Source organism: Engystomops pustulosus, chromosome 3 (assembly GCF_040894005.1).
Source record: "Engystomops pustulosus chromosome 3, aEngPut4.maternal, whole genome shotgun sequence".
Classification (NCBI taxonomy): Eukaryota; Metazoa; Chordata; class Amphibia; order Anura; family Leptodactylidae; genus Engystomops; species Engystomops pustulosus.
In genome coordinates, this window is record NC_092413.1 from 205,093,571 (window position 1) to 205,159,715 (window position 66,145).

The 66,145-nt window shown below is 43.7% G+C and overlaps 1 protein-coding gene across 1 annotated transcript; it reads right to left on the bottom strand.

The window, feature by feature from the left end:
• Positions 1-29,737: 29,737 nt before the first annotated feature.
• SDC1 (syndecan 1) lies at positions 29,738-57,269 on the bottom strand. The gene is made up of 5 exons (XM_072143629.1): positions 57,074-57,269; positions 33,572-33,647; positions 32,314-33,473; positions 30,897-31,017; positions 29,738-30,738 (listed from the first exon to the last, which is right to left on the bottom strand). Exons 1-5 carry the CDS (start codon positions 57,128-57,130, stop codon positions 30,572-30,574), a joined length of 1,581 nt encoding a protein of 526 aa, XP_071999730.1. The 5' UTR covers positions 57,131-57,269; the 3' UTR covers positions 29,738-30,571.
• Positions 57,270-66,145: the final 8,876 nt, after the last annotated feature.

A 66,145-nucleotide genomic window follows, 5' to 3' on the forward strand; every position in this document is an offset into this window, starting at 1 on the left:
TTTCAAGATTTCCAGAATTTTAAGGCTCTAATAGCTTGATATGGCAGCAGGAGGACAATATTCTCAAGATAACATCACCAGAAAAATAAAAAAGATAAAAAAATGTTATATCAATTAAAACATCAATTTAGCTCTCATATAACTCCATATTGATAAATGCAAATTTATGGCTCTCAGAATATATTTACAGTAGCAAAATCTGGTATTGCCCATATTCTTCAGGAATTCAATAACCAGCACGGATTTGTATCCCCTAGCAGTTAACACTGAAGATCCCTGTTGAATTAGAGCAAGCAGAGGTCTTGAAAAATATGAGGAACAGATAAAATAAGCATAATATGTGTGTGTATATATATATACTGTATATATTCAGTATATCAAAATGGGATAACAGTATAATGGTGCAGTCAATCCTTATGTGGTTTTATTTACTGTTATTTCCACAAACTTTTTTGCATATTCAAATTATGGAAAAACATACTGTTGTAAAGCATAAAAATCAATAAAGGATTTAATATATCCTTTATAAAGATATAACGTCTGTGTTCATCTCTGATATTGATCCCCTGATATATATTTCCCATCCTGCCTGGTTCTTCAGAAATAGCATAGTCTTGTTGTGGCATCACTCTGCTTATGCTCCTGTCTAGGGGCCACAAGTGATAGATCAATGAGTCAGTGAGGTTTATCCTGCACGATTCATGAAGCAGCGCTAGTCGGTCCCTATTGCCTCCTGCATGTAAGAGGTTATTCCCTGCCAGCTCTTGCAAGCAGTAGGCAGGGGAGCAGTAGAAGGTGCATTACTTTGGATACATAGGAGACTGAACACTGTAAATACATGCTATGACCCAACATACTATCTTACTGTACACCTTACCCCTTAGATAAAGCATGCAGGGTGGTCTCCATTCACAAACCCTGACTCCATTAAATGAAGTGGCAACATTCATATACAGCTTGTGGCTGTGCTCAGGAGACCCCCCCCCCCATCTTTATGATCAGTTGTGGTCCCAGTGGTTTCCCAACCCCCTATCAATTATGTGGGATAACCAATGATTACCAGATACCCTCTTAATAAAGGGTTAGTAAAAGACTATATACTGGAGTATGTGACATCAAATAGAATAATAAGTGATAACCAGCATGGGTTTACTAAGGATAGAAGTTGTCAAGCTAACCTTATCTGCTTCTATGAAGAGGTGAGCAGGTGCCTGGATGGAGGAGCAGCTGTGGATATTGTGTTCTTGGACTTTGCAAAGGCATTTGACACTGTCCCTCATAGACGCCTGATGGGTAAAATTAGGGCTATTGGTTTGGCAGAAATCATTTGCAATTGGATTGAAAACTGGCTGAAGGATCGTATCCAGAGAGTTGTGGTCAATGATTCCTACTCGGAATGGTCACCAGATATGAGTGGTGTACCTCAGGGTTCTGTGCTTGGCCCACTACTATTTAATATATTTATTAATGATATAGAGGTAAAAATTAATAGCACTGTGTCTATTTTTGCAGATGACACCAAACTGTGTAGTGTAATACAGTCTATGGAGGATGTTCATAGGCTGCAGGGTGACTTGGACAAACTGAGTGTTTGGTCATCCACTTGGCAAATGAGGTTTAATGTGGATAAATGTAAGGTTATGCACCTGGGGGCCAATAATCCAAAGGCAAAATATGTCCTTGGGGGAGTAAATCTGGGAGAGTGCCTTGTTGAGAAGGACCTGGGGGTACTAGTAGATCATAAATCAGCTGCCTCTAAAGCTAGTAGGATCTTGCCATGTATCAAAAGTGGAATGGACTCTCGTGATAGGAATGTAATATTACCACTATACAAGGCATTGGTTCGGCCTCACCTGGAATATGCTGTCCAGTTCTGGGCACCGGTCCATAAAAAGGATGCCCTGGAGCTGGAGAGGGTTCAACGTAGAGCCACAAAAATGATAAGGGGTATGGAGGGTCTTAGTTATGAGGAAAGGTTAAACCAACTAGATTTATTTAGTCTGGAAAAGAGACGACTACGAGGGGACATGATTAATTTATTTAAATATATGAATGGTCCATACAAAAAATATGGTGGTAAGTTGTTCCAGATTAAATCAAAAGACGAGGGGGCACTGTCTCCATCTGGAGAAAACAAGGTTTAATCACCAGAGAAGACAGGGCTTCTTTACTATGAGAACTGTCAATCTGTGGAATAGCCTGCCTCAGGCGTTGTTCACATTAGGGACAGCAGAGCGCTTCAAGAAGGGTCCAGATGCCTTTTTACACCTAAATAACATTGATGGTTATGTTATATAGAATTGTTTCCCCTAAATCCCTTCCTCATCCAATCCCTTCCCTTCCTTGGTTGAACTTGCAGTATCTTACAGTATCTTGCACCCTCACAGAATCCTCTGTCTAGTCCTAGGGGTTGGGCTTTGGCTTGGATGCATTTCAAAAAACCACATGTGACATGTGATGCAGACTCCTCAGCTCTCAGCCCCCACCTTTGTGCTCCTGTACAGCTCATCCCTCCCCCACTGATGTCAGTTCACCAGACTGTGACCTCTGTGAAGGAGCAGGAGGGAGGAGCACAAACCAAAGCCCAACCCGTGAGACTACACAGAGGATTCTGTCAGGGTGGAAGGTAAGTTATAACACAATTATATTGTAATGCAAATACTTAGAAAAGGCTGAAAGAAATATTTGCAATGCAGGTGTCATAGGCTTCTGTAACCTGTCTTTAGTGAAAATGAGCTTCCTGGTGACAGCTTCCGTTTAAGATTATCATTATAGTCTCAATAGTAAATTCCTGGACGGAAATTCAAGGCCAAACCCCAGATCACCAACCACAATGAAACAATGGGGGTCATTTACCCCAAAATTACTGTTTTGCGCCGAATTGCCCCAGGTTTTTGGCGCAGGCGATCGGATTGTGGCGCATTGGCGCCGGCATGCACGTGACGGAAATCGGGGGGGCATGGCCGCCGGAAAACCCGACGGATTCGGAAAAACAGCCATATTTTTTTTTTAAAAATGTGTCGCTTGACACGCACTTACCTGCACCCAGCATAGCTTGGTGAACTCCAGTGAAACTCCGACGCAGCAGCGACACCTGGTGGACATTGGGCACACTACCTTAGTGAATCGCTGGAAGACCCGAATCAGCGTCGGAGAACCTGCCGCTGGATCGCGAATGGACCGGGTAAGTAAATCTGCCCCAATCTGTCTCGCACCAACCACTCCCCTCACCCCCAATTTTGAGTGGGGTTCTGTGAGCTCCACCTCTTTGCAGGACTAGGACATGCATGAACTTAGCAGGACTATCTTGGGTCACACTCTGTACCTTCTTGACGTAATTTGTGAGCCTCCTGTCACGCTGTCTAGGACATACGTATTATGTACCCAAACAGTGAATCTTGCCCAAGCAGTCAACAACACAATGTGCTATTATTATGGACGCCGGTGACTTCCAGTTCTGCTTTTATCCCAGTTAATAATACTTCTTTTAGATCTTGTACAAAACATATCCTGTTCAGCGTGGAGAACCTTAGGGGAACTGGCAGCGGGAAGATAGTGAGGCGGATATATCATGATGAATGATGCCACTGTCTCCTTTAGGCTCGGATTCTGCCAGGAAATTACATAGTTGGAGAAGGTTGGATTCTCTACCTGAGCATTTGCCGCTGTAGACACGTGACGGGCGGTTTGCTCTGCTCGGTGGGTGGCTATTTACTGCCGGATGAAACTCAATACAGGAGCATTGTACTCCAGCTTCTTAGAGTCATCAAAGCAGAACGTAAAGTTACCTCAATTGATAAGGGGAGGAGGTCACCTTAATTTCATCCAAATGTAAAGCAGGTAGAGTCGTAATCATGTAAGGTGGTGACCGACAATCATGTATATCAGAGGTAGGTCAGACTGACCATACACAATAGGTGACAACTATTCCTACAGCTCCATCTACCTGGGGTGCACTCTCGGCAGGGAAGTATTATCACATTGAGGTTTAACGTCTGACCTTTCTTTTCTCCAACATATGCCATCAAGGGACAGTTAAGAGTCTTCCATACAGTCACGATTCACATGATTCGTACCGAAAACAGCAAACCGCCTGCACCAACATCATATGACTCCTATGTATGCAAATATATTTTACACAGTTACATATGTAACTCATTGGGTCAGATTTACTTACCCGGTCCATTCGCGATCCAGCGGCGCATTTTCTGTGGAGGATTCACTAAGGTAGTGCGCCCAATGTCCACCAGGTGTCGCTGCTGTGCTGAAGTCCATCGGAGTGCACTGAAGTTCACCTATCTTTGCTGGGTGCAGGTAAGCGCGTGTCAAGCGACACTTTTTTTGAAAAAATATGGCAGTTTTTCCGAATCCGTCAGGTTTTCTTAAGGCTACACCCCCCGATTTCTGTTGCGTGCATGGCGGCACTGACATAATCCGATCGCTTGCGCCAAAAACCTGGGGCAATTCAGGGAAAATCGTCACAAAACGGTAAAATTCGGGTAACCCGACGGAGAAACGCGATTCGGGCCCTTAGTAAATGACCCCTACTAAGTCCCATAGGAAAAAAATACTGAATAATTAATGGTCCCACTCAAAAGTTATGGCTTTTGAAAGGGAAGGGGGGGGGGGGTGACAGAACTGGAAAATGGGAAAAGGCCTGGTGTTGAAGTGCCTCATATACAAGAAGAGTCATAGAAACTACTAACTACTATGTATTCTGGATTTCCCAACAGCCTTATAGCACTCGCTGGAATCACGTTGTCCACAGTTACGCTCTACAGTAGAATAAAAGCCTCCTAGATGTGAGAATCTCTTGTGACAATTTGTTCTTCATTCACCGTGTAGGAGCTGTCATCCGGCCCTGGCCTTTACTGCTGTAGTTTATAGGAGGTGTCTCTACAGTCTCTCTACTCTAGTATCTGGAGATGTTTCTTCTAATCCTCCAGGTGACAGACAATTCTTCATCTTGTTCTTCTCCCTGTACAAAGTGTCAGATGTACAACATGCACATACCTGCTCCTGACAGCTGAGGATACATGATGCAGCGGTGAAATCCTATCACATAGTTACTAATGTGTGTACGATACATAGAAAACCGACAGATAGCATAGTCAGGTAAGGTAGAGTTGCCATTGTCATCAATATGGTGTAACTGAAACCTAAAATCAATCAAAACTGGTAACATTCCTTCTTCAGGACTAGTCTAGCACGGAGAAGAATCCGGGCCCACTATTTTATTACATTATCTGGTCAATGACCCTTCACCTTGTGACATTGTCCCCCTATATAGGACCTAAGGTAGTTTCCTATGTAGGACCCTCATCCATTATCAAAAGTAGAAAATGTCGACAAAGAGCATCTGGAGGACCTGACGCAGTCCTTAACATGAACAACTATAGCTTTTAGGCGGAACTGTGTAATGCTTCATTTCTCCTGCGGAGTCACTGTAGAGATATTAAAAACATTGTACTGGTGGTCCCCAACTTAGCAGCCCCTAGTGACCTCTCTGTCCCCTGTGACCTCTGGTGAAGCTCTCTGTATACTTTACTATAGTCCCAGGCTGCAATGAATCAGCTGTAAGGTGTCTGTAATGAAGCGTTATTGTTAATCCTTGTTCTCACGACAAAAATTTGTCATACGTAACCCGGGGATTGACTATACTGGGTTCTCTCGCTGCACACCCTTTGTTGTACAGTATACTTTAAACAACAGGGACAACCCATGGAAGATTTCCATTAAGTGATATGAGAATTAACCCCTTTTCTTTTGGAGGCCACCAATGAAATCAAAAGTAGATGATCTACTATCTCTCAGACGGGAGCCCCCACTAGTTGGGAATTTAAGATTGTTCCTTTGAAGAGATTAGAACTTGGGAAAATCTCTGACTACTTAGTTTGATAAATCTGCCATTAATAAACATTTCTTCAATTAGATGTTATTAAAAAAAATATTCCTGTGTGAAGATAATTTTCCATAGATGTAGTGATTTGGTCCCTTAGAAACAAGATAGCTTCCTCGGATACGGCCACCTCTGCTGAAGGAATTGCACAAAAAAACAAAAAGTTTTTGTATATGAAATATCTGGGAATTACTACATGTCTCACAGCCGTCCTGTAGTAATGATCGCTGAATCCAGGAGGTCAGGCAGTGCTCAATAGTACATGTCTGGCCACTGCTGCCTAAATGTGACGTGGTCGTAACCGAGGAAGCTATCTCGTTTCTAAGGGACAACATGGCTATGTTTATGGGAAATTATCTTCACACAGAAACATTTTTTTTAATAACATCCAATTGAAGAAATGTTTATATATGGAAGGTTAATGAAACTGAATGTGAATGCCGAGACGAGAATACCCCTTTAAGGTTGTATCATGGCACTTTAATTGACTTTGGGTTTGGTTTATGGATCCTAACCATCAACCCTATTTATACGGCTCAGGAGTGTAACTTGAGATGGTTCTGAGGTTGTATCCAGACACCAGTACCATAACTAATAAAAGTGACTTGGAGCTTTAAAGCAAACCTGTTATCAGAAAATGTCCTAATAAACCACTACCAGTATGCTGTCAGGCAGCTGAGCAGCTTCTAGATCAGGTTTCTTTCATGGTCCAGCGTGGTGGCATCACCAGAAAATCTACTTTGAAGTGAGATGTAAATTGCTTTTATGAAGTCAAGGAGGCGGAGAGTTTAACACTAAAGTCAAGCGTCCCCTGCATTAGAACGCCCCCTTCACTGTAATTGATGGTTCTGCGTCCAGCTACATCATTGACCAGACCTCCTGAAGTCCAGGACATGATGTCAGGATGTGTTTAGAGGTGGAGGAACTTTACTCTCTGCCTCCCTAACTATATACAACCACTTACCTTACTACTTCAAAGTTGATTTTCTCAGAGATGCCACACATCTGGGTCATGAGTGAAACATGATCAAAAAGTTGTTCAGTTGGTTGACAACATACTGGTCATAATTTATTAGGCCAGTTTCTGATGACAGGTTCCCTTTAAGCTACACACCTTTTGGTTATTGAGGACCCTTTCCTGTAGAAGCAAATCTGTGTAAGATTTGCATATTTCCATAGAAGTTGTTGCAGTTCTGGAGATCTGGTTTCATCTACGCCTGGGCACACAGATTATGTCTAAACCACCAGAGAAAAGACAAGAAGCTGTTGTTCCTGACTGAAAATTCTTCAATATTTTAGTCAAAAGGGTGGAAACCTTAGTCACCATTACCTCGCTGTGTGTGTAAAGCTTTGTTAAGCTTCTCTCATTTGATTCCAGTCGGCCAGTCGAGGCAGGTTTTGAAGTTAATTTGAAGAAATATCAAAGTACAATAGCTCGCAGGACTTAAGCATGTAACAGCCTGCCGGGGAAAGTGTTACAGCTCGGATCGGCTCCTGAAACATCTCATAGGAACATCTCATCTGTGATTGTAGAAGAAAAGCGAGATATGGATTGTGCAACAAGCTTGTTGTTTATAGCAGGAGCCAGACGGAAATGTTCATTACGTTTTATATCTGTGGTTAATGATATTGTTTCTGTCTTTTGGGAAGATTTTATAAGCATTCTCACGTGATAAATGATAGATGTAATTAGTATAAAAGGAGAAACCTTGGCATTGGCTTAATTGGTGGTCTTCAGACATGAGTTATATGGAGCTCACAAACTCAAATAATGGGGGTCATTTACTAAGGGCCCGATTCGCGTTTTCCCGACGTGCTACCCGAATATTTCCAATTTGCGCCGATTCTTCCTGAATTGCCCCGGGATTTTGGCGCACGCGATCGGATTGTGGCACAACGACGGAAATCAGGGGGCGTGGCCGAACGAAAACCCGAAAGGCTTCGGAAAAACTGCCGCATTTAAAAAAAAAAATCTGTTGCAGAGTTTGCACTTACCTTCACTCAGCCCGGCTCGGTGTATTCCAGTGCGTTCCAGGGAACTTCAGCGCAGCAGCGCCACCTGGTGGACATCGGAGGAACTGCCTTAATAAATCCGGACCCGAATCCAGCGCAGAGAACGCGCCACTGGATCGCGAATGGACCGGGTAAGTAAATCTGCCCCAATGTCTTATGTATTGAGATTCATGACATGTACTGGCACTGGTAGAAGTTTAAAAGCTCCTTACTAATAAGGAATTGGAAGTAATGAAAGTCCAGCCAGGACACCTCCTTGATGTTCCTTGATTTTTGTGAAGCATCTTCTAGGTGAACCTCAGACCTCAGGGGATTCTTCCAGAATAAAGAAACAAACCTGACATAACACATTTCAATACATAATGACTAAATATTTAGGCCATACCAACTCTATTGACTTAAATTAGGTGGGAGTAGAGGGATAAAAAAAAACTGTTTTGTAGTCTCCACATCTCCAAAATCCATAGCAAATTGAAATTACTCTTCCTATAGCTATATTTCCAGGTTGGCAATTCGGTTGTAGATACTTCTTGTATTGCCAAAAAAGCTCCAACCCTTTGAGGCAAGCTCTCCACACATTCTATGAAGGTGCCCTGTGGTATACCACTAAGGCCAGCGCCATCTTCAGGCATACCGGGCAAGGGTCGGGGCCCAGACTTGCTAGGGGTGCCCACACGGACGAATCTCAGCCTGGCAGTATCTGGTGAGGGGGGGGGATATATAAAAAAATAATAATTTAGGAAATTTTAATTCAGCCACATGAGTTCCATGCAAAGGGGTCCACTCAGGCTCTGTTACCAAGAGGCCTACTGAAACCTGGACCCGACCCTGTATACGGCAACCATGATTGTGGTGCACTGCCTGTACAATATCTAGGTAGGTGATATATGTCACTGTAACATGCACATGATGCCAGTACCCAAGGTTACCCAGACGAACCTTGCCTAGAGCTTTTTATATCAACGTGTCCTTTTCCCAAAGCATAGTGCATCCTGATTTCATCTTTAACATGTGCAAGAAAATAAGATTTTGTCAACCACACCATCTTCTTGTATCAACGCCATTGTGATGTCCTTTACAGGTGCTTTCAATGGTGAACTGCATAGGACCTCCTCGGACCACAAGACGTTACTTCTGTTGACCAAGGGAGGTCAGTTCCTTTGCTCTGTACAGGTCTGAGGAGGCCACTCAATGATTGAAGAAGGACCCATCATCCCCAGAAACAATGGGAAGGGACTGGTCTTTGTTTGTCACATGTATTATTAAGCCTTTGGCGATCTTGACCCAGATGCCATCTCACTATTTTTCCTTCCATAGTGCACTGTTCATAGGTACAAACCTGGAAATACTGGAAATACTCCACAAGACCTGCTATTCTGGAAAGGCTCCGACCCAGTCTTCTAGCCATCGCTGTTTGGCATATGTAAACTTTATGCAAATCTTTGTACTTTCCCTTTTTCCTGCTTCCAGGATTATACCTTATAAGAATTCAATGATTCGTTGCTGCTAAGATTTCCCACCCCTTGACTGATGTGGTGTTACGAGACATAACCCGTTGGTGGCTTTCACATTATGACTGATTGGTGTATCAGACTATACTGTTCCTCGGGATGGATTACAACTCGTTTAATAACACAGAATACAGATTTGTGTTCTTACTTGACCTACAGGATTGCAGCATCCGTTTTATGTAATTGCTTTTTGACGCTGATGTCAGCCCTGGGGCTCATGGAGCACCTCCCGTCCCATTATTAGACAGGAGTGGTCCATTATGTCATGGGAAGGAGCAGCTCTCTGTTGGATTGTCAGCCACCGTAAACGGTATTATGAAACCTCTGGTCTAAACCGCGTGTTACAAGACGTTCTACTTTATTCAGTGACTGACTGTTCTGAAAATATCGGGCAAGATTTATCAAAAGTGATGCAAAGTGCACTGCTCGGGACGTGTGCACCATCTTTTTTTTAGGTGCACCTTTAACATCCAACAATTCTGTATATTAAAGGTGTCACAAACTCATCACGCCCGATGCCCGGATCTATGAGTAAGTGTCCCTGGGTAATCATGGTAGATGGTAGATTTCCTGTAACGAAACAAAGGGGTTAATTTGAAACTTAAATACTGATGAATTTCCAGAATATTTTCAGAATATTTATCATTAATCCACTAATGAAAAAAAAATGCCTGGAATGTTCAAAAATTCTACAAATATAATAGGAGCCGTAATAAAGAGGAGGAGATACACTCACCGGCCACTTTATTAGGTACACCATGCTAGTAACGGGTTGGACCCCCTTTTGCCTTCAGAACTGCCTCAATTCTTCGTGGCATAGATACAACAAGGTGCTGGAAGCTCCTCAGAGATTGTGGTCCATATTGACATGATGGAATCACACAGTTGCCGCAGATTTGTCGGCTGCACATCCATGATGCGAATCTCCCGTTCCACCACATCCCAAAGATGCTCTATTGGATTGAGATCTGGTGACTGTGGAGGCCATTTGTGTCCAGTGACCTCATTGTCATGTTCAAGAAACCAGTCTGAGATGATTCCAGCTTTATGACATGGCGCATTATCCTGCTGAAAGTAGCCATCAGATGTTACAGGGTACATTGTGGTCATAAAGGGATGGACATGGTCAGCCACAATACTCAGGTAGGCTGTGGCGTTGCAATGATGCTCAATTGGTACCGAGGGGCCCAAAGAGTGCCAAGAAAATATTCCCCACACCATGACACCACCACCACCAGCCTGAACCGTTGATACAAGGCAGGATGGATCCATGCTTTGATGTTGTTGACGCCAAAATCTGACCCTACCATCTGAATGTCGCAGCAGAAATCGAGACTCATCAGACCAGGTGTCAAGGAAATACTATTCTTGAATGTGTAAGATTTGTTGAACTATTGGGCAATTACAAACTGGGTTGAAATATGTGGCATCCATTGAAGCATCCAGGCCTCTTTTACAACATCCTGGAGATCCTTACAACCTGATAAACTCTGACCTGCAGAATGTTCTGTGGTGACCTCAAAAGCCATTTGGTCACCTCTCCTCTGCACCTACCCCCACCCCTGCATCTAGCAATTTGGAAACAAAGAACTGTTTAATTATTCCTGGACTCTCCCCCCTCATGAACACTTTGCCCAATCGTGAATGACCCTCTGGACTAATTAATGAATGGGAGGTTCTGAAACCTGAACCAAACTGAGAAGATATAAAACAATATGAAATACAGGAATTGGTGTTCACATTTTGGGGGCTGCTTGACAAGCGGAATGTGTCCCTTATTTCTCCCACCTCCAGGGATCAGGATTTACTTTAAGTTGTAAGTTTCTGTTATTTTTCTCCCTTTTTATTTTATAACTGTTTTGCCGTGTTGTGTGTCATTTTATTCTGTAATTCTTTTGTTTTTAATATCTTTTTATGCACTGATCAACTTTTTGTAATTAAAGCTTTTCACTTTAATTTTGGTCCCTGTATGCTCTGCGAACTCATAGCCTTGTGAAGTGTGGTTAACTGTGTGACTGCTGGAGTGCTGAGTGTGACAAGGTGACTGCTTGAGAGCAAGAATTGATGTAGAGTGGGATACTTATTGGTCCCAGTATAAATGCAATAAGTGGTGGCAGCGGGTCTGGTTCTGGTGCTGGAGCTGTATGAGGTGTGATTTAGGCTCAATTTGTGTCCTGAGTGAAAGGTGAGCGCAAGTTTGAGTAGGCTAAATTAACCCGTACAGTTGCACCCCACGTCACGTGACGAGGCGGCGGCGTCCTCGCCGTGACAAATTGGTGGCAGCGGTGGGATAAATTCATTTTTGTCAGAGCATTAAGTGTTGGGATTAAGTAACTGACCCCTGCACTTAAGGACTAGTGGAATCCTTGCGAGGAGTACCCTAGTTTTACACGGACCAAATCAGTGCTGTTCTAAGACACACGTGCAAACAGTTCCCCTTCCCCGTTTTTCTTTTCTATCTTTTATTTGGCAAAGGTTGCACTCAGTGATGGCAACCATCTACAAGAGACAGAGCAAGGAGGCTCTAGTCCACCTCTGTGAGCAGAGAGGTATCGACCCGGCTGACAAGTCCAAAGAGCTGCTGGTTTGCGCTTTGATGGAGCAAGATGCCGAGCAAGGATCTGGCACGGCTCAAGGGAGCCAAGATATGGACATTAATCCTGGAAGAGTTTCTCCTGAGGCTACCCATAGCAGGAGCCCTCAGGTAGGCATGGATGTGTCTCTACAAATGGCCCTACAGCAGCTAGGTGAATGTGATCCTAGCCTGCGCCTGCAGCTTATCCTTCAGTTTAATCAGGCGGCTGCAGAGCGAGAGAAGGAGAGAGCAGCCGCAGAGCGAGAGGAGAGAGCAGCCGCAGAGCGAGAGGAGAGAGCGGCCGCAGAGCGAGAGAAGGAGAGAGCGGCCGCAGAGCGATAGAAGGAGAGAGAGGCCGCAGAGCGCCAGGCTGATAGAGAATTCAGGCTGGAAATGGCGCGTATTGAAAGGGGTATCAATTCTGTGCAACCCCAATCCCAGGATGTAGACCCCAAAAGACCTCGTCAAGAACGTTTTCCAGTACTGGACAAGGATGGGGACTTGGACATTTTTCTGCGGTCTTTTGAGAAGACCTGCAGACAATACCATCTGCCCCGTGAGCAGTGGGCACAGTATTTAAGCCCAGGGTTAAGAGGCAAAGCCCTGGAAGTATTTGCTGACCTTCCTCTTGAGCTTGATGAGGACTATGATGCTATAAAAGCCGCTTTGATTAAAAAGTACAACTTAACACCAGAAGTTTACCGCAAGAAGTTCCGGAGTGTAAAGCGAGAAACAACTGAGAGCTATGCTGATACAGTAGGCAACTTACGGACTACCTTTCTACAGTGGACCCGAGGACTTTCTGTCAACAGCCGTGAGGACCTGGAGGATCTCATGATAAAAGATCAGTTTCTGCACATTTGTCCTGTGGATGTACGACAGTTTGTTTGTGACAGGGAGCCTAAAACTGCGGATGAAGCTGCGCAGATTGCAGACTCCTACACCGCCAACCGGATGCCTGAAGCAAAGAGGGAAACATCCCCCCAAAGGTCCTCCAGCTGGAAGGAGAAACAAGCCAGGACAACATCACAACCTTCTGTCTCCAAAGTGGGTGAGAACCTTACACTGAGGGAGTCTATAAATCAGGGGGATATGCGCAAATGTTTTATTTGTAACAAAGTGGGTCATCTGAGGTCTGCGTGCCCAGAGAGAGGGGTGACTGTCTACTCTACAGTACCAGTAGTCATGCTGCTTTCTGGTGATATGGACAAGTTACAGCACCATATGCAGACTGTGATAGTGGGTGATAGAGTCACCCAGGGATTAAGAGACTCAGGGGCAAGTTATTCATTGGTTCGCCCTGAGGTTATAAACCCTGAGGACATCATTCCAGAAAAGACTTTGCCTGTGAAGGGGATAACTGGGTGCCATCCAGGAGTGCCCGTTGCCAAGGTTTTTATGGACTGGGGTTCTGGTAGAGGTATCAGACAAGTGGGAGTGTCACAAGAATTGCCTGTGGATGTATTGTTGGGAAATGATTTGGGAAAAATGACAACTGTGTATGTGCCTGATGTACAACAATCATATGAGAAAATGGGCAGAAGCTCAAGGGGACTGGTCTGGGAAGGAGGACAGGATAGCAAGAGCAAGGCTATGCCTGCTCCAGAACCAGAGGTGTCCCAGTATGAGGAAGCTAAGAGGGAGGGGGTGGTAAATGGGCCCCCAGAGATAACCCTGCAGTCAGCAGATATGGTGAAGGGTGTGAGAGGCTGCCAAGATGGAGTCTCTGAATCTGCACCTCGAAGCTCTAAGGTCCTGAGTGTGGATCTGGTGGAGGCCATTACTCAAGGAGAGGTCCTAGAGCAGACCAGAGGTGTCAAGATGAGTAAGGCTCAGAGCATGAGCCACAAAGATGCCTCTACTCAGACTGGGGAGATGCAGTGTGTCTATGAGCCAAAGACAGCGTGTACACTAGAACCAGTGCTGAGAGAGGAGACTGGGGAGATGCAGTGTGTCTATGAGCCAAAGACAGCGTGTACACTAGAACCAGTGCTGAGAGAGGAGACTGGGGAGATGCAGTGTGTCTATGAGCCACAGACAGCGTGTACACTAGAGCCAGTGCTGAGAGAGGAGACTGGGGAGATGCAGTGTGTCTATAAGCTAAAGACAGCGTGTACACTAAAACCAGTGCTGATAGAGGAGATTGGGGTCCACAGTGAGGTCGGGTTCCCAGTGATGAGTGTTACCAGTGCAGTTTTGGGGAGCGATCAGAAAGGGGAGCAGGGGCATAGGGACTCTCAGGAGAGCGTTCAGTCAGTGGTCCAACCTAATCCCTGTAGTATAAATGGTAAAGAGAGGGACCCTAATAGCTGTACAGCTGGAAAACCAAAGCATAATGTAATTGGGTACAGTAGTCCTACACTTAACTACATTGGTATTTCATCCAGCAGGGAGAGGGTTAAACGTTTCACACTTGGGAGAGGGGACACAGAACTTAGTGTTTCTGATTGGTAATTGGCTTGGGAAAATTTAAAATGGCGTGGGTCATTTCAAATTTGCCCAATCTTGAAAGGGGGAGGTGTCAAGGAAATACTATTCTTGAATGTGTAAGATTTGTTGAACTATTGGGCAATTACAAACTGGGTTGAAATATGTGGCATCCATTGAAGCATCCAGGCCTCTTTTACAACATCCTGGAGATCCTTACAACCTGATAAACTCTGACCTGCAGAATGTTCTGTGGTGACCTCAAAAGCCATTTGGTCACCTCTCCTCTGCACCTACCCCCACCCCTGCATTTAGCAATTTGGAAACAAAGAACTGTTTAATTATTCCTGGACTCTCCCCCCTCATGAACACTTTGCCCAATCGTGAATGACCCTCTGGACTAATTAATGAATGGGAGGTTCTGAAATCTGAACCAAACTGAGAAGATATAAAACAATATGAAATACAGGAATTGGTGTTCACATTTTGGGGGCTGCTTGACAAGCGGAATGTGTCCCTTATTTCTCCCACCTCCAGGGATCAGGATTTACTTTAAGTTGTAAGTTTCTGTTATTTTTCTCCCTTTTTATTTTATAACTGTTTTGCCGTGTTGTGTGTCATTTTATTTTGTAATTCTTTTGTTTTTAATATCTTTTTATGCACTGATCAACTTTTTGTAATTAAAGCTTTTCACTTTAATTTTGGTCCCTGTATGCTCTGCGAACTCATAGCCTTGTGAAGTGTGGTTAACTGTGTGACTGCTGGAGTGCTGAGTGTGACAAGGTGACTGCTTGAGAGCAAGAATTGATGTAGAGTGGGATACTTATTGGTCCCAGTATAAATGCAATAAGTGGTGGCAGCGGGTCTGGTTCTGGTGCTGGAGCTGTATGAGGTGTGATTTAGGCTCAATTTGTGTCCTGAGTGAAAGGTGAGCGCAAGTTTGAGTAGGCTAAATTAACCCGTACAGTTGCACCCCACGTCACGTGACGAGGCGGCGGCGTCTTCGCCGTGACACCAGGCAACGTTTTTCCAATCTTCTACTGTCTAATTTCGATGAGTTTGTGCAAATTGTAGCCTCAGTTTCCTGTTCTTAGCTGAAAGGAGTGGCACCCGGTGTGGTCTTCTGCTGCTGTAGCCCATCTGCCTCAAAGTTCGACGTACTGTGCGTTCAGAGATGCTCTTCTGCCTACCTTGGTTGTAACGGATGGTGATTTGAGTCACTGTTGCCTTTCTATCAGCTCGAACCAGTCTGCCCATTCTCCTCTGACCTCTGGCATCAACAAGGCATTTCCGCCCACAGAACTGCCGCTCACTGGATGTTTTTTCTTTTTCGGACCATTCTCTGTAAACCCTAGAGATGGTTGTGCGTGAAAATCCCAGTAGATCAGCAGTTTCTGAAATACTCAGACCAGCCCTTCTGGCACCAACAACCATGCCACGTTCAAAGGCCTCAAATCACCTTTCTTCCCCATACTGATGCTCGGTTTGAACTGCAGGAGATTGTCTTGACCAAGTCTACATGCCTAAATGCACTGAGTTGCCGCCATGTGATTGGCAGATTAGAAATTAAGTGTTAACGAGCAGTTGGACAGGTGTACCTAATAAAGTGGCTGGTGAGTGTAGATTGGAACAAGAATGAGCCCATTAGGGGACATTTATCATTTCAAATCTGTTCTAAGTTGTTTAGTTTTGCGCAAAAAAATAGTGCAATTTGTGTCATTTGCAAATTTTTTTGCCTTATGTAATCGCAAAGGTGTTTTAACGTCATTCTTGCAAAAGTTCCCATTGGCAACAAATGTATTATTTTTTGTGGGTGTGCAACGCCATCCAACGCCATGTAACGGTGGATTTTCTATTGCGATTTTTTTTTAATTTTTTGCACAAAAAAAAAAAAAAAAAAATCGCTCAGTCACTCCACCCTGGAGCAGGTGTATGATTTACAGCATGCCTAAACCATCCCACCATCTACCTGTTTGTTACATATAGCAATATTGACAGAGTCCCTATAAATCAATACAGGTAAATCCTTTCATTTCAACGATGATCTATTTAGATCTGATCTTCACATTTACTATATTTGTAATTGTTGGCCTTTACAAACAAATATTTTACATTAACCCCTTCACGCTCCGTGACGGATATATCCGCCACGGAGCTGTGAAGGTTGTATGAAGAAGGCTCACGGGCTGAGCCTTCTTCATACAGTGATGGGCTTTGCTGCATATCGCAGCAAAGACCCATCGCTATCACCCGCGGTCGGTGCTTGCACCGATCGCGGGTGTTAACCTCTTCTTTGCCGCCGGCAAAGTCGCCGGCGGCACTTTAAATTTGGCGGCGCGTGGGCGCCGCCATCTTACCTCCGATCGCCGCTCCCCCGAACGTCATCGGGGGGCGGCGATCGGTTGCCATGGTAGCCTCGGGTCTTCGTTTGACCCGAGGATACATGGCTTCTGCACATGCATTACAATGAGCCTGTGGCTCATTGTAATGTATAGTGTGCAGAAATGCCATATACTGCGATACAGTAGTATTGCAGTATATGGCAGGAGCGATCAGACCATCTAGGGTTAATGTACCCTAGAGGGTCTAAGAAACAGTGGAAAAAAAGAGAAAAAAAAAAGTTTAAAAAATGTAAAAAAATAATAAAATATTAAAAGTTCAAATCACCCCCCTTTCCCTAGAAATGATATAAAATATAATAAATAGTAAAAATCACAGACACATTAGGTATCGCCGCGTCCCAAAATGCCCGATCTATCAAAATATAAAAACGGTTACGGGCGGCGGTGACCTCCGGAACGGCAAATGGCGCCCAAATGTCCAAAATGCGACTTTTACACCTTTTTAGATGACATAAAAAATGTAATAAAAAATGATCCAAATGTCGCACAGTCCTCAAAATGGTAGCAATGAGAACGTCGGCTCATTTCGCAAAAAATGACCCCTCACACATCTCCATGCGCCAAAGTATGAAAAAGTTATTAGCGTCAGAAGATGGCAAAAAAATTTTTTTCTTTTTTGTACACATTCGTTTAATTTTTGAAAATTTATTAAAACGCAATAAAACCTATATAAATTTGGTATCACCGCGATCGTACCGAACCAAAGAATAAAGTAGGCGTGTTATTTGGAGTGCAGAGTGAAAGTCGTAAAAACTGAGGCCACAAGAACATGACGCACATGCAGTTTTTTTCAATTTTTCCACATTTGGAATTTTTTTGCGGCTTCCCACTACATGGCATGGAATAATAAATAACATCATGGGAAAGTAAAATTTGTTACGCACAAAATAAGCCCTCACACAGCTCTGTACACGGAAAAATGAAAAAGTTATGGATTTTTGAAGATGGAGAGCGAGAAATCAGCGAAAATACCCTGCGTCCTTAAGGGGTTAAAAAAAGGTTAACATTTTTTTGATGACCATTTGCATATTTTTAATTAAGAGTAAAGATTATTATTGTTGTTAAGAGTGATTTAAAATATATAAAGTTCAAGTTACTGTATATACTCGAGCATAAGCCGACCCGAGTATAAGCTGAGGTACCTAATTTTACGACCAAAAACTGGGAAAACCTATTAACTCGAGTATAAGCCATGGGTGGGAAACACATTGGACACAGCGACCCCAGTATATACCCCAGCACGCCCCCAGTAATACACAGCCAGCCCCCTGTAGTATATAGCCAGCAAGCCCCCTGTAGTATATATCCTGCCAGCCCGTTGTATATAGCCAGTCACCCCCAGTAGTTTATAGCCTGCCAGCCCCCAGCGAAATATATATCCAGCCTCCTGTAGTATATAGCCTGCCAGCCCCTGCAGTATATAGCCAGTCAACCCCCAGTAGTATATAGCCAGCCAGCCCCCAGTAGTATATAGCCAGACCGCTCCCTGTAGTATCTAGCCTGGCAGCCTCTTCTAGTTATATATCTCTAGCCACTGTAGTATACAGCCAGCAAGCCCCCAGTAGTATACAGCCAGCTAGCCCTCAGTAATATATAGCTAGCCCTCTGTAGTATACAGTCAGCCCCCAGTAGTATATAGCCAACCCCAGTGGTATATAGCCAGCCAACCCCAGTGGTATATAGCCAGCCAACCCCAGTGGTATATAGCCAGCCAGCCCCCCAGTAATGTAGATAGCCTCTAGTAGTATATAGCTAGCCTCCTGTAGTATATAGCCAGCTAGCCCCCAGTAGTATATAGCCAGCCTCCTGTAGCATATAGCCATCTAGCCCCACAGAGCTGTCACTGACCTGGAGCCAGCATCGACACACATGAAGGAAGAAGAGGAGCCCCCGGGGCGTCGGAATGCTAAGTATAAGCCAAGTGCGTTGTTTTCGGCACAAAAATTGTGCTGGAAAAACTCAGCCTATTCTCATGAATAAATCGCAACATGCGATTGAGAAAATAAACCACACATATTTCTGATTTAAGACAAATTAGAAGAAATTGTAAAAAACACAAACAAAAGAACAAAGAACATGGAGACCTTTATCACAACATAAAAAGACTATGTTAAATTAGACACATACATAGAACATTGGGCCAGATGTGTCACTTGTTTTCATGCTTAAAGGGGTTTTCCGATCTGGGCATTTACATTCAATTAAATTCATTTGCCTTATGTAAACATTTCTTCAGTTGGATGTTAATTAAAAAAATTTTCCTGTGTGAAGATAATTTCCCATAAATGTAGCCATGTTGTCCCTTAGAAACCAGATAGCTTCCTCGGTTATGACCACCTCACACTCTGGAAGCAGTGGCCAGACTTGCGCTATCGAGTCCTGCCAGACCACCAGGATTCAGCAATCATTACCACAGGACGGATGTGGGACATGCAGTAACTCCCGGACATTTCATATACAATAACCTTTTGTTTCTTTGTGCACTCAATCCATCAGAGGTGGTCGTATCCGAGGAAGCCATCTCGTTTCTAAGGGACAGCATGGCAACATTTATGAGAAATTATCTTCACACAGGAACATTTTTTTTAATAACATCCAATTGAAGAAATGTTTACATATGGCAGATTAATGAAACTGAATGTGAGTGCCCAGATGAGAATACCCCTTTAAGTGTAAGCTTTGTGCCTTAATTCTGGTGCATTGTTGTCCCAGAATTATCACAAGTTACAACCATCTGTGATGAGTTAAGTTTCTGCCTCTTATTAATCACTTTACTTTATGCACAGTAATGTTAGATTCGGGCTCTTACATGTGATCCTCCTACAAGCTCCTCTCTGCTTCTCTCCAGCTCCTCTCTGCACCCCAGCATGAGAATGACCCTCACAGCAGCACCCAGGTGTGTGACACCCAGCACCCAGTGATCTCCTCAGCAGTGGCTTCTCCCCCAGTGCTGCTCTCCTGCTGCCCCCCTGTAATTCTGGCCAGAAACCCCCTCAGACACCAGTGTGGTCAACCTGCTACACGGGGGCACTTCTCTGTCCTGTCTGCAGCTCCCATTTACTTCTCTTCTATCCTGCTACACAGGACACTACTCTGTAATGTCTGCAGCTCCCACACATTTCTCTTCTATCCTGCTACACAGGACACTTCTCTGTTCTGTCTGCAGCTCCTACACACTTCTCTTCTATCCTGCTACATGGGGGAGACTTCTCTGTACGGTCTGCAGCTCCCACACTTCTCTTCTATCCTGCTACACGGGACACTTCTCTGTCCTGTCTGCAGCTCCCACACACTTCTCTTCTATCCTGCTACATAGGGACAATTCTCTATACTGTCTGCAAAATCCTAAAAACTTATTTCTTCCTTCTCTATCCTGCTTTGAGCTGCTGCTTTTGTAGATTGTTTGTAAATAGAAGGTCATGAACTGTAAACAGAGGCTGCAGGTAGTGTCTGTTGCGTCTGCTGAGCTCTGCTCCTGGGGATAAGCTGCTCTGCACAAGAGCTCAGTGCTGCTTCTCAGTTTACGCTACCTTCGGGCTGGAGTGCTTTTGCGCCTAAATGAACAAGTTGCTAATGATGAATGATTATTAGGTGCAGCAAAACATCTGGATTGGTAGGATAAATGAGGGAAACATGGTTATTTTTCCTGCAAGGCTAGCTTGTTGTTTATTCGCAAAACGTACGCAAAAACAGTGCGACAGTATGAAAAGACGCAAAAACAACAGAAAAAACAAGTGATACATCTGGCCCAAGGTCTATATCAACACACTATTTCAAAAAGAAAAAAAATGATAAAATGTCCCCCATAGAATAAAAACACAAAAGAATGTTTCTAATGTTTTTCTTTTTTCTTTTGTTATTATTTCTTTTATATAAGTAGACATTATCTTTAATGTTTTTTTGACAAGTCTATCAAAATCACAGAGAGCCATGAAGATTAGGAAGATCGGCTCACGTCAATTAGCGATAAACGCAGCAGTTTGAGGCAGGGATTTTACAGATATTGTTTCAAGCTTTTTTCCCTGTGAGTTGTAACAATTTTTTTTTTTTCCAAAAATATTTTATAGTTCTAGTAATCCTGTCCTGAGGCCCTGTACAGCAAAACCTGCTGCGTGTTACCTAATATTACTCATGTGCGACTAAAAGCAAGTAACATTAACCTTTTAATGTCTGAAAACAGAAAAAAAAAAAATAAAATTTCAAAGGAATGATGCACCAATGTTAGGTATGAACCCTGGAGAACAGTGTAATCAGACCTTGGTGTGTGTTGTTAGTAGCAGCAGGATTGTGAAAAAATATATTTATATTCTAGAATTGTAGCTGGACTTGGTCACGTGTGAAGTGTTCTGTGATATATCTGCAATGAACTCTTCGCATACGGTGACAGCTGTAGTTTCCAACCATAATGGGCTTTGGAACAGATTATTGCAGAGAGTTGAAAGCGCAGCAGTGTGAGGACATGCCCAGAAGGTATTACTACAAAGATTTCTATGGACAATACCAGGGTCCATAGCAGGGGATATGACCGTAATTACAGGGAGAGTGTAAGAGTTGAACTGCCACAGGCCCCCCTTGATCCAGGACACACACTACCGTCCTCCCTCTGGTGGGATCCGACCAGGAAGAAGCCTTGCCCCAGGCCGGATCCCACCTCTCACTTGTGGGTCTCCATCACACAGACCGCCAGCGTGTACAGACACATGTAGACTTGATTATTCAGTTATAGGAGGAATGGTCAGGAAGTGGGATGAGACCGATAGGGACCAAGATATAACATATTTCCAACGGTCCTAAATGACCCCCAAAGCGGTCATGACCAACAGGCTGAGAACCGCTGGTCTATATGATGAAATCCAACTGTACAGGAACCAGATATACCATATCTCTGTACTATATAATTATTGTGTTATTATGCAGTTACTATAAAAAAAGTAAAAAGGAAGAATGCAGTAAAAGGAAGAATGCAGTTTTTGCTCACAGTGCATATTGCTCACAGACTTCCAATGTTCAGCAGAAGCTGCTTACATGGAAGATTGATATCTAGGGCATGGTATACAGCAGGCTGTGCATTCTGTTATTCAAGAAATTTGCGTAAATTGTCAACTAGGAATGATGGATTTGGTGGCACCGTGACTATATGGAAACATACAGGCGGTCCCCTACTTAAGAACACCCGACTTACAGACGATCCCTAGTTACAAATGGACCTCTAGTAATTGTTAATTTACTGTACTTTAGTTCCAGGCTACAATAAACATCTATAACATTATTGTGTCTGTAATTAAGATTTATGGTTAGTCCTGGTTCTTATGACAACCCAACATTTTTAAAATCCAATTGTCACAGAGACAAAAAAAATTTGGTTGGGGTTACAATAATACATACAAATTCAACTTTAGAACAAATCTACAGACCCTATCTTGTACGTAACCCGGGGACTGCCTGTACATCCATATATAACAATGATGATGGCTTTACGACCGGTCACACAATATCTAAGCGCAAAACCTCGGCTCAACGTCAACAGTTTGGGGGTATGGATAATGATTTACCGTGACATGGGGGGGGGGGGGGGGGTGTAGGGGGTAACAATAACAAATGTGCAAAAAATATATAATAATCATAATAAGAAATTGCCTTTTGCTTTGTTTGTACTATTGGTGTCTGTTTGTAAATGTATCGGCTTAGAATCCTGAGGAATCAAGAGGCTTCTAAAGAATTCCCAGAATGAAGGGAAACATTGCCTCTTAGCTACTTTGTAAAGCAACCTCCTTAATAGAAAGAATGACTTTCAGGAAGTCTAATAACATGATGTAGGATTTAAGCCAAACCAGTAAATCTATTCCAGAAGGAACAGATTCCCTGCTGTAGACAGTGCTGTTTCGATGTCTTTGTATCTCATCAGTACAGTGGAGGGAACAGGTTTAGCTGAGAGGCTTGTGACTAGGGTCAGGAAGTAAGAGTTCTCCTTATGGAGACTTTGCCAATTAAAGCCGCCTTGCAGGAGACTTATAGCCATTGATGCTCCTCTGGGGTACAAGGTCGCCAAGAGGCAATGTTTTCCTTATCTCATCCTGGAAAACCTATTTACAAATTTCCCGGAATTCCCTAGTGGAGCAGCAATGGCTGCTCCCGCCTGCAAGGTGGCCTAAATTGGAGAGCTTTTACTTTTAATGAGTGAAGACTTTTGCTGGCCAGAGATTTGAACACTCCTTTTACCTTTATAAAACTCTATTGCTTGTGTACAGGGGTTGACTGACCATTTGGCAGGAGCCTAATGACCTTCACCATTTAAGTAACTTAGGTAACAGTGGTTCAGAATTGTGGAATTGAGCAATTTTGGGAATGTTCTCATGCAATAAGGTCATGATGAATGTACAACCACCACCTCTTACTCAACAACTATTGTACATGGACCCTCTTTGAATTAGGCTCGTGGGTCCAATACAATTATCAATAGATGCCTCTCCAACAGCCCCACCAATGTCAGATCAGGCAAGGGCGTAAGCCTAGAAAGAAACTTCATTATTTCTTTACACAGTACAGAACCACAGATCTCTGGACCCATTGGAAGACACAATTTTGAGAGCCCACTCCTAATTTATAGAGAACATGTACAAGTCTAATTTTCTATGTTAACAACAGTCACTGTGAACGTATTATAAGTAGAGATGATCAGAACCAACGTCCACAGACGTATTACCAGATTAGAGGTCGAACAGCCAAACTAGTTTATTTACACCCCTAGCAACTAGCCATGTCCCCCTGGCCAATCACAGCCATGGCGAGTCGAATTGGCCGAATTGGGACCACTCATTTCTAACGATAAGCAAAATCCTTTGGGTTATTTGTGAATCATCCCTTAAGAAGTTGATAATCTCAAGTCACCTCCTTATAGGCTTGTCTTCTGCTAATGCTCTCTGTACATTCTGTTTTGTCCCAACTTTATCGACTTGTGTTAGGTTTTACACGTTTTTTTTTTATTTTATTTTATTTTGCATAATATAAAAGATGACAAATTCAGCCCACTGATATCAATTAATACTATGCAATACTAAACTTCCCCTGTGGGGGCACTGCAGGCAAATAGAACACTTACTACCAAGTGTCCCTACAGATTACAGCTGATGACTATGTATCATAAGGTGGACACTTATTGTCCCAGGACCCTAGGGTATTGTCACAGCAGAGAACCCCTTTAAGGACCTTTCCTATGAAAGCATTGCAGGCTGGGAATTGTCTTCCGACATACAGTTTGGTCTGCACGGTGTATTTGCACAGCTGTGGTTAATGTATGACTAATTGTATTGTTAAATCATTAAAGTACGAGTCTGCGGCCGCTCCTTACAGAACCCTGGTACAGTGTAACCGAAAGTAACCCAGTGTTTGTTGGAAGTTTCTATGGAAGTTTTAGATTAGGTTTGTTGAGTCAGATAGAACGGAAATATGAATATGAAGCCTATCGACCCATAACACCTCCCGTATGACAAGGTCTGATTTACTGCAGACGGTAACTAGGCAGAATAATAGGGAACTAAAAAGTCTTGGCACCTACTTCAAATATAACAACTTTATGGCAGATAAGGACAGAAAGCGGGTGATAACAGCGAGAAATATGACTTTGTAGAAACTCGTCTTATCGCTGCAGCTGTGTGGAATATTCCTATGCGATACACTAGTTATGTGGACACACGAAAATATTCTAATACAGGATCCGATTATAAAGTGATAATCCACTACTTGTTCTAAGGATAGAAATACAGCTCTAATCTTGCAGGATGTTGGCAAAGAGAAGTGAGAAATCGATAGCAGCAGATGTTGGGCTCCTATGGAAATTCCGTGTTTGGTGAAAAATGGAAAAGTAATTACAATTAAATCAAGTGTTAATAAATTAATCAACATAAATTTATTGGCCCAAGTTGAGTTCATCTAAAAAGGTTGCACACAGCAGAGACTGGGGCAGTACTTCCTGCCGACCCAGAGTCCGAGTTTGTAGAGAGCAGTATATGATAGAAGAAGAGAAGCTGAGCTCTATGATACATCAGGGTACAGGAGCAGGATTGTTCAGTAAAATAGCAAAAAAAAAAAAAAAATCAAGACAGCACTCCTTGGAGGTCACCGAGTATGGGCGGGGTTATCAGAATTACAGTGGAAGTCAAAATTACCTCGCCCACAATCAGTGATTGACAGCGAGAGTCCCAATTACTCCAACCCCAAAGTGATTGACGAGTAATGAGGACTCTCACTGTCAATCAATCACTGTGCGGGCAGAGTAATGAGGACTCTCACGGTCAATCAATCACTGTGCGGGCAGAGTAATGAGGACTCTCACTGTCAATCACTGTGCGGGCAGAGTAATGAGGACTCTCACTGTCAATCACTGTGCGGGCAGAGTAATCAGGACTCTCACTGTCAATCACTGTGCGGGCGGAGTAATCAGGACTCGCTGTCAATCACTGTGTGGGCGGAGTAATCAGGACTCGCTGTCAATCACTGTGCAGGAGGGGTAATAAAGGACTCTCAGTGCCAATCACTGTGCATGGGCAATGTAGACTCCCGATTACTCAGGCCCTTTGTTAGAGACAGAAAATACACTATGTTTAGGAATTAGTTTTCAGCTGCGGCACCCATTAAAACAATGTTTACGGAAATCTCAAAATTAGAAATCAATTATAATAAATCATAATACCATCACACAATAGCCCCAGGCACACTATATAACATTGCAAGCTGCTGCAAATCATTTCTATAGTAAAATGATATTCAGGAATTTTCAGATTAGGACATTTTTTTTTTTTAAAGTGCTTTAAAATGGAGTTTTTCAAAACCATTTTCTTTCCCTCCAGCAATGGAATTAAATTAAAGATCAGTGTATACATTTTTGTTAGAGAACATTTATTAAAAAAAAATATATGTATATATTACGCCAAAGGCTGAAGCCATAAACAAGACATATGAGGCCGGGGGAAAAAAAACCCACTACAAATATAATTTGCCGATTATAAATATTCAGTGCATAATATTTACATGAAGTTTATACTGAAGGGAAATCTTAAATTATTTTACATTTTTTAAATTGTATTACCTTGAAAATTGCAAAAATGTATATACCATTGTATTCAGATCCTGAGCTTCAGGTGTCTGGATAATAGAACAGACTGGGACACCCAACTCATAGGGAGGTCCTGAGGGGGAAGCTAGAAACAGGTCAATGGGTCATATTGTGATATGAGAACAGGCCCGGATCATTGACCTGCCGGTCTGTTCTGAGGAAGAGATAACCACTTATCTCCTGAAGTGTTGTACACTGGTAACATAAAAAGTATATCTCTAGAGGTGAGGGAGCAATTTATCTTGGATGGGTGTGTAGCAACTTTTTGGGCGCATTGGGTTATTTGCACGATTTGAGCTTTTTACTAGCAGTGCAGCGATAATTGAATTGCTCCCATTTTGTCTTTGCATTTCCAGAAGTTTGTACCCAATTTAACATTGATTTCTGCCTACCCCAAAGAAAGAAAAAATACTATAAAGTCCCCGACCACACGTAGGACAGTGGTATGAATTGCTAAAATTTTGGACCCAAGACAAAAAAAAAAAAAAAAAAAAAAAGAAGAAGTGGGGGTGAGGGGAGATGATCCACAAGGTGTAAAAGCAATATTTCTAGACCACTGGACAAAGACCACCAAAGCTTCTCTACAATATAAACAACTCAAATCAAATTCCAGAAACCTCTCAAAATGCAAAAATTGACTTCCAGGGTATGTGATACACATACTGCCCCCTTGGGATGGCTGGTTCGAAACGTGGGTCTACAACACCACAGTTCAGAGAAAACCCAACTTTGACAATACTTCAAATATCAACCAAAATCATAAAAATGTTGCAAGTTGTAACCAAACTACCATTATCGCAAGGGATTAACGAGGTTCCGTGATATGCAATGTACAATCCTTATGCCAATAACATGGCATCAGGGTGAGTAACACTACAGGGATTTGCTTTCCATCAGCAGATAAAGTAATTAGAGATAAACAGGCAGAGAGACACCAATGGCCCAGATTAAAAGTTACTACATGGAAACATGGCCGAGACAAGAAGGGTCAACTCGAGAAAGTAGCATGAGATCCATTTCTTTCTTGCGTTTCATCTAATCAAGGGGGGGATACAATATAAGGCCACCGATTTCTACGGGTTTGACCTTCATTTGGTATACACAAGAACATTTTTTTGGTCAGGCTTTAACTCTACCCTTTTATATACTTTCCAAAGATTAAAAGATCACCAGCTCAAGTTCAGAACAAAAAACTGCTTCAGGGGTTTACACCGATTTCAATTTGCAGAATTGTGGTCCCTTTTGAAAGGCAGATCTTAAAAAAACAAAAATAGATAATTACTTTTAGGCAATTTAAAATCCACCCCCACCATCTTTTTGGTAGGACTTTCTTGTAAAGTGGGTAGCACGATTGAATGTCTGAAAATTGTGATAATTTTTTTCCCAATTACAATATGTAAGCTGGATTCTGCAGCAAAGTCTGTAGTCGGGGTCAGGAGGGAGGGGGCGGATGCCAAGAAAACACAGCCAGCAGTGTGCTTATCAACATGAGGAAAACTAGTCTGTGTGTGTACCCTCTACCTTCATTGCAGTGTTCAATCTAGGATGGGACAAGGGAGATCAAAGTCCCCCTCCCCGCCAATAGTCAACGAGTCTGGGACCTAGTGTTCATGTGTTATGTTGTAATGTATTTACCCAGTGTACATGCATGTGCCCATACATTATATGTGCACTTTATGCACAATCTGTTCATGTCACAAGGAATTCAAAAATATTTAAAAACCACACAGAAGTTTAGTAAAAGTAAAATTTTATTGTGTTTTACCCTTACAGTATATTACAGAAAACTGTTTAAAAACGAGTCACAAAGTAACCTGTCCCTTACTCATCACTGTACGATAAGGTACGAACGGGAACAGGACTGCACATAAACCAGAACCTGTGGACTATCAAGGAACGTTCAGACCACAATACAGAATTATATATTTTTTTAGGTGAAGAAAAAAAGGCAAAGTTAACATTAGGCAGGGTTTTCTAAAATTACAAAAAAAAAAAAACTTTGCTTATTGCTCATTTCTCGTGTATTTATCCCTGAGTTGTGAGCCCATATTACCTCATTTTAAAATCTCTTTTAGAATGAAACAACCTTTCGGAAGTTTTATGGCCAAAACATACAAGACAGAGGGGGCCGGGCAGTGATACTCTAGTGGGCAGAAATGGAGACTTTTTTTTTTTTAAAGGGGGTAAGCCCCTTCCGGATGATTCCGAGTAGAGATGGCTGTTGCATGAGAGACTGTCCCCATTTAATTAGGTGTGTATGACCAACCTTCAACTTTTTTATTCTATAAACCAAAATTACACAGGCCACAAATATTGTAGGATGTAGAATGTTACATTCAGAGGTCAGTTGCCTCCATAACCTTCTCACTCATAACTCTAGAAAGGAGGTCCTGGCCATGGCAAAGGAAATGCCCAGCACCCACTTCATGCCCAAAGGCACAAGCTTTATTATCACCACCTTTCACAATGTCAGAAGGATGCAAAAAAAAAAAAAAAATTAGAAAAATACTAAGAATTTTTAAAACCTATTTACACAGATAAACATCCCATTGTTAACACTCATTTCCAGCAAACACAAAAAGAAATTAAAAAAATCACTAGTTCTAAAAATCAATTTTTTCTGGGTTTCATTCTGAATACACAACTAGAAATGCATTCACTGCTCTGGAATAGAGTGACTAAAAAACAAACATATGTTGGCCCAATACCACGGACTATACAACCTGCATCGGACGATAGCCCTTGCATTATACAAAAATACAATACAGGGAATTCTCATCTTCTGGCCCAACTTAACAGTAGATCCAGTATCGGTGCTGCTCTTCTGCCTACAGACAGGAAGTCCTTGCATTATATTTCTGTATAACACAAGGTGGGTTGTCTTTTGGATCAGACCAACACATGGTATTTTAAGGCCTCGAGACTCTATAGCTTGGCGTCAATCTCCAAAGGGGTCTGCACCCAAAATTATTTAGGCATTAATAAAAGTGAAGCCATAAAAATATATTGCACCCAATATAACTTTACATTGCATATTAGATTGAAGCATTAGTGTATTGTACAACTAAAAAGAAAGAAATTGAGCACTTCAAGGCATAAATAAAACGCATTGCATATTAATGCTCGATAAGGGTCACATCTAAATAATGGAGGCCCCACAAAAGTTTAACAGATTCATTTTTACAAAAAATCTGATTAAAAGAATCCCATTTTATCTGTTGGGAACTTAACTGGTTCCAAGGGACATGTTGCTTGGCAACACAATATAACAGTTACCTCTTACCTTCCTGTGCCTGTTTACAATGGATAACAGTCCAGTTTTATTAATCAGATTTTCTTTGTAAATCCTATTAAAAGTACCATTACAGATCGAGTTTCATACATACATTTAATTTTAAGAGTAAAACAAAGACTGACCCCTAAAGTGTTTACAAAACCGATTTTATCACATAAAACCTGGAGATACATCAACCCTCTTAAAACATATCAACCTTACAAAACTGGGGAGAGACGCCACAGTGTTCAACACGCTTACTGTAACAGTACTGTTTGTAGTGTGGTTCAAATGTAAAGTAAAACTACATCCCTCTACTATAAAAAAAACAAAAAAACACATTTTTGGGTTGCTGAACACAAGGCGACCCATCCCTAAATATCAAATTACCTCCCATCTCTTTGCTATGTATTTGACACTTTAGGCCTAGGTCTTAAGATTCCCCCATGTGTGTACAAGTGTTGCACTTTTGATCTTCCAAATTTTATCCAGTAACATTTACAGAAAAAAAAAAAAAGCTTAGGTCCTAGACATTAAAGTTGGCACTTGTTTACTCAAACACTGGATATGACAACATAAAAGCAACAGCAAACAGATCATTAAAATGGTCACAATAAAAAAAAAACCCAGGCTAGTGCAAGGAAATAAAACCATGAACTGAAAGGTGCACAGTCAACCAACGACGATCCATGGATCATCAAAAAGGGAAAAAAAAAAAAAAAAAAAAAAGTGAATAAATAGGTGCGGCAGTTTAAAGCTTGAAAGTCAAAAACAAAACAAAGTAAAAGAATAAAAAGTGATAAAAACCATGTATTAAACTATGGTATGGATTACACAAGCATTTTTTTGAAGAACCAACTTTTAGACATCTTGCCGACGTGTGACAAGTTTCCCGGTAGTGTATGTTGGGGTTTGCGCAGCAATCCGGATGACGTAACGCTTGCATTTTAAGTGCTACGGTGGCGTTACATAGAAACAGGATTTGTGCACCTTTATCGATTTAAACAGAAAAAAAAATTTAGTCTATTTATAACTATATACAATCGAAGCAAGGCATTGGAGAAGTTAAGATTTTTTTTTTCCGGCACAAAAACAGGTCAAAGAGTCAGACATGCTCTGTGCTCTGTGACCATGTAGTGAAAGGAGTCTATAACTTGTGTGTGGACAAGATCAAAGCCTTCTGGTGAAAGGCACGGTGCTGCAGAAAGGCACATTGAAGACTTTCTCCATAAATAAAGTCAAGTAGTCGTCCAGGAAGCCAAAAAAAAAAAAAAAAAGAGCCACAGAGCAAAAGCTGTGGGTGGAGAACGACGAAAGCAGAGGCCGAAATCTCTATAGGAATGTTGAGGTCTGAAGGACTATGCGTAGAACTCCCTCTGCTCCCGTGGTTTCTGATATCCACCATTGGACTGCTTGGGTTCCTCTAGGGAGTAGCTTCCTTCGTCTTTCTTTTTCATCCGGTAAAGTACGAACGCAACCAAGGCGGCGGCAAACACCAAACCGGCCACTCCACCGGCGATGATACCTGGAACACAAGGGGTTGTAGACTATAAAGACCACACAAAGGCAAGAAAATTGATAGTGAACACAAAAGGTCCACAACTTATAAAGAATTATGTCCCTGCTCTTCAGGTAATGTCTATTGCAGAATGTTCTGACCAATTTATAGGACATTGGGCCTACCTGCAAGAATTTCTTTCCTCTCCATGATTCCGTGTGAAGCATCAGAGTTGCCGTCGTCTTCAGTAGAGGGGTTCATTCTGCCCTTATTGATGGCTGGGACAGTTGCTTCAAAAAACATGTCCTAAAACAAAAACAGAAAAACCAAACATGTAAAACCGAGATGCATAATCTATTGAGTTACCAGGTCCAGAAGACCGAAGAGCCTCCGGTATGGCTCTGACCATTACAGACAACGTGGTGCTGCCAGTTGGCTTTGGATAAAAGTTGGGGGTCCTTCTAAAAAAGTCAGACCCCCATTATCTAGCAAGTCCCTGCTGCTCCACCACAGCATACATGAAGCATTACACGTGCATTAATGGGATGCATGTGTAACGGAAAAGAGGACCTCCTGAGTGATAGACCCCGAATGTTGATGGTCTATCCTATTTTTAAGAAACCCCTTGGAGGTGCAACCATTAAAGAGAACCTGTCATGCAAAATAACCCCCCTAAACTAAATATATTTTCATAAACTGCCATTGGAGAGCATTGCCTCTATCCCTTCATTGTCCCTCTACATGCCTGTAAACCTAAGCAATGAGGTCCTAAAGCTGTATGCAAATGACCTGTGAAATGTCCAATGAAGCATTAGCATATTCAAGCTGTCCACTCTATTCATGAGTGGGAGGCACAGCCACACCCCCAGTGCATGACTGACAACCTGTATAATGATGTGAGGCTGTATAATGATGTGCTTCCTGGCGCTGGTGGCCACGCCCCCTGCAGCCTGTGTGTGCATGTGTGTGTGTGTGTGTGTGTATAGGAGAGATACAGCAGCTCCAGGCAGCCATGTTACAGCAGAACATGTCAGGTACAGGTGTAGCTGATGTCTGTGTCTCTCACCTGTATATTAGGAGGATGCAGCATGTCAGCAGATACAGCACACACACTAGCCATGCTTTACTATACATTACACACAGACATGAGCAGGGGAGGAGAGGGGAGGGGGAACAGGGGTGACATCACTGCCTCTGACCATGTGACCAGCCTCATTTACATGATAAAGAATAGATGATTTTACAATGAATAATGTATGAAATAACTAGATAAAGGCTGGGATGGGATCCTTGTGAGCTGCTCCAACAGGAAGTAGTGACAGGACTAGTGACACAGACCTGATGACCGGTGTCCTTTAAGGTAGAGTAATATGACTCAGCAGTTTTGTTAAGAAAACAAAATTAGCCTGGGAACACTTTATAAATTCTAAGGTCTTTTCTTGGGGTATCGGGACAGCCAAAATAGCAAACGTATCCAGCAAACTTTTGGACTTTGAAGTATCATGCAAAATTTACAAGCTCTGCTAAGGAATAGGCAAATGGACAACAAATGTCTTTCGCCCATAATTTTCTACCTTGAGAAGATAGATAAACAAGACTTGCCTCATCTGCCACCCCAGAGGGTCCTTCTTCTTTTGAGTCTAAAGTCTCATCAATTTCTTCGGGAGAGCTTCTAGAGTCATTAAGGTGAACTGTAGAAATGAAGTCGTCTATTTCAGCATCTTCCGGATTGTGTTCCTCTTCATTTATTACTGGAACAACTGTAGCATTTCCAACTGCTGGAACATGGATTCTCCTGCCCTTTGGTTCATGTGTGTGGATCTCATGAAGATTTTCACTTTCTGTAGTAATGGTAGCAGTGGGGGTGGTTTCAAGGTTAGGCGAATCGGGATGATGACCAAGATGAACAAGTCCATCCTCTGCAACGGTAGTTGTAAATTCCCCTTCCTGAACATTAGCCTCTTCATTGTCAACCAGGTCAGAGGGTCTCGTAGTAACTTCTGGCTGAACATCTGAACTTGTAGTTGTCCCATGATGATGAGGATGGTGGTGGTGGTGATGATGGTGATGATGAGGGTGATGTTCTTTGGTTGTATGTAGGCCTTCAACCTCAGTTGTAGTTTCCGAATTATCAATGGCTGGAAGATCATCAACATCCATTGGTTCTTCAGTAACTTCTTCATTGCCCACATAAGTACTGGTAGAGCCAGAGGTGGTTTCTTCGGCGATAACACCATGCTCCTCCAAATCCTCAGCAGTAGTTGTCACTTCCTGGGGAATGTGGTGTACTTCCAAGTCTGGCGAGCTGGTTGTAATATTTTCAGGCAAATTAAGGGGTTCATCAACTTCAGGATGAATTTCTGTTCCACCATCCTCAAGACCACCTGCCTCGGAAGGTAGAGGAGAAGTACTAGAGGTAGTAGTAGTATGATGATGGTGTGGGTGATGATGATGGTGGTGGTGGTGTTTCTTTGTATCCATTCCGTCATGCAAGTCCTCTGCAGTGGTCTCTTGGATTGGAGAGGCCGTAGCATCTTGTGTAGTCACTTCTTTGTTAACCGTTTCAACAGCAAAAAGGTCATCGATGAGGGGATTGTGTGCTTTGGTTGTTTCGGGAGATTTTGTTGTCTCTTCATTTTCAGCTTCTACCTCATCAACAATCTCTGGCTCCTGCGTTGCTGAAGACACTTCCGCAGTAGGCACCAGTGTTGAAGCAGATGTAGAGTAGACCATTACAACGTTAGGATCCAATTCAACAACACCTTGGGGAAAAAAAAAAATTGAAAAAACAAAAATTATGTTAGGTTAAAAAGTGATTAGTGGTGGTGAAGATCTAAATCAACACCGCATATGAACTCACTCTCGATTCCTGACCCAGAGAAATCCTCATCGTCTGCCGAACCGTCAATATCCTCAGGAGGAACTGTTTTGTCAACCTGAAAATTAGGGAAAACAAATGGAAATTAGTACTTAAAATTTTTTTACTTTAGTCATAACCATTTAATCCAGAAGTCAAATACTCAGTGGTCCATAAGACAAGACCCTAGAAGCTGCATGTAGATTACACAATTCTATGCAACTTGAGAATCTGAAAGCTTCTTCTAACCTAATGGACTTCACTAGGAGACGGCAGGTAAGTACCCTGGAGGCCTGTGTTCAGCACTTGCCATGGGAGTCTCCAAATGCAAACAAAACCCATTCTAGGCCAATAAAAATGTCAAAACAAATCTCTGCCCTCTAGCAATTTAACAAAATTCCCCTGCACAGAGGCAGCCATCCCCCTCACCTCTGACCCATTTACATCACATAGTGCATATCAAGATGTCTGCCTGCTCTTCATCCATAGCCCGAAATATATACCCCTAATACACACAACCCATCGACCCAAAATGACAAGTGCATGGATTTTTTAAATTTTAAGTTCTTATTGAAGAGACCCCGTAGGTAAATGGAGACTCCCTTTGGATGCTCATGATCAGTAGGTGTGCCAGAGGTCTAACCCCCATCTATGAGACAATTATACATGTTGACAAGGCCTGAACTTTAAAAAAGGTTCACCTTCCTCCGATCAGCAGCTCCGTCTGACCTGGACATGTTGATTGAAGGCCTGCAGAGCAGCCTTACACCCCTAGCAACTAGTCATGGCTGTGGTTGGCCTCCTCTAGTTGCTTGGGGTGAAAAGCTGCCCAACCGGATGCTCCGCAGGCCAACGAGTAACTTGTCCCAATCAGGGGACAGCCAAGCAGCATAAAACAGGCTTTAAAGGACACCTGTCATCAGGTCTGTGTCACTAGTCCTGTCATTACTACCTGTTGGAGCAGCTCACAAGGATCCCATCCCAGGCTTTATCTAGTTATTTCATACATTATTCATTGTAAAATCATCTATTCTTTATCATGTAAATGAGGCTGGTCACATGGTCAGAGGCAGTGATGTCACCCCTGTTACCCCTCCCCTCCCCCTGCTCATGTCTGTGTGTAATGTATAGTAAATGCTGCATCCTCCTAATACACAGGTGAGAGACACAGACATCAGCTACACATGAATCTGACATGTTCTGCTGTAACATGGCTGCATCCTGGAGCTGCTGTATCTCTCCTAAACACACACACATGTACACACAGGCTGCAGGGGGCGTGGCCACCAGCACCAGGAAGCACATCATTATACAGCCTCACATCATTATACAGGCTGTCAGTCATGCACTGGGGGTGTGGCTGTGCCTCCCACTCATGAATAGAGTGGACAGCTTGAATATGCTAATGCTTCATTGGACATTTCACAGGTCATTTGCATACAGCTTTAGGACCTCATTGCTTAGGTTTACAGGCATGTAGAGGGACAATGAAGGGATAGAAGCAATGATCTCTAATGGCAGTTTATGAAAATATATTTAGTTTAGGGGGGTTATTTTGCATGACGGGTTCTCTTTAATTGTCGGAATAGGGGAAACCCCCTTTTAAAAAAAAAAACCACTCTGGTTTTGTAAACCTGAAATTAAAAAGTTTTATTCTTTTGGATTTGATCAAATGAGTGGAAAAAGACAAGAAATGGGGAATGTTACACGTCAAGATGGAAAATTGCTGCGAGGCTTAATCCCAGGTTTATAAGCGGCCTTTTAAGAGATTACAGAATCAGGATAATATCTGTCTGCTGTACGAGAATGGATTGGATTACACCGACGCTTGGGACCAAGTTAATTCACAGCACAGAGATTAGTGTGAATGGTAAAAGGACAAAAGAAACAAGCCCAGAACCGCAGACCCGGCCCGGAAGAACCCAATATACACCAAGATGCGATTTTTACCATCTCATGCATCCTGTTTGGAACGAGTCAAGACAAGGTCTTTCTCCATGTTGGCCAACCGGGAGGTGGCCATCAGCCCTCACTAGGGGGAGCCACAGGAGACATTTACCCCACATTAAAATAAAGGACTGCCCAAAGTGCACAAGATGCACAACGAAGGACAATACAATGTCCAAAACGTGTCAGCTGGATCGGTGCTCCCCGGTTTTTTCTTCATGTTTGATGTAGGTTACTCTACAGATTTCTTTTAACGTTTTTGTGATTATCGTTTTTGCTGGAACAAATTGCTCTACACTTTTCTTTGCAAGTGGCTTAACTTGAGGGGGTTCAACTGTTTCTATTGCATTGAACTTCATTATATCCACATGCACCCAGACGTGTGATTTGAGATTATATAATTTTTTTTTTTACATTTTCTACACTATCTACACTTAAGGGGAACTGGTCAGCAATTTTGACCACAAAAAGCTTCAAATAGTGTCCCTGGAGATCTGTGTAACCATGCCTTTGTTGTGTACTAGTAGCAGCAGGACTATGAAAAATGCAATACTGTAGATTATGCACGCTAGAATTTCCTCACCCCCCAGCACAGTGTAAAAGCAATAATCCTAGAATATAAATGCATTTTTATCTAAGCCCTGCTGCTACTAATGCCACACAAAGTATGGTTACACAGATCTTCAGGGATGTGCATATATGCAGCTTCCATAGGTTTTAAGGGAGCCTGGAGCCACTCAGGCCAATTTGCATACACAGTCTTTCATCCTGGTGGTAGAGGTCCTTTAATGTTGCCTTTGGGCAGGGTTAGGGGGCCCAATACAAAAGTCTACTTTTAGGTCTGGTTTGTAACTGGATAAAGAGATATATGTGAGCAGTGCAAGACAAATTCTTATGCCCCTTTTTGGTCATCTGGATTGTGCCAAATACCTGCAACTTGAGCGCCTCAGACGCAGAACAATAAAAAAAGCTTCCCAAACAAAAGTCTCAAACATATCCCTGGTTTTTCCAAATTTACATTCGTCAGAGGACAAGTGTCTGCCTGTGCCACCGATCCTCTGGCAGAAGGTCATACATCGCTACGTGCTGTTGGCTGCAACGTGCAATCTGCCTGCCAAAAAGTTAAATGCTCCTCAGGGTCTGTAACATGGAGCAGCTCATCCTCCAAAAAGAAGGACTGAGGGGTCCCAACTGGCACATCCCTACAGAGAGCAGAGATCTACATACCTTTAACCAACGAGGGATAAAAGGGTGGAGAGAAGCGGCATGGGTGGTCCACGTCCCACCACTGCGCCAGAATTGGTCTCAATGTATCGGACAAACATGGGAGCTTACTAGACAGCACCACCGCTGTCCATGGATTTCTTTCAATGGACCCAAGCTGCAATACCGTACTCTTCCTATAGACCGCTGTGGCACTGTTCATGCAACGAAAGACCCATGTTTGATTACTTGTGGATAAACCCTTTAAATATCATTTAAGTCTTAAAATCAGATTGGGTAAGATGTGACCAGAGATTCCAAGCAATTCCCAACACCTCATGAGAGCGAGTTTCCCTTGTAAACCCAACACACATAGAATGGGTGGTCAGGCATACAAAACCATTTTGTCGTTTACTTCTATGGGATCTCACCCTCACGGATGGTGGGGTCTAACGCTGGGATACCGAAAGTGTGGGACCCTTATACCCATCCAAGATAGAAACTGCAGGAGATGGCCAATTGCAGTTCACAGAGATGTCGAGAAGTTCCCCCTTTGGATGGGGTTCAAAGGTTGAGATTCCAAGCATTAGATCCCAATGAATAGAGAATTCCCATAGAAGTAAATAACGTGGTTGTGTCCAACTGTGGACGTCCCATAGTTCACCAATAAGCAGGTTATCCCCCTCTCTGAACAGGGACTCCATAGGAAACTCCACTTTACATCACAGGTATAGCGCCTAGGATTAGGGTCTGCGTAATGAAGTTAGAGAATTTCCCTGTAGGACAGGGCTCGGATGGCTGTATTATTCCATTCAGAGTGTCACCAAGGACATGAAGGGAGCGGTGGCGGCCATTACTAATGCCCATTAAATCACACAAGTCATAACAATAAGCCACTGTTAAGTCAAGGTTAAAACAACCTTTCAGTCATCGGCACGAGGCTGCACGTTGGGGATTGCGGCATGAATTGTTTTCCATGTTCTTCCCTGCTGAAACTGAGCCACGTGGAAAAATTTACTGTTTTAACCCTTTGTTAGAGACCTTTTGGGTGAAGGTCGATGCATGCAATTTTAGCCAATACAGTGCACCCCCGGGTTAAAGACAAACTTACAGCTGGACCTCTCTTCCAACTGACCTCTGGCTGTTACTTTAGTCCCACCCTGAAATGATCAGCTGTAAGTGGTCTAATGAAGCTTTATTGTTCCTATGACCGCACAAAAATTTTGAAAAACTGTCACAGGGACCAAGTCCTAAAGACAGATCTGAAAGTAGCCCAGTGTACAGATCTGGAAGTCCTAAGCTCTGCACAATAGAAGGTTATGAACCCCTACACCAATACAAGTGACCTTTCCAAGGATAATCCTGGAGAACCCCTTTAAATAAAAATTCTGACTACTAGCTGCCTCCTCTAGGGGGAGACAAATGGTCCACCACACACACAGATGCCATTCTATGATTAGCAATTAGCCGTATGCAGCAAGTTTATGAAAGCTCCCTCTAGTGGCGACTTGAAGCAACGTGGTTCCTCCAAGCACAAAACAAACCCACATCAAAATCGGCGCTTGTATAAATAGTGACCACATGTGACCAGGAGTAAAAAGGATTGGTAGGAAGAGTTTTTTTTCCTCTTACCCATTTTTCCCCCAAAACAGCGCCACACCATCATACAGGTTTGATCTGGTATTGCGACTGTGCACCATTGAATTGCATTTAAAAAATTTTAAATTTCATTTGACGGTCACAATAACAATTAGTCATCCAGTGTATATAATTACATTACAGCTACACACGGAGGGGACGACATTATTTAATCAGTCCTAGTAACGAATGATTAAGCACCGTGCCGATAAGTAAAGACTCCTGCCGAGCTGCAGCTTCAACTTTCCCATAAGTAGGAGGAGACCATAAAATTCCCTAACGAGAATCTAAATACATAGACTCGTCCATCACGATGGTTAATGAGCTTTTAAGGTTTTGGCTGCGGGGCATAATGTAATGAACAGATCTTAAATCGTGAAACATTTACTAGACTTTCAGGCATGTGGTTACACGGATTAATACGTTACTCAATGCACAGACCCGAGTGCAGTCACATTGTGGGGAAAGCCAGATGACTGCGCTGCCAGGAGCGAGGCTACTGTACAGTCATCCACCGAAACCTTGGGACTGATTCATGGAACGTATGAGCGAAATCTACTGCAGGAAGATGTAAAGAATAATTAAACATTCAGGAGACAACCCCTTAGGATAAATAATGGCTTCTATAATTCCCTACTACAGCTGCTAGTGCTGCACTTTCTTTGGGCGCTTGCCCTTTGGGCCAACAGTGGCTCAAAAAAAAAAGTTAATCATTTCTGTCCATTAAGCCAATTACAGTGCTCGGGAGCAGATTAAATCACAAATTAGACTGCGAGTATCCCGTGTGTGGGCATTTAAAAGTTTAGGCTATCCTTTGTAGATTTTGCCACCACTTTGTTCTTGACCATGCCCATTGACACCTACATCACGCGTTTCCCCACAAGCAGGAGATGAACAATGTACAATAATGAAGACATAAAAGACCAAAAGAGGGAGTTGCAAGGAATAGGTTACAGAAGAGACAACACTACGCCTCACTTGGGACCATTCATTGAGCACTTGCAATATTTTTTTGTAACTCTTTTGTAACGTCATTAAGGTGGCATCAACTCTCTCCGACATATGGTCAACCAAGCACGTTTGCCCTTCTAGAGCAACCCATCTCCAAGCATGGATTAGATTAGTTGGACTAAAGGAACTGAGACATTTGTGTACTATTGATGAGGTCTTTGGTCACAGCCCAAGTGGTGCTGCTTTTGTAGCAGGCACTTTAAGACGCTCCCGAGCTTCTTTTTCATCAAGTAACCAGGTACCATAACACCAAGTCCTCAAAAAGCCTTTAGTGGCAAAGTTTTAGTAAGGAGAGCTCTTACTTGGGGATCCTAGTCACAAGTCTCTTACTCTGCTAAACCGGTTCCCTCAACTGTAATGACCCTTTAGAGTGCAAGTGCCAAAACTACAACAAAAACCCATTTATTGCAAAGTGCCAATATGGCAATCTAAAGTAATAACATATTGCTCCCTGCCTTGTCACAGTTTTGAATTGTATTGGCGTCCTGAGGACATCATACAGTACCAAGTTATATTTGTAGCCACCCTCCAGGGTGTAAGAGCTCCAATGATAATCCAGCCCTGTCCACATCTTCTCACTCCTCCTGGAATCCCAGATAGCCAAGGATGTGTTGCTTAAAAAGCACTAAGCTGTGTGGCGTGGGACTGCAGGAGAAGGCCATAAGTCTTGTCTCGTGAACTCTATGCAGGAATGAAGATTTGAGTGCCCACAGAGGGCCATGGGTTCACCACCACTGGCTGAAAGGTCGCCCTGGAGTCTAAGATGGAAGGGTGACAATACCCAATGGCAACAACTGATTTATGTATGCAACTCCTGCAAATACACAATCAAGGTCTATATTCTTACTAAACCAATAAAAGAGCCCAATAAATGAGCACATGATAATGGAAAGAAGAAAAGACCTCAAATGCATACACAAAATCATAAATCCCACAAAGAGTTGCAAAATCACAGGAATTGGAGTCTCAAGCCAAGAACTCAACCAAGGCTCCATAACTCACAAATGCCTGTCTAAGGTGTTTGAGGTAAAAGGAAAATGAAAATATAATTTAATATAAAGTTTCAGTAGAATATAAAGTAGATTTGGGTACACTCTGGAATGACTTGTTCCGAGCATGCACTATAAGCAGTTTGTTGGGATGACTGGGAGAGTGTGGGACAGATGACCTGGATATGACATCATTGGCTTGTTATAGGATGAGTCTAGGGAGTGTTCAAGAGGCCTGGAGACAGAGTGTCTGGTGGCTCAAGGAAGACTTGCCCCGAATAAGTGCAGCACAAGAGAGAAGCCCTGCAGGCAAGACTTCGAAAGATAGACGCGAAACACATAATACATCATATTTTATACAACGACCTAAGGGTGATGAACCTTTCCTGTTTTTGCCCACCCCAGTTGTGCATTTTTTCCATTTTTCTATTAAGAGCAATGAGAGGACAAATTCTGTAGCATGACTGGACAAATTACCACATGCGTTACCAGCCTGTCAGATCACAGTTACTGTAGTTTAACTTTTTAGAAGGAACCCAAAAATGAGAACAATTAGGGAAGAATTCCTAAAAATAAGTCTAATTTATTCTGTTACACTGTTACGCTTTTAGTCTGATCCGTATTAGGCCATATGTTCTTGTGCACCACAGGGTCATTGCAGAGCACAGGAACATCAGGTCCTACAAGCAAGGACAAGGTCAACATTCGATGCATCATACTGTACAGCTGCAGAGCAGATTCAGACGTTGGGCACCTTTATTAATCGTAATTTGCAACTTATGCAGGAAAGGGAAGTTGCAGTTCTGCCAGACAAGTTGGAGGACGTTGGTTACAAGGGAACAAATATTAAAAGCCCACGTCTTAAGACTTTCGTACATGCTGATGCAACCACAACCAAATCTACCCAGTGCTCATGGTCTCCAACTATAGTTTCAACCACCTGTACAGAGCTACCCACGAAGGTCACAAAACTCAAACAATGTGACAAATTAGGGTAGATGCTCCAAGACGACCCTTTGTACATACAAATAATGACTATTTAGTTACAAACATTGCACGGCGGCTGACCACAAGCACGTGTATGCCTTCAGATGGTTCCAAATCCAATCATGTCTGGCACCATCAGTCACAAGACCGGACTGTGACCACAATCACATGCCTATATTTATCACAAACTGCCCGCTTATTAGTGACCAAATCATTCCCCATTTATAAGAAGAGTTCGGAAGAAAAAAAAAAATAAAACCCTTTGGTTCAGAGCCTGGCAGACCGGATTCGTCATGCATTTTAGGAATTTAAGAGTGGACAAGAAGAGTCCTTGATAAAATGCCGTCCTCCGATAACACAGCTCTGCACTTCCAAAACAATGAGGCGCTTCAAGTGCTACATACTGCAAAAATACAGAATAAAGCTTCATAAAAACCTGCATCGCTATCACTGTAATCACATACCGACCCACAATTCTCAACTCCCCATAAAGCTCTAGGATACTGATCATCGAATAGGGATGTGGTCTACTTTTTAGAAAAAAAAAGTTCTTTAAAAATTGTTAACTTGTGGTGCATATGCACCGCGCACACCACTGTTCTACAGACTTGGCATTTTAGGGATATGGCCCTGTGGGGTGAACAGTTAACTAGCGCATCACTAGGACATGGGAAGCTCCAGTATTGATCTTCCTACAAGAAACGAATCAGCAAGTCATCGGTGCACAAGTTCCCCTTGCATGCCAATGCCCGTAGAAAAGGTTTACATCCGTGCCCAAGCCACACCGGCAAGACCTGTCCGAAATTTGCTCCTGGGGAGGTCGACACATGGGCTGTGGAAACCATGAACCTATAGAAAAACCATGGAGCTGTGTGCTAACAATTTACACAACACAAAACCTTTTTTGTACCCATGTAGCCTTTGCCGCGTTCACATGATGAGCTCCGATCGAGTATTGTGTGAATGCGACTTTAAGGAACAGTCCTCAGAGGCGACTTTTTCATGCAAGCTTGATGAAATAAGAATGCCCACTGGTCCCAAAATAACAGGGTTACTCTTTAGTAACAGGAGATTGAGACACCCAGCTACCAAAGTTGTGTGCTATAGTAACATTACGACAGCCACCAGACCGTATCAGCATGGCATCAGCTAACATAAGAAACATGATTCACCTTAATGAGAGCGAGCCCTCGTCTAACAACTCCGTGCCAAGCCGATGTTTGCAGGTAGTAATAAAAAGCCGCTGGCAGAAACAAAAGGTGAGCGCCGGCCGCAGGACCAGCTACATATGGACCATGTCGTTTGCATGAGACACCTCGTCATCCAGAAGGTCTCTAGCAGTTTAACCCAGAATTTACAAGGAAACGACCAACTCCAAAGAGGAGTGCCAGCCGTTCTGGTGATCAAAGCAGCCAGATTGTTTAGGCCCAGGTAGACATGGAGACTATAGTCAGGTGACATTGCAAGGACTGATCGTGAACAGTAGATAGAGCAATATAATGTTCAGCAGAAATTAGAATAAGGCCCTGCAAGAGCTTACAATCTCCGCATGCAAAGCTGAATAACACGCTTTGGTTCTGCTCTTTCCTGTAGTTTCTCATCTGCCAAGCTACACAAAACTATAAAGAAAATGTGGACCCTATAGAGGCCAGGTATCAGTGATCCACCAAAAGACACGAGTCAATGTAGAGAAAACCCTTGTGCAGCCACCTGATCAATGACTGCACGAGTCTGCTCAGTTATTCATAATGAAATCATAGCTCCATGAAAAACCATTGGCAGCTTCCAGTCAGATATATTGACCCCATGTCTAACCCCTTCACCGACGTGACCCCTCTGACTTGGCTCAAGTTTTTTTTTGTTTTTGTTTTTTAAATATATTGTTCACCTTCTTATAGGCTTACAAATATGGGCTTATGTACCAGACCTGGATCCACTAACTCAATGCATCTTGATTTTGGTCACTGCTAGTTCTAGCGCCATTAGCAGAATTGTTGTCCCCCAAATATAGTTTATTATGCCATCAGAAGTATGGGTCAAGTGGCTGCCTGCTCAGGACTACCCAACTGACGGTAGATAGCCTAAATTGTTACACAGGGAGTCAAAATGACTTGGTCAGAACTAGAAAAATACCAACTGTGCTGGAATAGGTGCCACAACAGTGTTATGGTTGAAGAGTTACATTGTCCTCTATATAGTTATGTCTCTTCATGCACCAACTTCTGTTGGTCAAAAATGAAACGCCTAGTGGACTCCTTACCAAGAAGTCAACTTGAGGAGATCGATCAAGGAGATGTTCATTTCAAACATTTACAACAAGTTTAAACTATGTAATGCAGGCCAAATGTGATTTAAAACAACCACTCCCCATGATGCCCTAGACCAGCGGTCCAACCTCAGTGAAAAGGCCAAAGGAGCAGCTGCTGGTAAGAGGCATTTTAAACTGGAGGCTGAAGCGGGACATATGGGTTGAGGTTACATATGGAGTATAAGAGGGGCAACCAAATAAATTCCCAGGGACCATGGTAAGGGGGTTAACTGGTCAATGGGGGAAAGAAGAAGGGGAAAAAAAAAAAAAAAAAAAAAAAATTTTATAGGTGTAGCCGGCCCCCAATTACAAAAAAGTTGGGGACCACTGCCCTAGACAACTGTAGGTTGAACACTTCTACATATAACAGAAAAACATTTAATAGAAATGCAACACAAAAAGGTTTAACTGCTGGGTTTAGTCATTTTCCCAATTCTCCTTACATTAAAAGAGGAAATCCTTTGGATAATCCCCCTGGAATGTCAGCCTCTACCCTCAAAGGCATGCCACCATTTCCAGATCACATCACTAATGGAGATTAACCACATCATGACCAAACTGGGCAACTCCCCTAACAATGTGCTGCAATCTGGGCAGATGAAAAATTAATCTCAATAAGTATGAAAACAAGTTTATAAGTTTTTTAGTCCTGTCTAAGCATAGAAGTGGTCATCTAGAAGGAAAAGCTGCCCCTCTAATACAACCCAAGAAAAAGCTACCTGGGTTTGGCTTGTATCCTATGTACCAGTAAATGCCTGTTTAATAAGAGTAAATTGACTCATAGATGAAAACCAATTCCCAAATATAACTGGAAATCAACTGTCTGTAAGTGAAGAAAGGGCACCATGTAAGAGACAGACTTCCATCATGGAGACTTCTTCTCTAGATACTTGGCCATTGCAGAAGGTATTGAGCGATGGCTTACAGATCTCAAACTTCTGTGTAAGTTTCATCATTCCCACCCCGCCTACAAATTGTTTACATATTAATTCCGCTTTAATGAAATAAATTATGGAATTATCTTGCCGTTATCTACAAGGACCCTGGGATCAGCTCTTGTAAAAGAAATTGCTAAAGTCCATTTAAACTAGTAAGAAGCTTTGTGTGTAACTTTCACTATGTAAAGGACAATCCATGGTCATATGGAGATCACCGGAGCCTTTGTGGGAATTAATGGGACTTCCCTTTAGTGGCTACCAAGGATCACAACGTTTTTAGCAGGTCTATATTCTCTTGGTGGTATAACATCTTTACAGATAAAAGGGAGAAAGACTCAATGGGGTAACCCAACATCAAAAGGTGGGACCCTCAACCAAACATGTGCGAGACAAAGGCATTGAACTCGAACGAGACAACAGAAGCGTCTTCACGAGTAATTCCGGCACATGACAAATAATGACTAATGACTTGGCAAGGTTTGGTGAGTGATTGCTACGTGTGCTGATAAGCTACGCTTAGAGGGTGACAAAACCTTCATCAAACAAGTGTGAAAAGAACTTGGACAATAGTCAACACTTCAAAACCTTCCGGGTGGACTTGAGCTTCAACACGCAAGAGTAGCGATGACTAAAACAGCCAAATCTACGGATTCCTTACTGCGGAGCGAAAGGTCCAACTACGAGCGAGTCCAAGAGGGTTATCAGCAGGGTTAGAAATTAATCTCTGCATACATACACGGCTTTGGAGGTTTTACAGGATCACAATCTGTAGTGGGTAACAAGTTTGTTTGTGACATTAAAGTGGCTGGTGGTTTACATCCACATCATCCATTGAGAAAATACCACCCCCTCCCCCCAAAAAATAAAATAAAAAATATATATATTTTATTCCATCATCTCAGCAATGATTTCCTTCTGCTCCTCCTCCCTGCCCGGTCCGAAATATGAACAAGTCTCTGACCAAGCCCTACCTCTTGCCAAGTGTCCACCAGAAGCCAACAGTGGAAGATTACTCTGTATACGCTGCAGACCAAGCACAAGGACATCTATATTTCTAGTAGGCATTTCTAGGTTTAGTGTTTCTTTAACCTTGAGCGAGCACAGGAAAACCACCACTTCCAGTCTCTTCAGCTTAATGAAAGTGGAGGTGGTAAGAAAGGTCACTGGAGCCAATGTACTTTGTCTGGGCTAATCCTGTTGTGACTCAGTGTGAACAGTACACAAGGGAGGGTCAAATCACATCACAACAAGTCTAACCCTGGGTCTACAGTATATGGAGAATACTCTTCTATACGAATCTAGATATTATAGGGAGAGTCAGTTAAAACACATCTTCATTATAAAATTACCAGGGAAATCATTACCACAAAATGCAGATTTAATAGAACATAGGAAAAGTTGAAACATTGGCAACACTTAGTCAATATCCTCTGTTCAGAATAAGGGCCGGACAAATAAAGAATACTGAAGCCATTTTTTGTAGATAGCGTAGTAAAAGGTGGGGGAGGGGAGGAAAGAGTCCCTCATTCGTTTGCTCCTTTCTTCTCCTGTAGTGAGCAGTAAATCTATAAGCCTTTTTATTACTTTTTTTAGCAAACCAATATTTATCCACCTTTACCCTTTTACATGCCTTGGAAATATTTCACTTGATAATTTATCCCTTAAAAGGCGATAGTCACCGGAAACTAATCAGCCTCTCCTCATTTAGCAGCACGAGTACAGTTGGGAAAGTTAATTTATACAATGCTCACAGCAGAATGTGAGAGAAAATAAGGAAAATCAGCATTTCTTTAACTCTATCCCGACCACCTACTGACTCTAGACGTCAGTGGGTCCCAAATCTGCAGAGACGTCTTTAGACGTTGCCGCAGTTTTCCTCTACCGATCTACCGCATCGGAGTGGGTCTCTGACTGCCAGAGAACCTAGAGATGCGGTTTATTTCCGCATCTTCCTTCTCCAATCCGGTACTGCTGCCAGGAATACAGACCCGGTGGTGAAGTAAGGGGTTAATCAGAGCTGCTGGACCCAGTCTAGCTCTGCTCCAACATCTACCCTCAGTTACAGGTTAAAAAAAAAAAACCTTCAACTTTTGTATTTTTAATTATTCCCGTGTGTCACTTGTTCCGGTACAAAAATTTTGATTGACGATTCAGCTTAAAAGCTCAGTTAAACATTGTGCCTCTGAATCCAGGCATTGCAGGTCTGTTCAGTATCTGCTATTGCAACCTCGGTCCTAGGTGCCGACCTTCCAGTAGCTCAACAATGACAAGTCTTAGAGAATAAATTGGCCTCGAATATAAAACCGAAGCAGTCACGTTGCAGCTTTTCCTGGAAACCCGTCTGTTGGTAAACATTTCATTGAAATTGCCCTTAAGCGTTGTTCTCCTTTTATCGGACTTCTGCAATTCTCTGCATTTCTTTACCATATTACATTACAGCAAGAACAAAGCCGAGCGCTGGCTCATTGCAGGTATAGAAAGGTGTGCATGTGCATCTACAGCGAGGCTTACCTGGCTGTAAAGAAGGGCGCAAACCCAAACCATCATACCCATCATGAAACTGAAGATTCCCAAAGTGTCATCATTAGAGAAGAGGTTGTATGGCCACCATAAGAAGAGTACACAATCCTCAATAACAGGCCGCGGACACCCAACAAAACACCACAACCAACCAATGCATTTGAGAATTCTCTATGGCAGCTTTGCCAAAACTACCACGATGTATAAAGAGTAGTCAACACTCGACAACCGATCTGGTCTTTGGAGCTTACTGGCTTATGAGCCATTACTGCTCATCCTTACTTGAAGTCTAGTCAAAATCAGAAACCAAAAAAGTTAAAAAGTATAGATCCAGGTTTTGTAAAAAAAAAAAAAAAAAAAAAATGTAAGGATTTTCTTATTTGTTAAAAATTACATCAAATCCGGGACAAGTCGATGCATGCAAAGGACATTTTGGATAAAACCAGAGAGTTCCGCAAAATTAATTGGCAGTAACGAATAGCTCCTGCTATTACATGTAGGTCATCTGGCCTTCAGACAAAATAAGTAGATACGGGTTCACGCACACACGCCCAGGTTAATGTTCGAACACGTCAGGTGCGCAGAGAACTGCACCGGGTAGAATGCTGGGCCTGGCAACGCTCCTGGAAACAAAATTCACCAATGACTAAGCAAAAAAGGCAAAACCAACTCCTGATAAGTGAGCGAACCGTTCACCAGATTACAGAACGTAGAGGGGAAAAAAAAAAAAAAAAAAAAGAAAAGTCAGACTTCACTTTCGTTTCCAGTACCAGTCACAGGAGAACTCAACTGGCTTAATATCCAAATTCTAAAGAAAGCCAGTTGTGTGGAAAGTTTGTATTTGCAATTTTCAGACCAAGACGTCATCTTACCACGACAGAATTGGATGCAAAAATCTATCGAAATTTCCCACTACTAGTGACCAGATGGAGGTATGCAGATTATCCAAGATTGATGACATGCCCAATGCCCAAGCTCATTGCAAAGGTCAAGTGACTTCGATTTTCCAAACAAGTGGCCAATTTTTTTTTTTAAATGGTTGTTCCATTAGAGCCGCCATGGTATGTTCATGTAAGTTGGAATGGATAAGGGTTACAGAAGGGCAATTTCTGTCCATAATGAAACCTTCTCGGAACCCCTCTAGCTGAGCCAGTTCTCTACTCAGAGAAGCAAAGAGTTTGAAACAGCAATGTCTGCAGTCGGGAGTCTTTCCCTTCTAGAAGAGGCTTACAGGTTTAGCCACTATACCAAGGTCAAAGCTTCTTGAATTTGGGCATTAATCGGGAGATGCCATCTTAATGGTAGATGCATATGTATTTCATCCATACAGATTTCAAATACAATTGACCTGCAAGGAGTTCTGGCCATCTGATGGATTAATTCCATAGAAATGGGCAATATGGTGCAAATCTCTTGTATAAATGCTGCAATAATTCCAGTGGTAGCCAGATAATTCTTAAGTAAAACCCACAACTTTTTGCCCACGCTGAATGCCTCAGGCCTCCCAATCATCAACGGCGGATGGATGCCTTCGTATGACACGGTATTCTCTGCAAGAATCACCAGAGGGTGTACAAAGGCATGCCACAGTTTATTTCAGATTCTTTCAAGTATTACAATTACATCTACAAGGCTTCAGGGCTTTGCTGTAACTTCCATTGTATGGACAAAAAGAGGTCCCATTCAGGTGTACAGTCCTCAGCTTAGTATGCGATGTCCTTGGCTTCTCAAGAGCAACCGCTGCTCATGAATACGAAACACCCAAAGAATAGGTCTCACCAATTGTAGGTCCTACACACAGCACGAACCAACAAGAACTAAACATGACCTCTACACAACACCCGTAACGGTAAACAGCTGGCGGACACAGTTACCGACTACCCTCTCACACCTTTCTCCGCACTCCCTTTAATAAGGTGTTGTGCGTCTTGAGCCATTTTACAGCATTATTAAAAGATAAAAATAATAATAATGCCAAAAGAGACACCATAAAGTCAACTGCACAGAAGTGTAACCAGGTCACAAACACCTCACGGGGCAAAAAGTTACATCTAATAAAAGGAGAAAGTAAAATTCAGTCTAGGAGGAATAAAACTACCAGGAGCCCATAGGTTAAGAGTAGGAAAGTGGTTCTCGGAGGTTTATTAGTCATGCAGACCACAAGAGCGGCTTCAAAGCCTCAACCACAGCTCATTAGGAAAATTCCACCATATTTCAAATAGACGTTCATCTTTATTACAGCAAAGAGAAGGGGGTGTGGGAGTTTATTACATTACAACCATACGTTACAATAAAAGCAATGCTACCAGAGGTGGGACTCCTACTAAGACCGGGATTTCAGGGAACCTATATTTGCCGATTCTCAGATGCCAAAAATTTTAATTAAGAGGCCACCCTTGAGCACGATGAAAAAAGATCCTTAATGCGAACCTGATCTAAAAGGGTGAGGGAAAAAGTCATGAAGGAGGGAAAGAAACTGAGCTCTGGTATAGGTACTAAACCCCGTCAAAGGATCCTAAGATAGAAAGGATGCGAGTCCCATTTATCCCACCCACACAGAGCCCCGATAATCCCACCCACATATGGTAATTGGCAGTTAGTACCGATAACCCCGCCCACATAAATTGATCGGCAGCCCTTCTAGCAACTCCACAGAACTGTCAAAGCAACTGCATGATTAGTATATACGTCCCAACGCAAAGATTTACATACAGCTCGGAATCTAGACAACACAGACAAGCTAAAAATTTAAAGAAAGAGCCCCCCCACCCTCCCCACACACACAGGATAAAATGCAATTAAAAAAAAAAAAAACAACAACGAAATAGAGACGTATCTGCACCATTAGCCGCTGCCCCGCCCCCTTAATCTTATAAAGTTAGTGAAGTATTTAGTATAAAGTGCCTTGACAAAAATTCCTTCTCCAGTATGTAATGCAGACGGCGCAGGTTGTAAACGGCTAAAGCCAAATTTCTAGTGTATACTACAGCAAAGCTACTGCTCTAAATACTCAGCCCGAGAAAACTGAGGCCATTATTGTGTGTCAGCAGGGCACGGCACAAGCTTTTCCGGGATAACCAGAATTAATACCAGAGATGTCGCAGCTTCCATATTCAGTATTTGATGGCAGCCTTTGAAAGTCTGACCATTAGGGGCTGATGGTCATTCCTGTCCCTTACTTGACCTTAGGCCCGATTTTGCCCACATCATAAACAAGACTTACTTTTTTACCAAGATATCCAAATTGTAGACAGACAAGTTTTAGTCCCCCCAGGTATTTACCTAATCTACTGGGACATTGACTCCAGATCTCCATCAGTCACTGCCCTGGATGAGATGTATCCTACATGTCGGCACTCGTTAGCGTAATTAGCTCACGTGACAAGATAAAGCCGAGGAAGTGCTGGACTTGTGGGATTTTTTTTCCTTCCTTGAACCATTAATCAAATTAACTCAATATCTTGTCAGGAAACAAAATTTGGTCACAAGAAAGTTCCACCCTCTTGCTGAGTTACATCAAGTTAGAAAAGCTCAGCTACACACCCATCGTCGTGGACTGTGTGTCGTTAGCTCTTTAGGCACAAAGGGTAGACAACTCTTATGATTTCACTCATTCACTTTCTGGAAATCTCATCAACAAGAGTTAAAAGTGGTTTCCTTGGTTCTGGATTCTCTTAACGATTAATAGATTTGAGGTCAGCGGAGGTCCAGCACCCGATACTGGAGAGTGCCACTTCTGCATCATCATCCGGTGATGGATCAGTCATGGAGCTTGGTCTCTTGGGGTTGCAGAAGGGGCCCAGACTTTCATATTGCGGTCTTCTAATATTACTAGTAAAAAGGACACTCCCTTTATGAATTTACCCCTGATATAAACACAACTATCCTTTGGGAAAGCCAATCAAGAGAAGCAGTCAAAAGGAAATGAAATAGATAATACTAAAGTCTACATAAATCACATTATGCTGATTTTCAGTTTAAAACCAATAACTTTATGCAGACACAGACAGACATGAGCTTCTGAAACACTGAGGTCTTTGTTGTAATTTCCTCAGCGGGAAAGGGGGGGGGGGGTGGAACAAGTACAAACAAAAGGTGCTAAAAGCACAGTAAATACAGCAGAACTTGTTCTCTTCGGAAGCAATTGAGCGATTGGAAATACGTGAACCTGAATGGAGGCATCAAGTTTTTAGTTTTTTTTACCTTCTGTAGGGCTGTGCACTAAGCAAACTGGAAAACTCAAAGCATGAGCACACAACGGAGAAATATACATTTCTCCAAAAGGTTTAATAAACCTGTAACGCAAGAAGATTTGTAGAGAGGCAATACCACCTACAAATATATATGGAAAACATTTTAAGGAATTTACCAGAATTCCACATCCGATAACCTAAAAAGGATCAGCAATGCTCACCATACAAAGCTGTGTTCGGTATTGCCTCTGGAGACCTGCATCATCAAGCCCTTGTTTTTAAAAGCACTGAAAATGGAATTATATCTCAGGATTGTAGCTTCTCCAGATGCACTAGGGGCGTGTCCTCACTCAGTTGAGCTGCTCCACAGCTCCTCCCCATTTGTGACTGCTGTAGCATCCAACCAGCAGCTGCATCTGTCAACCTGCTCATTCACATTGGGGTTTTTTTGGCAAATGTATATTACACGCACCTCTTCACTACCACAATGATCTGTTTCAAGTCAACATCCATTTGTATCCCTTATAATTGGTAATAAGAGTACAAGACTTCTGACCAAGTCCCTTTAAGTCACACATCCTGTCCAGTAATCTCTTTAAAGGACATTGAAGTTCGGCCTCACCCTGGTCTGAAGCATCTAATGACTTCAAACCAGTCTTTGATAGAACTTGTGAGTAACATTCTAAAGGTTCAAAGATGAGAAGATCTAGATGTCTGACAACCTTGGGTCCTGGAGACTCATCTAGTGGTCTACAGATCACTTACCCCCTATATACGTGGTTCTGCACATCTTGGGTAACGACAACTATCCATCAGTGCCAGATATAAAAACCCATTACCCTGTCACTTAGCAGCATATAACTACAGGAAATTCTTAAAGGAACCCACGTGGTCCATGCACTTTGCCATCGTGCTAGCCTTTGCAGGTGCTCGCTTACTTCAATGCTAGAGGCCTGTAATAAGTCACCAGCAGGAATGACGCATAGAAACCTTATCCTATCTACAGACAATGCTGTAAATAATACCACCGCGAGACATGTTTACACAGAGCATCAGCCGAGGACGGAGAGCAGGAGAGATCAGCAAGGCCTCCAAGCCAAGCCCATTACTTACCAAAAGTAAATTACAGGACAAGACAGGCTATACCTGAACGGGGAAGGCCTTGCTGCATGAGAGGGGTTTACCCCACAGGTCCACTTACATGGACATATGATGGAAGAGTTTGTTCCCAACCGGTAACTGCACCAATTGACCAGGTGGTAATCAATCCGATGCTCGCTATGCACTATGATTAGTCAATATGTAGATCAGCCTTACCACCCCTACTTCACATTTCAGTCACGCGTTACCATACAGATTGGATGCTAGCCCAACTCCACATAATTGGAAGTATCTGTTAATCACTGAGGACTAATAGATGCAACTTCTCCGTTTAGGTTGTTTTGGCCTGGTGAGGACAAGCAGACCAAGAACCAGCTATCGCCTAAAACTAGAAAACTCAAATGCAGATATCTTGAGCGAGGAGCGATTTTATGAGAGGGGGGGGGGGAATGTATTTAACATCTTTTAAGAACTGACAATTTGTGTCCTGTACGGCAGTGGTAACCAACATTTTTGTCCCATCAACAAAATTTTGTTGAAACTATCAAGTGTCCAAAGCAGGGCCTCTTCAAAAAAAAAAAAAAAGCACAGTCCCCCCCCCCCCCATAGTAACAGAAGCCCCATTGAGTGGAGTACAGTTCGAAACAAGTATACAGTTTTTTTTATTTTGAGTTCTTATGGCCACAGACAAGTTGCTCTACTGCCCAGTGGTAGGGACAACCATGGTATGGATATCATAGCCAAGAATCTGGGTTCCTTCATGATGTCGGTCTGGACAGGTGCCCCGGTTTTGCTTTCTAACAATGAACATAGCCCCGCATCATTTCTACTCTCAAACCCAACAAGTAGCATAAGAACACTAAAGTTTCAGTAATAAACACCAAACCAGAAGACGCTCTCCATAAACAACTTCTAAGAGTCTCTTCTAGTACTCAATGACAAGTGTCTTCAACAGGGTTAGCCCATGGATGGAATCTTACTTAGATTGCAGATCTTGCTCTCCTGCTCACATCTCATATCTGGATGACCCAAGGAGGATTTCTAAAACTCTGCCATGTCCTATAACTGTCCCTGAATAGCCTTTCAGTTATAGCCTCGCACAGGACCATATATCTGTAGGACGTGATCTCCACATCTGCAGAGCTTCATCCTACTGGAGGTCATCCAACAAAGCCGTCTACTACACTGCTTCCAGCTCATTAGTCTCAGTGTAGTCATGGCACGGGCAGAGGAGACTTTATAGTCACTGCTTCTTTCATGGAAGGGCATACCCTTAGCTCTAGATGACATCATTAACATTCAGCCACAGTTTCTCCACCACATCCATCGCTTGTTCAAGTCTGAGGTCTAACAAAAGTGAGAAGAAAAGTAGCATGGTCATTAGGATGAAAGACTCTTACTGCTCATGTATGGGGCAACAAAAGTCACCTCTAGAGTCCCGAAAATGGGTTAATAGCCATCTTATTCCACGTCGTGATGGCACGTTGTACGCCACAGTGTGACTTATCTGCTTATTATGTCCTCAGATGAAAACTTAACACAATGGGACTGCACACAGTTCGCTCATGAAATTGTCATGTAATTTAGTCCAAGATCTGATTACTAGCGAGAGCCAGGATGAAACACTAGACCACATGAAGACTTCTTCAGGTTTCTGTAGATACATCATCCAAACACACATATAGACATCTCCAATGTGTCCTCCAGCTGCACAACTAACGTCACACAAAATGAAGCTGTCCGCAAAGGGACCATGTACAGACCAGGGATTTATTAATCAGATTTATACGAAATTATAAAGAGGATGGTTATACGACGTCAAGCCGCCTTGAACAAAACTTTCCCTCTTTTCTGTAACAAATCAGCAGAGATGAGTAGCCAGAGACAAGTAGTTTTGGACATGCCACCCGACAACGTTTGGTAAAGGCCAATCCAATTGCTCTGTCTAGAAGCTTTTAGGTCTCAAATGAACTGATTTTTGGGACCTATCCACAATGTAAGGCATCTGTCAGATTAGTAAGTGTAAGACTGCAGGAGAACCTGGGGTCCTGTTCCTCCTGCTAAGTGGAGGAGAAGCCATCTTTAGCAATGTCAGAATTAATGGAGCATCAGGACATATGCTCAACACATGTTTCCACTTATTAGGAGGAACAGTGGTTGTACCTCGCCTCCAATCACTGAGATTCCCTTTCAGGATAAAGATTCAGAGGAGACCCCCTTTAAAGTCCAGGAAAATGCCTTTAAAATGTCTCTAAACTTATGACAAACCACCAAAGCAAAGCAGATGAGATCATAGGACAGTGGTGGCGACCCTATGGCATGGGTGCCATGGGTGGCACTTGAGCCCTCTCTGTGGGCACCCAAGCTGACACCCCAGCAGTTCCAGGTCACACAGGACAACCTGCAATTAGTGCCATTTTAAAGTGACACATCCTTGGCTGCCGGGGACTTCAGGAGAAGCGAGAAGATGTGGACAGGGCTGAATTACTGAAGCTCTATCTCTGCCCTCACAATTTAGGGGACCCTGGTGGGAAGCTACAAAAATGTGTATTTCTCCCCTTTCTTTTCACTATATTGGTGTCCTCTGGATGCCAATACGATTAAAAGCTGTGAGAGCAGGGAGCAATTAATTACTGCTTACATTTCCACGTTGCCACTGTCATAAATAAGTGAGTTTGTGTTGTAGTTTGGGCACTCGCTTGGTTCACCATCACAGCCCAAGAGTATCCGATAATCCGAGGTTAATCAGGTCCATTAATATAAAACAAAGCCATTTCCTTCTGCGAATCACCAAAAGCAAACAGGACGAGCTAGGAACCAGAGAGCAAACATCCTGCAGCAGAGTAGGCGAGAGGTGAGCGTGGGCTGCAGAAACAGAGCCCCACGTGTATGAGCGGACTCAATGGTCACCTGACTACAACAGCCCTCATTACAGCAGGACTGTGGGACCACTAAGGTAGGTGATCCATGAGGCGCATCACCACTAACTGGCTTGGTGGAAGATGGCACTGCACACCGGCTAGAGCACATGTATAGAGATGAGTGGGCCCAATGTTTCCGACCTAGTGCAACCCCGACGTATCGGCGTCCAAACAGCCACTTGCCACAAAGCAGCAATGTGTTCGCGTCCAGTTTGTCGCGCCGAACCTTCTCACATTTGAAGAAATTGTTTTTTTTTTTTAAGGTTGCAATAATTACTTTTCTCATTCACTTCTAACTGGAAGCCAAAAGGAAGAATAAGGCACAACATTTCCTTCTTCCGTCTCTTCAATAAGTTTCTTAGCTTTAGGCTACAAAGTGACAAGCAAAACCGGATGAAAGCCACAACCTGGCGGGGCCCCAGTAGACAATAGTCTACTAATACCACCATATAGCGTCTCATCTAACCTACAGGGGAAGCCACAAAGTCCACACTGCCACAACACGTGCCCCTAGAGCAAAACATCCCGCAACACCACAAAATTTACACCAACTTAAGATTCACCACAGAGCAGGAACAGCCGCACATAGTACTCACCTCTATGCTACATGTATAGGATCAACTGATTACACCTACAGTAACAATCACCTAAACTATAAGGAGCAAGTAAATCACCGATGCTATAGCAGGAGCACCAAGTATGTATACAGTGGGGTAAATATACCTAGAGCACGCACAGGTACATATACCAAGGGTAATAAAGTCACACCTATAGGGTGAGTAGAGGCATACTAGGGGTAATAGTCACAGCTACTGGGCAAGTACAGGTATAAAGGGGGGTGGGGGAGTAGTCACTACTAAAGCACAAGTACAGGTATATAGGGAGAAGTCACTACATGGCAAATACAGGAATAAAGGGGGTAGTAGTCACTACTATAAGGCAAGTACAGGTACACTGGGTGTGGTAGTCAAAACTATAGTTTAAGTGCAGGTATAAGGAAGGGTGGTAGTAGTCACTAATATAGTGTAAATAAAGGTACACTGGGTGTACTAGTCACTACTATAGGGCAGGTACAGGTACACTGGGTGTAGTAATTAGGACAATAATGCAAGTACAAGTATAAGAGGTGTGATAGTAGTAGTAAAATACAGGCACACTGAGTGTTGTACTTACAACTATTGGGAAAATACATGTATACAGAGGGTACTAGACACTACCTTAGAGTACCGGTATAAGGGGGTTGGTAGTAGTCACTAATATAGTGTAAATACATGTGCAATGGGTGTCGTGGACACTTCTATAGTGCAAGTACAGGTTTATGGGGGGTAGTAGTCACTCCTATAAGGCGGTACAGGTATCCTGGGTGTAGTAGTCTCTCCTATAGTGCAAGTACAGGCATAAGAGGGGTAGGAGTAACTACTATAGGTCAAATACAGGTACACTGGGTGTAGTAGTCACTCCTATATAGTGTAAGTACAGGTATAAGGGGGTAGTAATCACTACTATAGGGCAGGGAGAGTGGGTGTAGTAGTCACTCCTATAGTGTAAGTACAAGTATAAGGTAGTCGTAGTCACTGCTATAGGGCAGGTACAGGTATACTGGGGGTAGTAGTTACATCTATAGGGTAAGCACACACCTGTGGGGTGGCGCACGTGCAGCGCCGCTACACGCGGGAGGATATGCCGCGCACCTATAGTACAGCCTCCCCTCCTCCTCCCCCCCAGTCTCCGCTATCGGCCGCTTCTTACCGCCATTGTCAGTGAGCAGAGCAGCCCCAGCAGGCAGAGCGCAGGTAACGCGTTCATCCTCAGCCCGTCCTGTGCACACACTGCGCCCTCACTGCCCCGGGCTCCGGCTATACTGTGCAGGAGGAGGGAACCCGCGCTCCAGTCACCGCCCCCTCCTCCTCACAGTGTAACCGCTGCGCCCCCTGCTGAGCCCGCGCGGCACCTGCAGCCGAACCTGAGCGCGCTTAACCTTTCACCCCACCATTACACCTTTCTATTACTATTATTACTTTTACCATTACATTACTTTTATTAAGTTTTTAAGTGGTGGGGGGCGATAGTACACACATTATAGGTGAGATTTATCAGAAGAGCAGAACTCTTCATGGCAACCAATCAGAGCCCATCTTTCATTTTCCCACAGCAGTTTATAAAATTATAGCTGGGCTCTGATTGGTTGCATCAGCAACTAGCACAGTTTTACCTCAGACACTTAGGCCTGCGGCACACGCTGCATTTTGAACCCATTTTTGGCCCGTTTTTAAGCAGTCAGTTAAAAAACGGATGCATTTTTTGTAAAAGCATCCGTTTTTGACCCGTTTCAATTAAGATAATTGGTAAAACCAGTCAAAACAGCATGCAGTTTTTAACGGACTGCTTAAAAACAGGTTCAAAACGCAGCAAGTGCCGCCAGTCTAACCCAACGCTCTCCAACATCGCTATTTTGTGATTGATGATGTTGGAGAGAGTTGTGCTACTGATATGTCCCTTTACTGTACCCCAAAACACACATTACCCCCCTCCCCCCCATTGTCAGTTTCCCTATCCCATACCTCCCAACTTTTGGGCGAGAGAAAGAGGGACAAAAGCCCCTCCCCTTTTTCTAAACCACGCCCATTGCCCCAGCCACAAGCATAGTCCATAGTATGATGCCCCTAACTTTGGCAACCCCCCCCCCCCAGCCTCCTCCTGTGGTCTCCTGTCCTCCAGCTCCTGCTGTAGCCCCCTGATCTCCAGCTTCCTTATCCTGTGGTCTCCTGTCCTCCAGCCTCCTCCTGTCCTCCAGCCTCCTTATCCTGTGGCCTCCTGTCCTCCAGCCTCCTTATCCTGTGGCCTCCTGTCCTCCAGCCTCCTCCTGTCCTCCAGCCTCCTTATCCTGTGGCCTCCTGTCCTCCAGCCTCCTTATCCTGTGGCCTCCTGTCCTCCAGCCTCCTTATCCTGTAGCCTCCTGTCCTCCAGACCCTCCTGTAGCACCCTGCCCATCAGCCTCCTTATCCTGTGGTCTCCTGTCCTCCAGCCTCCTCCTGTCCTCCAGCCTCCTTATCCTGTGGCCTCCTGTCCTCCAGCCTCCTTATCCTGTGGCCTCCTGTCCTCCAGCCTCCTCCTGTCCTCCAGCCTCCTTATCCTGTGGCCTCCTGTCCTCCAGCCTCCTTATCCTGTGGCCTCCTGTCCTCCAGCCTCCTTATCCTGTGGCCTCCTGTCCTCCAGCCTCCTTCTCCCTTCCCCCAGCCACCTCCTCCCATCCTCCAGCCTCCTCCTGTTCTCCAGCCCCTCTGTACTTTATTCTCCTCCTGTTCTCCAGTCTCCTCCTGCTGTCCCTCAGCTTCCTCTTATCCTTCAGCCCACACTGTCCTCTATCCTCCTCCTCCTTCAGCGACCTTATCCTGTTCCCCAGCCTCCACCTCCAGCATCCTCCTCCTGTGCTCCCTTCTTTCCACCAGCCCCCCTGTCCTCTATCCTTCTCCTGTCCCACAGCCTCCTCCTGTAGCCCCCTGTCCTCCAGCCTCTTCATCCTGTAGCCCCTTGTCCTCCAGCCTCCTCACCCTGTGCCCTCCTGTCCCCCAGCCTTCTCACCCTGTGCCCTCCTGCCTCCTCCTGTCCTCCAGCCTCCTCATCCTGTGGCCTCCTGTCCTCCAGCCTCCTGCTCCCGTCCTCAGCCCCTCTGTCATCTATCCTTCTCCTGCCCCCCAGCATCCTGTCCTCCAGCCTCCTTCTCCCGTCCTCCAGCATCCTGCTCCTGTCCTCCAGCCCCTCCGTCCTCTATCCTCATCCTGTCATCCAGCCTGCTCCTGTCCGAAGCCTCATCCTCCTGTCACACAACCTCATCCTCCTGTCCCCCAGCATCCTCCTATCCTCCATCCCTCCTCCTCCTGTCCTCCAGCCTCATCCTATTGTCCCCCAGCATCCTCCAGCCTCATCCTATTGTCCCCCAGCATCCTCCAGCCTCATCCTATTGTCCCCCAGCATCCTCCAGCCTCATCCTATTGTCCCCCAGCATCCTCCAGCCTCATCCTATTGTCCCCCAGCATCCTCCAGCCTCATCCTATTGTCCCCCAGCATCCTCCAGCCTCATCCTATTGTCCCCCAGCATCCTCCAGCCTCATCCTATTGTCCCCCAGCATCCTCCAGCCTCATCCTATTGTCCCCCAGCATCCTCCAGCCTCATCCTATTGTCCCCCAGCATCCTCCAGCCTCATCCTATTGTCCCCCAGCCTCCTCCTATTGTCCCCCAGCCTCATCCTCCTAACCTCTTGCCTCCTCCTGTCCTCCCACCTCCTCCTATAGTCCTTTACACATTTACTCCTCCTTGGCCGCACCAATTTGGGGTGTTAGCTGCAATACTTACCCCTGCTGTATGGAGAAAGCTCTGTCTGTGACCCCTCTCCATACCCCCCTTGCCTCCTGCTGACGTACTGTTACTCCAGTCAGTGGCAATGGGTTAATAGCTTATCTCCATAACAACCCCTTCAGGTTACACATACCTACACATATAAATACACTCTAGTCACACATAGACACATGTACTCCACCATACACTGACATGTTACACTATGACATAAGTGGCAGTCACCTATTCAGTTATTTATTGGTGTCTCCTGTCAGGGGTGTACCTAGCCTGTCTGCTGCCTGAGGCGAGCCATAAAAAGACGCCCCCCCCCCCCACGCCCATATAATTTAGATATCAGGACCATCATATTGGTTTGGTGTAAAAATAAATTAATGCAAAATGCATGCAGCGTGCCACCATATAGTATAAAATGCATACAGCGTATCGCCATGTAGTATAAAATGCATACAGCCTACCACCATGTAGTATAAAATGCATACAGCGTACCACCATGTAGTATAAAATGGATACAGCGTACCACCATGCGGTATAAAATGCATACAGCGTACCACCATGCGGTATAAAATGCATACAGCGTACCACCATGCAGTATAAAATGCATACAGCGTAACACCATGTAGTATAAAATGGATACAGCGTACCACCATGTAGTATAAAATGCATACAGCATATCGCCATTAAATATAAAATGGATACAGCGTACCACCATGTAGTATAAAATAGATACAGTATATCGCCATTAAGTATAAAATGCATACAGTGTACCACCATGTAGTATACAATGCATACAGAGTACTGCCATGTAGTACAAAATAGAAGCCCTGATAAATATCAAAAATGCTGCATATACAAACAGTAGATCCAGCATACACACACACACACATATATATATATATATATATATATATATATATATATATATATATATATAACATTTACACATACATATACACACACACACACACACACATATATATAAACATTTACACATATACACACACACACATATAAACATATACACACACATAAACATATACACACACAAACATATACACACAGACACATATACACAGATACACACATATACACAGATACAGATACACACATATACACAGATACATATACACACATATACACAGATACATATACACACATATACACAGATACACACATATGTACATATATACAAACATATATATATATACACACACATACACACATATATACACACAGATATACATACATATACACACACAGAAATACCTCTCTGTTGTGTTCGGCGCTTTACCCTGCACCGGCGGTGGCGCGGTGGGGAAGCCGGGAGTGGGAAGACTCGATAGCCGGGCCGGTGAGGCGGGGGTAGAGAGCCTGGAACTTGAGCGGGGGCGGTCGGAGCAGGGAGCCGAGAGCCTGGAGCGCAGCGGGGTTGACACAGGAGCGAAGGGGAAGCCGGGAGCGGAGGTATGCGAGGAGTGGAGGGGCGCAAGAACATTGTCGGCCGGCGGCCAGGAGCACGGTGCCCGGCTGGAAAGTGGCGCTGGCCTGCATCAAAATCCCGCATGCCGGCCGGAAGCTCAGTGCCGGCGGCAGCGGGGGGCGGGCGCTAGGTGCCGGCGGCGGCTGGGGGTTGGCGCAAGGTGCCGGCAGCGTCGGGGAGCAAGGTGCCGGACGGAGGGCTGCAATGTGGTCCCGTCCGGTGTTCGGAAGCTCAGTGCAGGCCGGTGGGAGCACGATGCCGCTCCCTCGTTGAGCAGGAGGCCCGCCGCCTGAGGCGAGATGCTCAACTCGCCTCATGGCAGGTGCGGCCCTGTCTCCTGTGGAGCCCTCAGTCAACAGAGGGTTAAATGTGGGGGAAGAGAGGACACAGCACGGAGCAGATTACTTCTTACTTGTGAGGCTGCTCCCACCTGCAGCCTTGGTGTCAGGCATCTCTCCCTCTGTCCTCTCTGTGACCCGACAACTGAACGGAGCTGCAGAGGAGACGTCTCACACTGTGCCCCATATCAGCTCATCTCCTGCTGCTGTGACCCGGGAGATTGTGTCTCTGTCATCCCCCGGCAGAGACTGACACTGGGGGCGGAGCCTGCACTGAGGAGGCAGAAGACTCCGCTCTGCCAGGTAGTACACCCTGCAGCTCCTGCCTCGTGTTCTCCGCTCTGCATTGTGTCGGAACCACAAGCCAATTGGTCCGGGACAATGCAGAACTTATCGGGACATTTTCTTATCTATCCGGGGCAGCGGGGCAGGTCTGAAAAACCGTGACTGTCCCGTCAAAAGCGGGACGGTTGGGAGCTATGCTATCCCCCACAACCGGACTTTTAAGTGCGATCTGTTAGGAATAGCAGTATCGTGGAGCAGTAGTAGTAGCGTGGAGAAGTTGTAGTAGCGTGGAGGAGTAGGAGTAGCGTGGATGAGCAGGCGTTGCATGGAGGAGCAGGCGTTTTGGGGAGGAGCAGTTGTGACGGAGAAGGCGTTTTGTGGAGGAGCAGCCATTTTGTGGAGGAGCAGGCGTTGCATGGAGGAGTAGGCTATGTTCTGTGTTGTACCAGTGCAGAAGCCCCCAAGCCGGACTGTATTTTGGTTTATAATAAGTACATGGGAGGGGTGGACTTGTCGGACAAGGTACTTGAGCCATATAACGCCGGAAGTTGATGGTGTGGTACAAGAAGCTGGTCGTGCACATCATGCAGATGGCACTGTATAATGCTTACGTTTTACATCGATGTGCCGGCCAGAGGGGAACTTTCCTGGAATTTCAAGAGGTGGGAGTCAAGCAGTTGATTTTTGGAGACCAGGAAGGGGGGAGCACTACTACGTCTGGAAGCGAGGCCGCACTGATTGTACCAGGGCAGCACTTTCCAGGAGAAGTTCCCCAAACTGCCAGCAAGGCAAGGACACAGAAGAGGTGCAGGGTGTGCTAAAAAAGGGGCATAAAAAAACAAACCATCTACCAGTGTGACACGTGCCCTCGAGAAACCAGGGTTATGCATGAAAGATTGTGTATATTAATGCCACATTTGGGGTATTGTCGTACCCGGGAGAACCTGCATCATGTTTTTTGGGGTGTTTGTCTCCCGTGGCAGGAGCAGGGCACAAGATGACATTATGGATATTTTGTATTATACGCTATCCATTATGCATCATCCTTGGGGTCCACCTGTGTGGTTAAAATGCTCACTACACCCCTAGATTTATTCATGGAGGGGTATAGTTTTCAAATAGGGTCAGTTCTCAGGGGTTTCTATTGTTCTGATCCTAAAATGGGGTCACTACTCGGGGGTTTCTATTGTACTGGTACCTCAGGGGCACCCCAACACCAGCCTAGTGAAAACGGTGCTCCAAAAGCTATATTTTGCTTATCCCTTCTCAGCCCTGCCATGTCCCCAGTCTGTAGACTATTGCTACACATGGGTTATTGCCATAGCCGTAATAACCCAAAGAATGATTTTTGGGGTGTTTATCTACAGTGGCATGAGTTGGGCTGAATACATTTCTTCCTATTATGACACATTTGAGAAAACAATGCAATTTTTACACTGCCCCCTTCACTTTGTATTACATTTGGGCCAGCATCTCAGGGGTTAAAATTTTCAGGCAACCCTGGATAAATTCTTTACTAAAATGGGGTCACTACTTGGGGGTTTCTATTGCACTGGTACCTCAGGAGCACCCCAACACCAGTCTAGTGACAAGGGTGCTTCAAAAGCAAAATTTTGCTCCTACCCTTCTTAGCCATACTGTGTGTCCAGCCTGTCAATTATTGGCACATGTGTGGTATTTCCGTACTCGGGACAACCCGCAGAATGATTTTGGGGTGTTTGTCTAAAGTGACATTAATTGGGCATAATATATTAGGCATTAAAATTAAATTTTTGAGATAAAAACGCAATTTTTACTCTGCATCATTTAATTTGCATTAGATTTTGAGCAGCATGCTGGGGGTTAAAATGCTCACCACACCCCCAGATAAATTCTTTGATGGGTCTAGTTTCCTAAATGGTGACATCTTTGGGGGTTTTCTATTGTACTGTTACTTCAGGGGCTCTTCAATTATACTGTGGCACCACAAAACATTTGTAGCCAAATTGGTCTTCCAAAAATCCAATAACTCTAATTCTGTTATGGATATCGCTGTGCGATAAAACAGCAGTCAACATCCAACTGGTATTGCCGTACTCGGAAAAAGCAGGGCAAAAATTTTGGGATGTATATTTACCTCAAATTCCTTCTGAATGTGTCCATTTAGGGCTAAATGACAATAATTTTATTCAAAAATTGAAATTTAAAAATTTTCAATCCATTTTTGTTTTCTTCCAGAGAAATAATTAAAGGGTTAACAGACTTCTCAAATGCTAATTTGAATAATTGGAGATGTTAGGTTCATAAAATGGTGCTACTTGTGGGGGCATATAGTACATACGCCTTTGTAGGGCTCTTCCAAACTGAATTGGTCACCAAAAATTTAGCATTTTTTCAATCTACTGAGAAGTTGCTACTAAAAATGGAAACCTTCTCACATCTGTAAAAAATAAGTGTAGTTTGGGACACCTTATCAAGCACGCTTTTCAGTGATTCCTCACATCTGTAAAAATAAGGAAACGTAAAGCAAATTATGGAAATAAAAAGAAGACCAATGGCAAAAGGTTTCTACAAAAAAACAAATTGTGGTATGACTTTTTGTATGACTTTTTGCCTAAAAAGGAGAACATTTGAAACTTTTCCTAAATTATTGAATTTTTTTCCCCCCAAAAAATGAAACTGATCACAGAAATGACACTGCTAACATAAACTACAATGTCTCACAAGAAAACAGTCTCAAAACCAGTTAAGGACTCAGTTTAGGACTGAGCCTTAGCTTACAAACAGGCTGCGTCCTTAAGGAGATAGTTGTTCTGCTTGATTTCATATTTAAACTCGAAGGTAGATGGTGCAAAATATCTGGCCCTCCTTGCTCTCCTTAGAAGTTAGAGTGACACGCAATTGCAACACCCCTGCCAAAACATGGGCAGGTTTGTAGTTGCGAACAGCGCCCTCTCCAGGTTAGGAGCTGTCAGAGGGAGTCATGAACCTTCTAGTAAGTTCTAGCACTTGGTCATTAGGTAATCAGCAGCCTGTGAATGATGCCTGGAAAGACAACAGTTAACTATGTTTAAGTTATTGACCAATGAGTTTGGCTGTATTGTAACTTGGAGTGTGATTGGAGAGGTGCGACCACCTGACCAGGGGGAGTGATAAAAAACGATGTGCATGGTCTGTCTGCAGAGACAGAGTGAAGAGAGAGACAGTGTTCGGCACGCCTTCAGTGCTAAGACTTAACCTACTCCCAGGACCAGAGTCAGGAGATTCAAATCAAGAGCTGCAGCTATCACAGTCTGGACACAGCTCCATCTCCATTCTCCCAGTCTGCATCTACTACCAGGCTGGTGCTTTATTCCTGAGGACCACTCTCCATGACCACTCCAGTAATGCGAATCTGCTGTGAGACCGTTTAGGCCCGTTGCCTGCTGTTGTTCAATAAAGAACCGTGAGTTATTTTGCACAACGTTGCCTCCGTCTGATCCCTGGATGCGGCTGTTACCACCATGGGCTCCCCATTCATTACCCAGGGACTCATCCTACAGACACACAGGGGTTGCCCCGGGGAAAACCAGGACATCAGCCTCTCCCTCCATATTTCTTGCACACCACCTGCTGGAGACCTACCAGGCTGTAGGACAGCCCTCCGGTCCCCATAACAAGCACTGTGATATCAGCACGTCATAGGCCGCAATTGCCAGCCACTCCGGTATTCTAAGGCCCGGCAGCCTCTAGGCCCGAAGAAAAGGCTAGGCCCCAATGGCAGATCTTGTACAATCTTCTTTGCCCTAGGGCAGCGGTCCCCAACCGTCATGCTGTGGCCCAAGGCCGGGCAGTGTTGGCATAGGCACATCTATGCCCACCGACTATGATGAGGTTGTGTTGTCAGCTGATTGCATCATAGCCAGTTAGCACAGGCAGATCACAAAGACATGCCTCTGCCCGCACTCTTATAGATGCCCCAGTTACAGTTAGTAAAAATGTGGAAATGTCCACCAGGGGTCTTTTATGACCTCATGGGGTACATATAAGGATAAAACACATGGCATTTACATTGCGTTTTGAATAACAATACAACAGCTGAGAAAAGATTTGCCTAATTACATTGCTGTTAACATTTGTGTTTACAAATTGCAATGTTCAGGCATGTGATGTTAACGCAAAAAGGAAGTTATGGCCCTTAAACCATTTAACGGTTGAGTTTTGTAAATGCAAATGTTAACAACAACGTAATCAGTCAAATCTCCAGACCATATTGTTATTTCCTCTATCCTGTGGATAAGTTTGAGGATGAGCCCTGTGTGCACTTGGTGAAACTACAATCCTAAAAGATACCTTTTCACAGTCCTTCTACCACACCAAGGTGTTATCACCTGGGTTCGGCAGGT

What these genes read in the sequence shown, in the direction of transcription:
- SDC1 (XM_072143629.1), bottom strand. Translation starts at nt 57,130, where the DNA reads ATGAACGCGTTACCTGCGCTCTGCCTGCTGGGGCTGCTCTGCTCACTG. An exon ending in CTCTGGGTCAGGAATCGAGA is followed by an intron (nt 33,474 to 33,571) that starts GTGAGTTCATAT and finishes TTTTTCCCCAAG; the next exon opens with GTGTTGTTGAATTGGATCCT. An exon ending in CCTCTGGGGTGGCAGATGAG is followed by an intron (nt 31,018 to 32,313) that starts GCAAGTCTTGTT and finishes TTTTTGTTTTAG; the next exon opens with GACATGTTTTTTGAAGCAAC.